The 71181-nt window shown below is 37.1% G+C and overlaps 7 protein-coding genes and 1 long non-coding RNA gene across 9 annotated transcripts in view; 3 read left to right on the forward strand and 5 right to left on the reverse strand.

Annotated features, from left to right (window-relative positions):
• Nucleotides 1-8404: 8404 nt before the first annotated feature.
• LOC110691307 lies at nucleotides 8405-17793 on the forward strand. The gene is made up of 3 exons (XM_021868229.1): nucleotides 8405-9425; nucleotides 16918-16991; nucleotides 17131-17793. Exons 1-3 carry the CDS (start codon nucleotides 8405-8407, stop codon nucleotides 17791-17793), a joined length of 1758 nt encoding a protein of 585 aa, XP_021723921.1.
• A 5256-nt stretch (nucleotides 17794-23049) lies between these two features.
• Nucleotides 23050-23757, reverse strand: LOC110691308. Its single transcript, XM_021868230.1, has one exon. The coding sequence runs from the start codon at nucleotides 23755-23757 to the stop codon at nucleotides 23050-23052; it is 708 nt and encodes a 235-aa protein (XP_021723922.1).
• A 220-nt stretch (nucleotides 23758-23977) lies between these two features.
• LOC110691309 lies at nucleotides 23978-24421 on the reverse strand. Its single transcript, XM_021868231.1, has one exon. The coding sequence runs from the start codon at nucleotides 24419-24421 to the stop codon at nucleotides 23978-23980; it is 444 nt and encodes a 147-aa protein (XP_021723923.1).
• A 546-nt stretch (nucleotides 24422-24967) lies between these two features.
• LOC110691310 (glutathione S-transferase T3-like) lies at nucleotides 24968-25927 on the reverse strand. The gene has a single exon (XM_021868233.1). The coding sequence runs from the start codon at nucleotides 25925-25927 to the stop codon at nucleotides 24968-24970; it is 960 nt and encodes a 319-aa protein (XP_021723925.1).
• Nucleotides 25928-31899: 5972 nt separating this feature from the next.
• Nucleotides 31900-38204, forward strand: LOC110691251 (GDT1-like protein 5). Its single transcript, XM_021868165.1, has 13 exons — nucleotides 31900-32350; nucleotides 32452-32520; nucleotides 33797-33856; nucleotides 33947-33994; nucleotides 34234-34322; nucleotides 34436-34472; nucleotides 34547-34588; nucleotides 35285-35353; nucleotides 35441-35485; nucleotides 35626-35687; nucleotides 37283-37355; nucleotides 37435-37527; nucleotides 37870-38204. Exons 1-12 carry the CDS (start codon nucleotides 32330-32332, stop codon nucleotides 37501-37503), a joined length of 684 nt encoding a protein of 227 aa, XP_021723857.1. The 5' UTR covers nucleotides 31900-32329; the 3' UTR covers nucleotides 37504-37527; nucleotides 37870-38204.
• Nucleotides 38205-38518: 314 nt separating this feature from the next.
• LOC110691252 (ATP-dependent Clp protease adapter protein CLPS1, chloroplastic-like) lies at nucleotides 38519-43505 on the reverse strand. Its single transcript, XM_021868166.1, has 3 exons — nucleotides 43316-43505; nucleotides 41293-41440; nucleotides 38519-38969 (listed from the first exon to the last, which is right to left on the reverse strand). Exons 1-3 carry the CDS (start codon nucleotides 43377-43379, stop codon nucleotides 38708-38710), a joined length of 474 nt encoding a protein of 157 aa, XP_021723858.1. The 5' UTR covers nucleotides 43380-43505; the 3' UTR covers nucleotides 38519-38707.
• A 22548-nt stretch (nucleotides 43506-66053) lies between these two features.
• LOC110691254 lies at nucleotides 66054-67535 on the forward strand. Its single transcript, XR_002505271.1, has 3 exons — nucleotides 66054-66704; nucleotides 66844-67391; nucleotides 67455-67535. It is a non-coding gene; the product is annotated as an uncharacterized LOC110691254 (long non-coding RNA).
• Nucleotides 67536-67737: 202 nt separating this feature from the next.
• The window catches only part of LOC110691253 (lysine histidine transporter-like 6), a 4004-nt gene continuing 560 nt past the window's right edge, over nucleotides 67738-71181 (reverse strand). Inside the window, exons 2-8 of one of the 2 annotated variants that reach the window (XM_021868168.1) lie at nucleotides 71073-71181; nucleotides 69676-70059; nucleotides 68724-69117; nucleotides 68326-68431; nucleotides 68126-68217; nucleotides 67962-68030; nucleotides 67738-67866 (exon numbers count right to left, since the gene is read on the reverse strand). The exon at nucleotides 71073-71181 is cut by the window's right edge and continues 31 nt beyond it. In XM_021868168.1, the coding sequence (XP_021723860.1) occupies nucleotides 67768-67866; nucleotides 67962-68030; nucleotides 68126-68217; nucleotides 68326-68431; nucleotides 68724-69117; nucleotides 69676-70059; nucleotides 71073-71181 (1253 nt within the window). In that variant the 3' untranslated portion in view covers nucleotides 67738-67767. Of the gene's footprint in view, nucleotides 67867-67961; nucleotides 68031-68125; nucleotides 68432-68723; nucleotides 69118-69675; nucleotides 70060-71072 lie in introns of both variants that reach the window. The other variant, XM_021868167.1, reaches the window with a different exon arrangement.

Here is a 71181-nt window from a genome sequence, read left to right on the forward strand (position 1 = left end):
TGGTCGATCCTCGGCAGCGGATAGGAGTCCTTGGGACATGCCCTATTCAGGTCCGTGAAGTCAACGCACATCCTCCAGTTACCATTTGCCTTCTGAACCATTACAACATTGGCCAGCCACTCCGGATACTGACAGGGTTCAATGAACCCAGCATCTAGGAGCTTATCGACCTCAGCTGCGATGTTCTGGTTCTTTTCGGCGGAGTAGTTCCGCTTTTTCTGCTTAATGGGTCGACTGGAGGGGTCGACATTAAGCCTATGGGAGACGAAGTCCGGATCAATCCCGGGCATTTCTGCGGCTGAGAAGGCGAACACGTCTCCACTGGCCCGTAGGAGTTGGACGAGTGCCGCACGGGTGTTTGGCTCCAGTGACGACCCGATGCTAACACATCTGTTCGGATCTCCTACGGTCAGTTCTATTGACTCGGTCAGGTCATCCGTCTCCATGCTCTTAGAGTTGGATTCCTCGAATTCCGGCCTGCTATCAATATTAGCAGACTTTCCTGACCGCGGCTGGCCATCAGAGTCGTTCGGCTCTGAGGCGGAGTCAGCCTTTTGGCCCCCATCAGATTTCTCGTTGTCTGGGGCTTCATTAGCCGAAACGTCTGAGCCTCTCGGCTTTTTGGCGTTTCGGTCCCGGTGCTTTTCCTCCCCATCGCCACGGTCGCCTCGGCGAGACGTGGATGGCTTGAGGTGATTGCATCGGCGGGCTTCTTTTTGACTGCCCTTTATTTTCTCGGAGCGTCCCTCGTCTGAAACGTATATCATGATTTGATGATACGTGGAGACGACTCCTTGAATGCCGTGAATGAGGGGTCTCCCCATGATCACGTTGTATGCAGATGGAGCATCTACGACCAAAAATTCGGCCATGATATTCCTAGCTGCTCGGCCTTCGCCGATGGTGACAGGAAGTGTAATCTTCCCGTCAGGATACGATGAAGAGCCGTTGAATCCAGACACCGGGTAGGGTGCGGGGTCCAGGTGCTCGGCTCCCATCCTCAGCTGGTCGAACGCTCCTCGGAAGAGGATGTTCGCCCCGCTACCGCCGTCGACGAGGGTCCGCCAGACGTTGCGGTTGGCGATGCCCAGAATGATTACTAGTGGGTCATCGTGGGGGTATACCACCCCCTCACAGTCTTCGGCTGTGAACAGGATGTTCGGCGCCGGTGACTGGGACTGCCGAAGCTCAGCCTGATGAATCTGATGGGTTAGACCCCTCAGTTGGCGTTTGGCTGTGCCTCGCGAGATTCCCCCGGAAATAACTAGGATGTCGAGGGACTCCTTGCCCTGAGGTCCCTTATCCTTCTTCCGAGCGAAGTTGAGGTCCTGCCGAGAATCTTTTTCAGCTTTTTTCTCCTCGCGCCTGTCCGCGAGGTATCGGCTCAGGTACCCCTTGCGGACCAGATCCTCAATCTGGTCCTTCAGCTGGACGCAGTCCTCGGTGCGATGTCCGGGTGAGTCATGGAACTCGCACCACTGGTCCTTTCCCCTCGTCTGATGCCAGGGAGGCAACGGACGAGGTTTTTTGAATCTCCCCTCGTCCTTCGTCGTGCTGAAAATCTTAGCACGGGGAAGGGAGAGTGGAGTGTATGAATCGTACCTTCCCGTGTAGGGAAAGTGTCTTTCCTTCTTCGGCTCGGCAGCAGAGGACGGTTCTGAGGCCTTAGCCTTCCCTTTCCTCTGCGCCGAGACTTCGGGCTGCTGCCCTTTCGGCTTCTCAATTCTCGGACGAGACTGGGACCTGGATCTGTTCCACTCCTCGGCTCGGATGAACCTATCCGATGCTTCCAAGGCTTCCTCCAGGGTCTGCGGGGGATGCATGACCATGAAGTCCAGGAACTTTCCAGCTTGGAGGCCGTTCCGTAGCGCGAACACGGCCAGGCCTTGATCCAGGCTTGTGATTCCGGATGACTCGTTACTGAAGCGAGTCAGATAGTCGCGGAGGCTCTCGTCCTCCGCCTGCTGCAGACTCATTAGCTCTGCAGTGGTCTTCTCTCGGCGGTTGGCCGTAGAGAATTTGCTCTTGAACTTGTTGGAGAGGTCGTTCCAACCGGTTATGGAGCCTTCCTTGAGCCCTTTGGTGATCCAGGATTGGGCAACACCTTTGAGGGTCGTAGGAAAGTATTTACACCAGGTAGCCTCAGACCTCGGGTTCAGATACATGTGCCCCTCGTAAGAGGCAATGTGATCCTTAGGATCTGAGGTACCATCGTAAGTAATATGTGCCGGGATTTTGACCGTTGGCACATGCTCTTCCAGAATCCACTTCTGGAAGGGCGAGTTCGATGGAACCATGACCGCCTTCCCCTTGTACCCAGCCTCAGGGACCTCGCTCCCTCCTCTCTCAGAGGTGGAAGTGGTTTTCGTCCCCGGCTGAGACAAGGTTGGGTGGGGTCCGGTATCCTCTGGGAAGGTGAGGCGGCTATGCACACTCACCTCCCTCGAACCCAAGCGTTCGTGAACGCTTCGGCGGGCGAATTCCGGGTCCTTGGAGGGCCCCATAGAATTCTGAGCTTCAGAGTGGTCAGAGGGTTGAGGGTTCCTCCTCCTCTCCTTACTGGAGTTTCGGGTGTCCCCTCGCCACCTCTGGCCGAGCTGTCTATGTGGTGGAGCTTGTCCACCATCATCCTGACCGATCCTCCTTTTCAGGTTTCTCGGCTGGTGATCATCAGGCATCTGGATTGGAGCCCCTTGAGCTTTAAGGAACTCCATGCAGATGGCCACTGCTCTGGCCACTTCCTCGGTGGAGGGTCCGGAGGGAGGAGTCTCCTGCGGATGTGACCTGGATTGCACGCTATGGCGCGGCGGGGAGTTCCTCGCACCTGAGCCACTCGGTCTCGGGGATGGCCCCGGCTGCCGAGTGTGGTGCGAGGTGTTCTCCTCCTGGAGGCTAGGACCTCTTGAGGCTTCCCTTTCCGGAGAAATGGGGGCCTCCGATTCGGAAGAGGCTTGCTCCGGGGAGGGATAAACCGGCTGGCGTTCCCTCACCGTAATCCGGCCTCCTCCCTTCTTAGCCTTCTTGGAACTCTTTCCACTCTTAGTCATGGCGACTGCCGGAGTGTTTGATGACTGACGCGAAATTTAGTAGCGTTCCCCACAGACGGCGCCAAATTGTTTCGGATGAAAACAATCGAATCTCGGAAGATCCTTTTATCTTGAGGGAACTTGGTCTCGGTCCGAACGACGCCGGAGCCGAGGGTTTCCTGCACAACAAATACACGTAAACTAGCCTCGGGGGGGACGCCGAGGAAGGCCCCTCCGATGCTTAAGTCAGTATATTAGAGAGAGAAAGCTGTGCAAGAGTTTAGTTGCTTGAGGCTTTATTGTCTTTTTCTTACCAAGAATTGACCAAATTGTTGGCTTTTATACCTTGGCTAATGAAGGAGGCGGATTGGGCCCGGAAATCAGTTAGGCTGGGCCAAGCTGATTGGGCCGTTGACTGACCTTGACATGGCTTTGAGGATGTTGATTTTTGACTTTAGCATGTTTGGAGAGTTGAACCTTTGCCTTGGGCTTTTAATTGGATCATTCAGTGACCAGGCCCAATTGGACTAAATTGGACCCAAACAGTTTGTATGGGGTGATTTAAAAGTCTAATATTTTATGCCTTTACAAGACTATAATATTATTATTTGATATGTTCATACATTCCTTTAGCTACTTACACTCTGTCACATATATTTCGTTAAAATTAATTCATGAAGTTCATGTGCCTATTCTATGTTTACTTGTAGGTGGAAATTAGATTGTTGTGGAAACTTATTATTTTCCAAACCTTGCTATCACATGAACGTCAGGCAGCTCACAAGGCCCAAGTGCAACACTTCAGCTAGAATACAAAGACCCACTAACTTCTAATTAAACAAGGCAAAAGAAGTAATAGTGGGTTGAAAATCCCAATAACTCAAAACCCAATAAGTCTTAGCTACATTTTGGTGCACCACTGTCTATAAAATGAATATGTAGTAAGAAGATATGAACACGTAAAAATCGATGAACATTCCGTAATAAAAAATAAACATATAAAAAAAATGAACATTTAGTACTTAAAAAGTGAAAATGTTAAAAGGTTGTTAAATACCGCCCTCGAATTTCCAACTAACGTCCGCAAATAAAATATATTTTCCAAATTTACCCTTACATAAAACAAAATAATTTACCCTCCCCCAAACACAATTTACCTCCCAAAACCCTCACTCCCTCTTCTCTCTCTTAAAACCAATTCTCTCTCTACACCAATACCACCTCCACGTCCTTTTTACACCACCACTACCACCACCTCCTCTTTTAACAACACACCACCACCTCCTTTTACCTCAGGTTACTCAATCTACATAGTAAGCCGCGAAAATGACGAGGAAGGATAAGGGGAAGGTCGTTGTCGCCGGAGACAAGGTCGTCGTCGTCCTTTTTACACCACCACTACCACCACCTCCTCTTTTTTTTCTGAAAATGGAGGAAACGCCTAATTTTTTCGCTAGATCTGGGCTGAAACGCCTAGAAATTTCGATCACCTATACGGTTTTTCGAAAAATCTAGGCGTTTTAGCCCAAATCTGACGAAAAAATTAGGCGTTTCTGCCCTTTTTTTAAAATAAATTTTTTTTTGTATGAAGTCCATCTTATCCTACGGTTATTTGATTTCATCTTGGCTGATTTGTTTTTTCCCTTTCAATTTCATCTAGTTGAAGGAAGAACAGCTAGCCGATTTTTTTTATTTTTTTTATTTGAGGTTTTTGCTGTATTAATTTAGGGAATATTTCGTGTTGTTGTCAGCAGTAAAAAAACCAAAGCTCTTGCTTAGATTCCTTTTAGTAAAGCTGTAAAGAAAATGAAAGAAGGATGAATTCATGAAAAGAGTGCCAAAAAAATCACTGTTCCTACATATATTTATACAAGTGTTGAAAATGGTTTTAAAAAAAGTTAAAAATTTTGAGTTTCTTGATCAAGTAAAAGCCATATAGCAGTCAGAACTCAGGAGGACGACAAACATCAAAGATAATATTTTTATAACAAGGCTACGTACGTCATTTTAGGTTATTTTGTGGGCGTTAGTTAGAGATTCGAGGGCGACGTTTAGCGGCTCACTTAAAAAAATATGATAATTTAGTATTAAAAATAAACATGGCAACCATAAAATTGTTGGGCCACGAGGCCCACGACCTTAAAAAATGACATTTAGTGTAAAAATAATTATGAACATGTAAAAAAAAAAAAACATTTATTAATAAAAAATGAACATGTCAAAAATAATTATGAACATGTAAAAAAAAAAAAGAACATTTATTAATAAAAAATGAACATGTCAAAAATAATTATGAACATTATATTGAAAGTGAACATTTATCATACAATAATAAATTAGCTAGACCACACCTAATAAAATGAACATTTTATAAAAATATGTGAACATATTAAAGAAAATGAACATTTAGTATAAAAAAATGAACACGTGAAAAAAAATTATGAACATTTATTTAGTATATTAAAAATGAACATGATTTTTTTATATTCATATAAATTCAAATTCATTATATATAATTATTAACGGAAAATAAAGATAAAATAAATCATTAAAATATGTTCAATTTTTACGTACTAAATGTTCATTTTGTACTAAATGTTCAATTTTAAAGTACCCGTGTTCACTTTTTTTCCAAAAATTATACACAAATATTAGCAACTCAATTAAAAATGAAATCAAAATTCATAATAACAAACAAACTAAAGATGTAGCAACTCAATAATTCATCACAAAAACTCATTAATTAAATTAATATTCATAAAAAATTCAAAAATTCAGTTGAAATAGTCTAATTCACTATTTTTATCAAAAAGTCAATTGAAATTCATCAAATTCCTCAAATTGAAATTCACCAATTATAAAATCAGAAAAATCAATTACAAATCCAGCCCAAATCTAACCTAATAAAAGCTAATTAAAAATCGACAACACAAAAACTAACCTGCATTGATGATCTCTTTTAGATAACAACCAAATCCATAATAATGTTGAAAACAAAGGAAAAAGAAAATGGTGACGATTGCGATGAAGATGATGGAGAATGCTACAATGGCGAGGAATTGGAGAATATCCAAAGTAGGAGGATAAAGAAGATTAAAGATTGAAGGAAAGTGAGGTTTAAGAAAGAAAATTTACTTATAAGGAAAGGGAAAAAAAAAAAAAGGAGAGAGAAAATTTTGAATGGAGAAGAAAACAGATAAAGAAAATTAATGGAGGTGAGGAAGAAGAAGAGAGACATGTAAATATAAGGAAGGGAGAAAAAACGTATGTTCGATTTTTAAGTATTATATGTTCATATATATGGTTGTTGCAGTTAGCTTAGCTGAACAAGTGTATAGCTAAGAATTTGTGCTCAAAACCCCCAAAAGATTCGAGGAGGCAGCCGTACAAAGAGCCAGTGCAAAACCCTCATAAAAGCTACTGTATAAAGACCACGAAGGAGGAAAACAGCAAGAGGAGAGGGCGAGAGGACGCCGAACAACAACATTGGAGCAGCCGCGAGCTACTCCGAGGAGCAACAATTGAAATTGGTGTTTGTTCTTTCTCTTTGTTTGATTAATTTTGTTCTAATTGCTATACTTTGTGACGTTAGTATGTCAATTATGGATTTTTCATTATCAAACGAATTGGGTGTTCTCTTAATTTCCATGTCTGGCTAAACTTTTTTGTTCTAGGTTAGGGATGTAGTCTCTTACAATTTATCAATGAATTGAATTATTTTGTTTGGGTTCTATTTATATGATTGCAATTTGATAATCTTGTTTTAATTCGTACTTTTAATCTGGCCAATTGATTGTATGTTAAAGGTATTGATTTATTAGCAGGAGTGAACTTTCAATACTAGTTCGTGGGATTATCAAACGTCAAGCAGTATAATTTTAGTAATAGTTATACACTTGGGGTGGTCTTTATTGAATTCCTATTCACGTAACATCTTTGCTGAAAATATGGTAGAACCACCAGCAAAGATGTTACGTGAATATGCAATGCCTGATGCTAGTTCAACCTCTGCAAGTATAGTAAGACTTTCTATTCAAGCTAATAATTTTGAACTTAAGCCTGCTTTAATTCATATAGTCCAGCAAGATCAGTTTGGGGGATCACCCATTGAATGTCCATTAGAACATTTAGTTAATTTTCTTTAAAAATGTGATATTATTAAGGTAAATGGGGTTAGTGAAGATGCTATTAGACTTAGGTTGTTTTCGTTTTCACTAAGAGATAAGGCAAGAAAATGGTCATCTTCTAAATCATCTGATCCTTTCACTACTTGGACCTCTTTGTCTCAAGCTTTTCTGAATAAATTTTTCCCACTTGGTAAAACGGCTAAATTGCGTAATGATATTACTAATTTCACTCAAAATGATTTAGAGTCATTTTATGATGAGTCTTGGGAAAGGTTTAAAGATTTTCAACATCAATGTCCTCACCATGGAATACTTGATTGGCTACTTGTGCAAACTTTTTTTTGGCTTAAATCACTCTATTAGAAGTACTATAGATGCTGCAGCAGGTGGTGCTTTAATGAGTAAGACTACTGAAGAAGCTAATAAGTTATTAGAAGAACTTGCTTTTAATAATTATAGCTGTTCTAGTGAAAGATCTATTGCTAAAAAGAGTACAAGGATGTATGATGTGGATGGTATTAACATGTTAAATGCTAAGGTTGATAATTTGACTAAAATTTTCAGTAAAATGAGTAATGTTAGTCCTATTTCTAGTCCTGATTTATCTTGTGATAATTGTGGGGGTGCACATACTAGTAATGATTGTCCTAATTTTGAACAAGCTAAATTTGTTTCTAATCATAATCGATCACAAAATGACCCCTATTCTAATACTTATAACCCTGGCTGGAAGAACCATCCTAATTTTTCTTGGAGAGATTAAGGAAACCAAGGTAGTAACCTTAGACCATAAAATCCACCTGGTTTCCCACAAAGACAACAACAACCACAACAAGAGAGACCTTCATGGGAATTAGCTATTGAAAAACTTGCTAATGCTACTTTTGAGAGAATTATAAAATTGGAAAATAAGGTTGATCAATTAGCAAATTCAAGTTCAGCTAGGCCAATTGGCGAATGCTATTAATTCTAGAAACCAAGGAAGTCTGCCTAGTAAAACTGAGGTTAACCCTAAAGAGCAATGCAAAGTTGTCACCTTAAGAAGTGGTAAAACCCTTGATGATATAACTGTTGAAGCCAAGGCTAAAGAAGTAATTGATGAAAATGCTGAAATTGAACCTGAAAAGCAACCTAAACTAGAGGGTGATGATTCTAATCCTATTCCTGTTCCTGTTAAGCCTTATGTACCTCCCATTCCTTTTCCCCAAAGAGTAGAATAAAGTGGATCATCAATTTGAAAAATTTCTTAAAATGTTTAAGCAATTGCAAGTTAATATTCCGTTTGCTGATGCATTGATGCAAATTCCTTCATATTCTAAATTTCTTAAAGAAATCATGTCTAAAAAGTGGAAATTAGAGGATTATGAAACTATTGCTTTGAGTGAAGAATGTAAAGCTGTAATTCAGAATAAGCTTCCTCCTAAATTAAAAGATCCTGACAGTTTTTCTATTCCTTGCACTCTTGGTGATGTTAATTTTTCTAAAGCTTTATGTGACTCAGGTGCAAGTGTTTCTCTCATGCCATTGTCTATTTACAAGAAGCTTGGTTTGAATGATTTAAAATGCACTACTATTTCATTGCAACTTGCTGATAGGTCTGTTAAATATCCTCTAGGAGTAGTAGAAAACGTGCTAATGAAAGTTGGTAAATTTATTATACTTGTTGATTTTGTTATTCTTGATATGGACGAGGATGTTGACGTGTCTATTATTCTTGGGAGACCATTTTTAGCTACAGCTGGTACTATAATTGATGTTAAAAATGGCATGTTAACTTTTAAAATTGGTGAAGAAGAGGTACAATTCAATTTGTTTCAATCTGCTAAATACCCTTCCTTTACTGACCATGTGTTTAGAGTTGATGTGCTTGATGAATTAAATAGAGAAATGATTGATTCTATTTCTAAAGATACCCTTGAAATGTGCCTAACAAGTGCAGGTACATCCCATAATGATGATGTTGAGGTGCTGGAAATAGCCAATGCTATAGAGGCATGCCCTCCATGGAAGAAAAGAGGTAATCATTTTAAGAAACTCGAGAAAGGTAATCCTCTTCCTCCTCCCTCTAGTGTGCAAGCACCTACTTTAGAATTAAAGCCTTTGCCATCACATTTAAAATATGCTTTTCTGGGTGAAAATGATTCCTTGCCTGTTATTGTAAATGCTTCACTATCTAATGAACAATTAGATAAACTTTTGCGTGTCTTAAGGGAAAGAAAGAAAGCAATTGGTTGGACTATTTTTGATCTTATTGGAATAAGCCCATCTGTTTGTATGCATAATTAATTTTGCTAGAAGAAGATTATAAACCTATTGTTCAAAATCAAAGAACACTAGGCGAAAATTGGTAATTAGCACCGGTTCAAAACCCCCATTTAGCACCGGTTTTGGACCGGTTCTGATTTGAGGGATGCCAAAACCCAAGACTTTTCGCACCGGTTTTGAACCGGTGCGAAAAATTCCCCAAAAAAATTTTTAAAAAAACTTTTCGCACCGGTTCTTGCTGTAAACCGGTGCGAAAAGTCCTGGCGCGCCTTTTTTTTATATATACTTTTCGCACCGGTTCTAGTTGTGAACCCGTGCCAATAACTGCTTTTTTTTTTTGCAATAAATAATAATATTAATACTAATAATAATAATAAAACCTGTACATCCTGCATTAATTCTACCATTATTATATATTATAATAACAATAATAATAATAATTATTATTATAATATTATAAATAATACTAATAATAATAATAATAGTAATAGTAATAATAATTTCTAAATTGAAGTAATAACAACAATATATAGATATTAATTAATAATCTCTAATGCAATACAATGAAGTGTCATATTTACAATTCCTCAACAAAAAAAAAGTGTCATATTTACAAATAATACTAATCAATAATGTAGTTAACAGTTCAAATAGAAATGACATTTACAAATTAAATGTGATGAAAGTCGCCAACATGTCTCGAACTTCATTAAGTTCCTTGCTCGTCAACGGACCTCCCTTTTGTACCTTGCAAAACATGGAATAAACAAAAAGTATGTTAGAATCAATTACTTAGGTTATGCATGTAAAATACATTTACAAGTTCAGTTAGGCAAAAATTTATTACTTAGGCCTATATGACTACTACTTCCCCTATTTTCTACAATTCTTATCAAATCAACTCATTCTTTCTCATAACATGTCAATATTACTTAGTTACAGGCAACTAAGGCTTGAAATCACATGAAAAGAGCAATTCAAGGGTTTTAGGACGCATTTTCCTCCAAAATGGCCCAAATAAGGCCTATATGACTACTAGGATGCCTATTTCCTACATTTCTTATCAAATCAACTAATTCTTACTCATAACATGTCATTATTACTTAGTTATAAGCGGCTAAGGCTTGAAATCACATGAAAAGAGCAATTCAAGGGTTTTAGGATGCATTTTCCTCCAAAATGGCCCAAATAAGGCCTATATGACTACTAGGATGCCTATTTCCTACATTTCTTGTCAAATCAACTCATTCTTTCTCATAACATGTCATTATTACTTTGTTATAGGCGGCTAAGACTTGAAATCACATGAAAAGAGCAATTCAAGTATTTTATGACGCATTTTGATCCAAAATGGCCCAAATAAGGCCTATATGACTACTAGGATGCCTATTTCCTACATTTCTTGTCAAATCAACTCATTCTTTTTCATAACATGTCATTATTACTTTGTTATAGGCGGCTAAGGCTTGAAATCACATGAAAAGAGAAATTCAAGTGTTTTAGGACGCATTTTGATCCAAAATGGCCTAAATAAGGCCTATATGACTACTAGGATGCCTATTTCCTACATTTCTTGTCAAATCACATGTTAAGAGCAAATAAACTAAGTCAATGGCATACCTCATCAAGCTGTAGTGTGTCTGTACAACGACTCACTATGTTAAACATGAATCTCATCACGTATAGGCCACAATCAACTCCGTTATCTTGTTGTGTGCACTAGCATAGGAACAAAGTACATGAATCAAACATGCATAGCAAATTAGTAACATTTTACGCATTGTTTATTACGAAAATCACAACATCATGTGGCATTACCATCGGGGATTTCCATGTGGGACCTTAAGGAGCTCGACAATTTATCTTCTTCATAGCACTGTAGAAAAGTAAGTTCAAATTTGATTAGTATGACTAATAAATGAGTTGGGTAATGATAATTAACACTAGGTAGCTTTATTTACTTTTGTAGTATGGACTTCACGAGGAGTTTTTTTGGATGAGGCAATCGAGCTGAATCAAAAAGGAAGATTGTGTTACTGGAAACACAAATCACCAATAGGGTCCAATGCAAACTACATAAATTCACAATAGACAAACAAATCAATAATTAGCCATGTACAACATTTAATCAGGGGAAACAAATGAATTTGACATAGTTAGACGTACTCCTCATAACATGGGGCGAATATGAACTTGTCTCCCGCATGCACTGATTCCTTGATACTCCATTTAACATAATTCAACACGTCATTCTAGTAGTGGAGATCTGCTCGGGGCATAACCACCCAACTTGACACGGAGAATCAATGTCATGTAAGTGCTCCTATAGTGCTCTACATGCATGATAATAGAATATTAATGGAATTATAAACGACAATCACCACTAATCTGAATAACATAATTTGAGTGGCTTGAATTACCTCATGAATGTTTGAATGAGGGAAATGTTAAGCATCAAACCACTTAGAAATTCCTTCACATCTTCTTTGTTGAGCCATGCAATTACATCGTCATCATAGTGGAACAATGCCTTAGGTAGTGAAACTTCAATGGGAGTGTCACTAGACAACATACTAACACGGTTGTGTAGATAAGTTAAATCTTTAGAGAGCGGTTGAAGGACCGTGTCTGCAACAATTGGAGTAGCTTGCATAGATGAACCTCTCAAAAAATGCATATATGCTTCCAAAGGGTCCTTATCGCTCCAACCTAACCCATCCTTGAACGTGTAATCTCACTAGTGAATGTATGTCGCTTTCCAATTTTAAGGAAAATCCGGCAGCATTTCCCCCCGGTTCTCCAAGTACACGATGTAGATAATTACTTACCCACATATGTACCTAGAGAACAGGGTGAGGAAATGATAAGCCAAGATGTTCCTTAAAATCGAAAAAAAAGACATACATTCACCACCTAAGTGAGAGTAAACGTTCAAGAACAGTCCCAGCCGGGGACTTGATGAGTCTATTTTATATATATTTTTATTTCCCGTCCCACGGTCATATTTGTGCTTATTTAAGCTCTGCGGAGCTATTTTTATTACTAATATACGTTTTCTAGTGTTTTTGTAGAGTTGGTATTATTTTGTAGGAATTTGCAGAGTTATGACAATTTCCGGTCTTATTAGACCACTGAAGATATTGGAGTCGGATCGTATTTTATGACCGTATATTTGAAACCCAAGATTGAGCTAATTAAATTTGGTTTTGTGATTAAGGGCTCGGTTCGTTTGGATACTAATTTTGTTGGTAGTCTAATACTTGAATATGGAGAAGAGCCCAATAATTAAATCAGATTTGAAGATCACTCAAATGGGCGGATATCAGCGCTAGGCTACTTCAGCTATTGGGCTTATGCATTCTTGGGCCTGATTGCTTGCTCCTGTTGTTGATGATTGGTGATGTCGGTTTAGGAGTAGTACTATTAGTTTTAGTGGGAGACTGGGAGTAATAGTTGACTTCCTCTAAAACTCCTCTTCATTGTTTTATAAAAACAATAGTAGTACGTAGGTTCAGAGGGGGGTAGTAATAGTTTTAGTTTTAGTTTTAGTTTAGTTTTTTTTCATTAGTTTTAGTTGTACGTTTATTGATTTAGTATTAAAATACTTCTGTTTACTGTTGTTTAATTATTGTTTTCATGTTTAGTCTTTTATTATTATTTCTATTATGCTTTATTTAATTGTTTTATTTAATTGCTTATTGATTTTAACCATGCTTGATTTATTTGCTTTGCTTAGTTTAGATTTAAATATGTGTGAGTAGTTTTATTTCTAGGATTGTGGGGATCCATAAATAATATGAAGGGGTAGTTTATTATTGTTGATTGTCAATGTTTGATTGATTTCCTATCGATTGATTTAATGCTATGCAATTAGATTAGGCCTGGTTTAGTTGTATGAGTTATGCAATATTAATTCGATATTCGAGAGATGAGAATTGATGTTTAGGCTTAGTTTCAATAGGCAGGTTAATTTATAAATGGTTAAGTCAAGATTCGAGAGATGCGATTTAATGCCGGTAGATTAATTATGTGATTGTAATACGTAGCGAAAGCCCTTTATGATCTGATTAATTTATGCATTGATAATTGATTGTTATGTTTTACCCTGGAATATTATTTATTGGTGAACCTATACCCTAGGCCTTTTATTATTGTTTTCCTCCTTTATTCAACTTGTTTTAGTTTAATTATTTCCCTTAGATTAATTGATATAAAATCCTATTTGCTACTTGATAATTTAGATTATATTAATTGATTAGGAATAGAAAGACTTGTTTTCCTGTGGATTCGACCCTACTTCCCTATCTATTTTAGTTAGTGGTTTTAGGAATTACTTTTGATCAGGTGATACGACTTTATCCTGTTAGGACTATTCAAGACTTTCTCCTAATGAGAAAGCCTTGAACGGGTACCTAGGCATATGATGATGCAAGCAGTTTATATATTGTTGTATTTATTTATCATTAAACAATACACAAGTTGTAATAGCATGAAAAAGCTTTTATTAAATGAATAAAGAAAAAGAAATATAGATTAGAAAAGTTTATAATTCATACCACTATAGCAAGTACAATGGATGTATTCTTTCTAACTTCCCACTTGAGCTAAGTATGTAGTCTTCAAGCTAAACTTGTGCTTCAATTCACATGTGAATCTATAAAAAAACAAAAAGAAAAAACAGAACAAAAAACAAAAGTTAGTAAGTATGAACTATCATTTGTCAATTGGAAACTATTAACTATCAAAAGTATCAATCTATCATGTCTGTCAATCGAAAATTTTTTATGGCTTTGCAAATTTAGTTTCATTTTATTATTTATTTTATTTTATTTGTCTCAATTCCTTTCCTCGGTTTTGTGTATAGGGGTTCGGGTTTTGTGTGACCACCCGTTACCCAAAAATCGACCACCGCAGCCACCCTAACCACCCACGAAACCCCTAAACCCCCCACGAAACTGCCTCCCCATTGACTACCTAAAAGAAATTCAAACCCAGAAAACCCAAAAGTGAAACCCAAACCCAGAAAACCCAAATCGAAATTAAGAGGGTTGCGGTGGGGAAGGAGGCTGGCCGAATTGAGGTTGCAGGTTTGGACGAGGGGTGGGCTTTTAGTTCGAGGGGGCGACGGATGGGAAGGAGAGGTGGGTAGGGAAACTGGGAAAGGCAGGTGGGGAAAGGGGAAGGGGTGGTGAGGTGGTGTCTGGTGTGGTAGTGGTGGGGAGCTGTTGCAGCCACACTCACCGAACAAAACCAGCAGCCCCTGCTTCACCATTCACCAATCAACCAATCCCACCCAAAACATATCAGCCATACTCTGTAATTTGTCCACACCTGCCACATCTCACCAAACTCCCCTGTTCCCTCACAACCCGCAATTCATCCACCAAATACCACCGCAGCCCAACCACTAAAACACGTAATACCCATAAAAAATTTGCAAGCTCACAACAAGGCAATAACTCAATGCGCAACAAGTTTATGCGGTAGTAAACTAACCCTAGATTACAAGAACTATATACTGAATTCTAAAATGAAATTAACGACAAACTCTAGATTGCGAAAACTGAACTCGATAATCTAAAAAGGACAAAAACAAATTCTTACCTCGAAGCTGCTTCAATGGAGATGAGAAAGCTCAGAATTTGCTTCAATGGAGAATTAAAAGTACGCGTAATGGAGGAGTGATATGGACAAAGCTCAAAATGCGCTTCAATGGAGAACTACGAGCACGCGTAATGGAGGAGAGCGAGATATGGAGAAAGGTGAAACTTCAGAGGTGGTCGAAGCTAAGAGAAGGGCGAAAACGAGAGGGAACAGAAAATGAAAAGCAGGGGGAAAGAAAGAAAGAAAGAAGAAGGGCGAAAACGAGAGGGAAAACAGAAAATGAAGAAGACCGATTTTTTTTTATTTCGCACCGGTTTGAACCGGTGCTAAAACACTATTTCGCACCGGTTTGGTTTGAATCGGTGCGAAATCCCTTTCTCCCCTTTTTTTTCTCTTTCTTAATTCGCACCGGTTTGAACCGGTGCGAAAAAGATAATTTCTCACCGGTTTAATAGGAACCGGTGCAAAAAGTCTTTTTCCCAATCTCGCCCATTTATTTTAACACCGGTTTTCAAGAACTGATGCGAAAAGTACGGTGCCTATTTCATTTTTTCTACTAGTGGAAGATTAAACCCTAACATGCAAGAAGTAGTTAAGAAAGAAGTTTTAAAATGGTTAGATGTAGGAATAATTTATCCTATTTCTGATAGTACTTGGATTAATTCTGTACAAGTGGTACCTAAAAAAGGTGGAATGACTATTGTGCCTAATGATAATAATGAACTAATCCCTACCAGAACAGCGACTGGTTGGAGAGTTTGCATAGATTATAGAAAACTTAATAGTGTAGCTTGAAAAGATCATTTCCTTTTCCATTCTTAGATCAAATGTAAGAGAGAGTTGCTGATCATGACTATTATTGTTTAATTTCTTGATGGATATTCTGGTTTTAATCAAATTCTCATTGCTCCTAATGATCAGGAAAAGACTATCTTTACCTGTCCTTATGCATGGTACATTTGCTTTTCGTCGAATGCCTTTTGGTTTATGTAATGCTCCCGCTACTTTTCAGCGTTGTATGATGTCTATTTTTTCTGATTATATAGAATAAATTATGGAAGTGTTTATGGATGATTTTTCTGTTTTTAGATCATCTTTTGATAATTGTCTAGCTAACCTTTCTCTGATTTTGCAACGTTGTGAAAAGACTGATTTAGTTTTAAATTGGGAAAATTGTCATTTCATGGTACAAGAAGGCATAGTACTTTGGCATAAAATTTTTGCAAAAGGAAAATTGAGGTAGATCGTGCAAAAACAAATCGAAGTAATTGAAAAACTCCCACCTCCTATTAATGTTAAGGGAATTAGAAGTTTCCTATGCCATGCGGATTATTACAGATGCTTCATTAAAGATTTTTCTAAGATCTCTAAACCCTTATGTGATTTGTTAAACAAAGATGCTCCCTTTGATTTTAACTCTGAATGTCTGCATGCATTTAACAAATTAAAGCAAGAGTTAACTTCAGCACCTATTGTGATAGCTCCTGATTGGAATTTCCCTTTTGAGCTAATAATATGTGGTGTTTGTAATTATGCTCTTGGTGTTGTTTTATGACAAAGAAAAGATAGAAAGTTGCATGTAATTTATTATGCTAGCAAAATGCTCAATGATGCTCAATTAAATTACACAACTACTGAAAAAGAAACGCTTGCTGTTGTGTTTGCCATGGATAAATTTAGGTCTTATCTTATAGGGTCTAAAGTAATTGTTTTCACAAATCACTCTGCTTTAAAATACTTGTTAAGTAAAGAGGAACCTAAGCCTAGACTAATTCGTTGGATTCTTTTACTATAAGATTTTAATTTAGAAATTAAAGATAAAAAAGGCATTGAAAATCCTGTTGCAGAACACTTATCTAGATTGGAAATTGATAATAATTCTGAAATACTTATAGATGATACATTTCCTGATGAACAATTGTTGGCTATTGCTAGTATTCCTTGGTATACTGATTTAGTAAACTATCTGGTAAGTAGTATAATTCCTTCAAATTTAAGCTATCATCAGAAAAAGAAATTTTTGTGGGATGCTAAACATTATTTTTGGGAAGAGCCTTTGTTGTATAAATTTTGTGCTGATAGTTTAATTAGAAAATGTGTGCTTGAAGAAGAATTTCATAATATACTGTTTCATTGTCATTTCTTTAGAATGTGGTGGTTATTTCAGTACAAATAAGACAATAGTTAAAGTTTGGCAATCTGGTTTTTATTGGCCAACTATGTATAAAGATGCTAGAGACTATGTTAGCAAATGTGATAGATGTCAACGAGTAGGTAACATATCTAAAAGAAATGAAATGCCTATGAATATTATGCCTGAAGTTGAGTTGTTTGATGTGTGGGGAATTGATTTTATGGGTCCTTTTCCCTCTTCTCATAACAATAGATATATTTTAGTTGTTGTTGATTATGTTTCTAAATGGGTAGAAGCTATAGCTACTCATACTGATGATTCAAAAGTTGTTATGAAATTTCTTAAAAAGAATATTTTTTCTAGATTTGGTGTTCCTAGAGCGATTTTAAGTGATGGAGGCTCTTATTTTTGTAATAAGCCGCTTGATTCTCTTTTAAGAAAGTATGTGTTTAAACATAAAGTTGCGTTAGCTTATTATCCTCAAACCAATGGTCAAGTAGAGCTTGCTAATAGAGAGTTAAAGCAAATTCTAGAGAAAACCATGAATATTTCTAGGAAGGATTGGGCTAATAAGATTGATGATTCTTTATGGGCATATAGGACAACCTTTAAAACATCTTTAGGCATGTCTCCTTAAGGCTAGTTTATGGAAAATCTTGCCATCTTCCTGTAGAAATAGAGCATTAGGCATTTTGGGCAATAAGGGAGTTAAACATGAACCTTAAGACTACTGGGGCTAAGAGATTGCTACGATTGAGTGAATTAGAAGAGTTTAGGTTAGATGCTTATGAGAGTGCTAAAACATATAAATAGAAAATTAAACTTTGGCACGATAAGCACATTAACCATAAAACTTTTGAAGTGAGACAGAAAGTTTTACTCTTTAACTCAAGTTTGAAATTGTTCCTAGGAAAGTTGCGATCAAGATGGTCTGTCCCATTTACTGTTGTGAAAGTTTATCCATATGGTGCAGTTGAAATACAAGGAAACTCTAATGTTTTCAAGGTGAATGGTCAATGACTTAAACCGTACTTGGTTGATGAGATGGTGCCTACAGGAGTGACTTACTCCTTAGAAGAACCTACTAAAGAATAAGCACCATGATAGTCACGCTCGTGACTTAAAACACGCGCTACTTGGGAGGCAACCCAAGCTCTTTTCCTTTTCCTTTTTGATTTATGTTTTGTTTTCTCTCGTTCCTATTTTGTTTTTTCTGTCTCTTTTTCTGTTTCCCTTTGCTGTTCAGAATTTAATGAAGATGGTGAGCTGGACACTTCAATTCTAATTGAAGAGAAGAGAGTAACTCTTTTGCTAGCAATAATCAGTACTTGATGGGATATGCTGCTTCAGGGAAGTAGTTGTTATGCGTCAGGTGGTGCCAGTCAGTTTTAACAGCTATTCCTCTTGTACTTAACTCGTGTTGCTGAGCTTTGAATGCTGCAAATACCAAGCTACAATTTCCATCAGGTTGTCTCTTTCCATGCCTTTTGTTTCCTTTTTGTTCTTTGCCGCTATCTTTACTCCTACTTTCTGCTCTTCATTTTTGGTTATAACATTGAGGACAATGTTTGTCCTTAAGTGTGGGGGAGAGGACTTAGAAATTTTCTGCAATTGCCTTTTGTGTTTTAAATTTATAGTTCGGTTTCTTTGTGTTACCATGTATGAAACATGGCTGGATTTTGTGCAGGTTTTCACTTGGTTATTTTTTTTGATATATGCCTATTTTAGGGGAAGCGCTGCAAAATTTTCTGCAGAATTTTCATGAAAAAAAAAAAAAGTTTTGTTTTGATTGTCACTAATTGACTTATTTTGGATCAATAAGAAAAAAATACATGATATGTAAAGATAGCATAAGTCCTTCATTGACATTGTTTGTAGTAAGAAGGATTGCTTTTCCCTTATGCGTTGAATCCCGAAAGGAGGGCCACGAACCTCGTAAGACTCAATTATCTACGTATTTATCCTTGTTCTTGATTGCTTAAATTGGGACTTACATTCTAGCTTCCTGAGATCAAAGTCCAAGGTGTGTGAGAAATGATAAATTATTTTTCTTTCATGATTAGAACCTTCAGAATTTAGGCTCACTCATATTTTTTTTTTCTTTTACATTTTCCCTGTTGCTTAGTTTTGTTGTGCCGTAATATCCTCTTTTGGCTAATCCTACATTACAAGCTTATGACCTTTACCTATGCCTTGCTAAAAGGAGTGATGTTATTATTGATTTATGTCGTAAGTTTTGTAATAGAAAAGGGAAGGAGAAAAAAAATAAAAATTGAACACACGAGAAAGAAATCAAAAGAAAAAAAAATGAGCCCTGAAAGAAAAAAAATGAAAAGAAGGGTCGAAAAAAAAAACAAAAAAAAAAGTTGAAAAAAGAAAACAAAAATATTGTACGATTGAAATTGTTTGAAAATGATGAATGTATGATGAAAAAAGGGGGTTATAGTTTAAAAATTGGAGTACGGTGATGATATATTAGTAAGAGTTGAATATGATCTCTATTTCTAAAGGTTGTGTACTACTCTTTTAGCTTGGCATTTTTACCACTACATTCCTAAATATTAACACCCTTAACCCTAGCCTCATTACAACCATATAAAAGTCCTTTTGATCTTTGTGCACTATTGGTCTACAAATGGTGGAAGGTTAGATTTTATGCAAGTCTTGACGAGGGTCATCAAACGGAAGAGAGGCATGAGCTAAAATGGTTGAGCATCCCTAGGGTGGATTCAAATATGGGGGAAAGAAGCGGTAAGAATGATTGGTTAATGAGGGTGCTAATTTTTGTTTCGTATCACACTTGATCCATTCTTGTTGATTGTGACAATATACTAATGTTGGAATGAAATTGAATTTGAAATTCTTTATATGATTGATTATTATTTGCTCGAAGACTAGCAAATCTTAAGTGTGGGGGAGTTGATAAGTCACTATTTTATGTACTTAATATCTCTTTATATTACTATTTTTGGTACAATTTTATAGGCTTTTATAGAGAAGTGTGTGAATAATTATAAAAAAATAGTTTGTATCAGATAATTTAAAAGTCTAATATTTTATGCCTTTACAAAGCTATAAAATTATTAATTTGATATGTTCATACATTCCTTTAGCTACTTACACTCTGTCACTTATTTTTCGTTAAAATTAGTTCATGAAGTTCATGTGCCTATTCTATGTTTACTTGTAGGTGGAAATTAGATTATTGTGGAAACTTATTATTTTCCAAACCTTGCTATCACATGAACGTCAGGCATCTCACAAGGCCCAAGTGCAACACTTCAGCTAGAATACAAAGACCAATTGGTCTAAGCTACACCCTTATACAGCTATTTTAGCTGCAACACTATCCCACAAGCCCAATTTCAAACGTGCCCCATTAAAAAAAAAACCCCAAATCAAAACGAGCCCACTAAAAATTCTGAACATATCTTTAAAATGCAGCCCACCCAATTGTCGTTTATACAAAACGTCAATTCCAACAGCTATTTTTATATTTTTACAATGTAATTTTAAAAAACAAAATCGTCACTCTCAGACTTAAATTTCTGAAATTTATTACTCATCTCTTTGATTTTCTCTCTCTTACAATCAAACACAATTCACTCTCTCTCCTCCAAAACAACCATGGATATTTGAGATGAGACAAAAATCAAACGGATTCTCCCAAAAAAGGTAATTTTATGTAAATTTCACTTAATTTTGTTTGAATTTATATGAATATCACTATATTTTTGTTTGAATTTATATGAATATCACTTAATTTTGTTTGAATATTGTTCGATACTCTGTTGTTCGAAATTTTTATTGAAATTGTTAAAAAAAATTAGTGAAATCAAACGGATACCTTATGTTCATAAACTATTTTGAAATGTTCATAATATTATTATTTGTTGTTCATATGATAAATATTCTTAATGTTCATAAATTATTCTCATTTTGTCTGTTTATGCTTATATTCATATTTTGAATGCTTATGTTCACTTTCTGAAGTGTATATGTTCATATTTGTTATGCATATGTTCACTTTCGTTCTTAAATGCTTATGTTCATATTTTGAATCCTTTTGTAAACTTTCTGAACTGCTTATGTAAACTTTATGAAATGCATATGTTCACTTTCTAAAATCCATATGTTCATATTTTTTTTTATGTATATGTTCACCTTCTAAAATGCATTGGCTCATTTTTTGAATGCGTATGTTCATTTTCGAAAATGCATGTATTCATATTTTTAGTGCATATGTTCATATTTTTAATACTTAAAATGCGTATGTTTCATAATCATTTTATTTTTTATTTCTTCATTTTTCTTATGTTCATAATTAAAGGCCGTAAATTCAATTTATATGAATTGCATGTTCACAAACCTAATCAAATTGATCAAAATTCATTACAAAATCACCACAAAAAATCGAAATTCATACATAGATCAAATTGATAGAAATTAAACAAAATACAATTACAATTGAATATAACCTTAAAAAAAACCTAATTACAATCAACAAAACAAAACACTAACCTGCATTGAGGATCTCTTAAGGAATAACAACTAATTCCATAGTAAGCAACAAAATCAATCGAAAAAGTGAAACAAAAGAGAAAAATAAAGAAAACAGAGGAGAGAGAAAATGAAGAACGAAAGAGGAAAAACAAAGGAGAATAAAATTTGATGAAAATTATGATCGAAATTTTGATGAAAATTTTGATTAAAATTATTATAGGAATGAAAAGTAAAGAGAAAAGTCCTACATTCAATTTGTGTTCATCACCTATTACAAATTGGCAAATTACCCAAAAATTATATATGCAATATCAATCACAAATTTAGAAAATATAACCAATTAAACCAAATTACAAATCAATAATATAAACTAACTTATATCAACAATCTCTTCAAGATTCCAATTAAATCCATCACGAATCAACGAAAATACAAAAAATGGAGGAGAGAGAAAATCTTAAAAGAAGAAGATAATGCCAAACACAGTGGAGAGAGAAAATTTTAACCAAAATTATGAATTAAGTAAAAAATTTGGAAAAAAGAGAAAAAATTAAGAAATAAGGAAAGAAATAGAATAGGAAAAAGATGAAGTAATATATACCAGTACTCCAGTAGTACATAGTATATATATGCGTGTTTGGTGTATAAAAGGGGGTATTTATAAAGTGGTGCAGCAAACTAGGGTGCATTTAAGAATATGCGTACAAAGACCCACTAACTTCTAATTAAGACCACTATCATCGATGAGGAGAAAACAAACCCCTCAATCTCTCTCTACCCACTTTCTCACTCTTCCCATCCAATTCCTCTCATGAGAGGTTTTTTTTACTACACCAATGCTCAAAAAAAAAAAAAACTCCTCATCACTTTATCCTCCCCTATTTACTATACCCCACCATAATACACATCACCTTTTTTTTCTCTTTTTTTTAATAATGTTTATACTACATATGTAACTTTCCAATACAATTAAAAATATGTAATATTTTATTTTTATAATTACATTTTAATTATACTGTAATAATTATTAATAATTTTTTATTTTTTTTTGTAATTTTTTTTTTGTAAATTTTTTATTTATTCAATTATTTACGGTTAAAATTTCTGAATATACCATTTACAATGTAATTTTTTATTTAACGTTTTAATTAGAATATAATAACTAAAGCAAATAATAGCAATTATAGATTCTACGAAAGATGTTTTTTTTTTAACTTAAACGATTAATTAGAAGCGCATTCTTGAAATGAACACATAAACGACAATACAAATACATCGGATAATAAAAACAGTACGGTTACGAACTTAAAAAAAGTTGTTTGGCTTAAACTAATACACGAACACGAGTATTAAAACCTAAAAACGATACGATTACAAACTACAAATTTGCTTATTCGGCCGTGTTATGACGAAAGTTCTGCCATATGTGTTCTACTAAATCTTGTTTGAGAGACGAATGAATTTCTCTATCACGAAGGGCAATCCTCCTTTGAAAGTACGCGTTAATGTTGGGTGGTCGCCCGACGTCGAATTCAAATGGCTCGTTGTTATTCACTGTGGTACTTGTGCTCGGTCCTGGTCGCGCTGTTGTACGTTGTGGTCGATCTTCTTCGTAGTATCGTCTCAAAACATCTGCACGTGTGTAGTTGTGTCGTTCATCCTCAACGATCATGTTGTGCATTATTATACAGGCTTTCATAATGTCACAAAGAATATCTTCGTCGTATGCAAGTGATGGTTGTCGTAGTATAGCAAACCTGGCTTGTAAAACTCCGAAAGCCCGTTCAACGTCTTTCCGAACTGCTGCTTGTTGATGAGCAAACAACTTGTCTTTTTGAACTTGAGGATGTGTTATACCTTGTACAAAAGTTGGCCATCTCGGGTAAATCCCATCTGCCAAGTAGTAGGCCAACTCATATTGATGTCCGTTTACCCAAAAATTTATTGGTGGTGTACAACCTTGTAAAACATCATCAAAGGTAAAGGACATTAAGATCATTATATGAGCCAGACATTCCAAAGAACGCATGCCAAATCCATAAATCCTGAACAGCAACGACTTCAAGAATGAGGGTTGCAGTTTTGCTACGACCAGCATACTGTGCTTTCCAAGCCGTAGGACAATTCTTCCACTCCCAATGCATGCAGTCTATACTACCAATCATGCCGGGAAACCCACGCAATTCATTTTGGTGAAGGATTCTCCTTAGATCTTCATCTGTAGGTTTACGTAGATATTCACTTTCAAATTGTGAAATAACCCCCTGACAAAAATGTTGCAATGCATTCCTTGAGGTTGTTTGGCCGATACTAGATATTCAATCCACGACATCGGGGGCTACGCCATACGCTAACATTCTTATTGCAGCGGTGCATTTCTGCAACGGTGATAAACCAATCTTTCCAGTTGCATTCCGACGTTGTTGGAAGAATTGATCCCCTTCAACCACCTTATTCATAATGCGACAGAACAAAGATCTTCGCATACGAAATCTACGGCGGAATTGGTTGTCGTTATACACTGCATTACTCGCAAAATAATCGTTATATAGTTGCACATGCCCTTTTTCTCTTTCCCTATCCCTTTTAGGCTTCGGGGGATTTGCTATATCATTATTAAGCTGGGATTCTTGTGATGAGTGTTGGGGAATTAAAATATGAGGTAGGTGGTTAGCAGCATAATCATCAACTAACCGATCAAATTCAACGTTATTTGAGAAATTAGAAGAACTAGAGCTTGAGGTGGAGGAAATGAAAGACATGTTTTGGTTATGGTTTGATAGTTGGTTTGTTTGGGATTCTTTTCGTTCAGAATAACACATGCATGTATATATAGTCCAAGTGACTATCAATGCATGTAAGTTGCTCCGATTTTGCATGTGAGTAACTCTGAATTGAAATTCATGTATCATTGCAATCTCTGCAATGAAATTGATGTGTCATTGCACGCTGAATTGCAATTGAATTATTGATGCATGTGATATATGACACTTGAACAGTTGATTTGACTCTTCAATAATCTATATCATTATCATTACTTCTGTTTAGTTGATATGACTCTTCAACATAAAACTGTGAAGATTTTATTGGGAGTTATATATTTGTCATTAACCAGTACATGTGATTATTATTATAAAAAATTTTCATAAAGTAAATAATTTATTGCATAATTAATGTTATAAAAAACATAATTCATTTCACATTAATGTAAATAAAAAGGAGTACATCTTAACATTAATTAAAATAAAAAGGACTACATTGAACATTAATTAAATAAAACAGTAGCAAACACATTAAGCTGATCATTATTACATGTTCCTTCTACCATAGAGTAGTGCACGTAATTCTTCCTTGTAAGCCTCTTCATCAGGAGTTAGGTCCGGTCCCTTTGCCATTAGATCTTGCAGCATTTCATAGTTGAGCCTTCTCTCTTGAATTTCGACTTGTTTTTGGTGAAGCTCTACTTGTTTTTGCTTCCTTCTTTCCCTTTCCATGTCGAAATCCAACTTCTTCAACCGCTTTTGTGCCTCAATTTCCCTACTTGCATTATTTTGCTGCATTTGCTCACTAATGTTTGAGACTTCAAAAGCCACTCCTTTTCCCTTATTACGCATGGACTTTGCCTTTTTAACTCCATCAGGTTGAGGAAGACCCCTAGAACTGAAACCGGTAACGGGAACAACATGTTCATCTTCGGTTCTACACCGCTTTTCACTTCCACTACTGTCATCTTCGACAGCATCACCGCAAGCTAATCTTTCCTCTCTTGACAACGCCCACCTCAGTTTTTTCCTCCACTTCGGGTCATTTTTAACCATTTCCCAACCATGGTGACAATTAAAATTATGTGGAGTAGGCTTGGAGGAAATATAGAATAACTTACTCGCATTATTAATTCGGTCTGCTTCGTTGTAACCACTTCCAATTGCCCTTCCAGCTTCGTCATAGCAACTACTCCATTGTATTAAATCAGTTTCCATCCTTCTCCAACGGCTTTCCAAACTCCTCAAAGGTCTTGGCGGTAGGATGTGGGGTTTCTCAGCCTGTGCTTGATCATATGCTGTAGATATTTTTTGCCATAGCGCAACTGCTTTTCGGTTTGTACCAACAATTGCATCTTCACTGAATTGAAGATACAAACAAATTAGAGCTTCATCCTCCGCAACAGACCGCATTCGACTTCTTTTTGTAAGTGGTTGGTTTTGATTCACAGACACTCTTGGAGGAGGTGAAGAGTATTGAGGAGTGTCTGGAACAGTTTCTTCCATTTCATCATCAAACTCAAAATTGCTCCCTTGATAAACAAGAGGTGAATGTGGTGCATATGTAGCGTTTTCGAAAGGAGTTTGATGAGGTGTTTGTTGTGGTGAATTTTGCAAAGAAGTGTTTCCAAGCCTATGTAGGAACAGCTGAAATCGAGGATTAGTGACAAATTAAAATCATCACCCAAATAAGAGAAATGATTAGAAAAATCAGGGTTTTTAGGATCCATAAGATGATAAAGTAGTACAGTAATACATCTTTAAACAATAATTTGTAAGAAATTCAACAATTACTAAAAAAAACAATAACTAAATTATATTTTCAGAAAATGAAAACAGCAGCAACAACAACAACAACAACAACAATAATAATAATAATAATAATAACAGCAATAATAATAATAATAATAATAATAATAATAATAATAATAATAGATGATCCTCAGTGCGAGCTGTTGTAGCTTAGGGCTTGTACCGGAGTTTCTAAGCTATACTTTGCATTGCGTACTTGTCCTCCTAGTACCTTTGAGACGGCTCAGCGCACATTCGATGGGGCACTTAGATCCTCATTGGAGCGTATTGTTACTGCTTCAGGGCCTGGGTTTGGCGATTGGCAATGGCGGCTTGCCACCTTGCCTTTTGCTTATGGCGGTTTTGGTGTTTATTCCGCAGGTGATATTCGACATTATGCTTTTCTTGCTTCCCGGTTACAGTCTGCTGGGTTGCAGACACAGCTATTACGACATGATGGTGTTGTTGGTCTTGGACGAGCCTTTAGAGATGCGTTGAGTTTGTTTAATGGAATAGTGGAGTCTGACATTATGAGTAATCCTAGTGAGGTCGCTGCCCCTAAACTCATAAAGAAATTGGCAGATATGTATTTCACAAAGGTTACCGCTTCTGCAGAAGCCGCTTATTCTTTGACTCCTCGACAATCAGCATTGTGGAAATCGCAACAGGGAGATCACACCTCTGCTTGGCTTCGGGCAGTCCCTATTTCTGGGTTGGGTCAGACGATGAACCCAAAGACCTACCGATGTGTGTTGTGCTATAGGATGGGTGTTGCATTGTTCTCTATCTCGACACCATGCTCTGCTTGTTCTCGGGTTTTTCCTGGGGATATTTTCGGTGATCACGCGGTGTCGTGTGCTGGTCTTGTCGGTATTAAACATCGGCATAATATTGTCCGGGATACCCTTGTTGATATCTGCTACAGATCTGGGATCTCGACAAGAAAGGAGGTTGACATAGGGTTGTCTGGAGGGAATGACGGGGCCCTTAGACCTGCTGATGTGTTACTTTATTCTTGGGATCGTGGTCGCGATGTTTGTGTGGACTTAACAGGGTCTTCTCCATTGACACAGACAGGGCTTTCGGACTTTGTTCCTGGACGGGTTGTGGCTGATGCGGCTCATCGGAAGCGGATGAAGTATGAAGCTAGTTGTCGGCTGATGGGGTATGGTTTCATTCCCTTCTCCTTTTCTTCGCTTGGGGAATTGGAGAAGGAGGCTGTCGTGTTGCTGAAGCGGGTTCAGTGGTTCTCGACGACGCAAGACATTGGGGCTCGTGCTGCAGCTTATATCTTCACTAGGGTAGACTTTGCTATAGCTAGAGGAGTGGGGGCCCAAATTGTATCTCGGCTTCCCACTAATTTGTTGTAGGTTGTATGACTTTATCTGTTTTTGAGATGATAATAATAATAATAATAATAATAATAATAATAATAATAATAATAATAATAGTAATAATAATAATTATTATTATAAGTATAATTATTATAACAGTAATTTTTTTTAAAAGAAAACCGTAATTAATAATAATAAGAAGAAGAAGAATTGAGGATTGGGAAATTAGTGAATATAAGAGATTTTTTGGGTTTTTGAAATTATATCAAAATGCATCTCTATTTATAGAGGAAAATTTTTTATAGCCGTTGGTGAATTTTTTTTTTTTTTAAAATTTTTATAATGGCAATATTACCGTTCTAAATATTATTACCGTTGCAAAAAAGGGGAATTTCCTGATTGGTTGCATTTACTGGCAACGACGCGTGTTGCTTCCCCATAGGTTGACCTGACGCGCGTCAATTGCTAGCAAATTAATATTTTTTTTCTGAGATCCCAACCAAAACGTCGTCATTTTGGCCTCAACAAGCACAAAATGACGCGTTTTGGCTGCAATCTCAGCAATCCACTTTCGTTGGCGTCAGTTTTACGGGGATCCCACAAGTGCACTGTTCATCCTTATTTCTCCTCATCTCTTGAGCGTTTTTCAATCCCCTCAACCATGAGAGAAATTCCTCTCATTGATGTGGTGTTCGGTTTTTTTTTTTACACCTTAACTTTTACTCGTGAGGGCTTTTCACTCACTGCTGGGAGTGCTCTGAACAAAAGCAAAAGAAGTAATAGTGGGTTGAAAACCCCAATAACTTAAAACCCCCAAAACATTCGAGGATGCAGCCGTACAAAGAGCCCAAGCAAAACCCTCATAAAAGCTACTGTATAAAGACCACGAAGGAGGAACACAGCAAGAGGAGAGGACAAGAGGACGCCGAACAGCAACATTGGAGCAGCCGCGCGCTACTTCGAGGAGCAACAATTGAAATTGGAGTTTATTCTTTCTCTTTGATTGATTAATTTTGTTCTAATTGCTATACTTTATGACGTTAGTATGTCAATTATGGATTTTTCATTATCAAACGAATTTAATTTTCATGTCTGGCTAAACTTGTTTGCTCTAGGTTAGGGATGTAGTCTTTTACAATTTATCAATGAATTGAATTATTTTGTTTGGGTTCTATTTATATGATTGCAATTTGATAATCTTGTTTTAATTCGTACTTTTAATCTGGCCAATTGATTGTATGTTAAAGGTATTGATTTATTAGCGAGAGTGAACTTTCAATACTAGTTCGTGGGATTATCAAACGTCAAGTAGTTTAATTTTAGGAATAGTTATACACTTAGGGTGGTCTTTATTGAATTCCTATTCTTAATGAGTTTATTTCAATTGTTTGATCATGAGAGTAGACATAATATATTGATTTAAATATACGTTTTTTTACCTTTGGAGAGGAGATTACATACTATTGGAAATTCGATCATTGTTATATTATATTTGTTCAACCCTGCAATTAGCATAATTTTATTATAGAGAGTATTTGACGAAACCCGAAACCTAGAACTATTTCTCATACTTGTCTGTCGTTTTTGTTAGTTTGCAACTTTAATTATTTAAAGGTTTAGTAGTATTTTTCTCATATTTTTCCGTCGTCAAAATAATACGAAGTATTTAGTTTCTTAACTTGGTGATTGAGTAAACCTCCTTGTAGATACGATATCTTGTTCACCCTGTATTTACAGTAATTAACCCCTACACTTGCGGTAGATTTAGGCCTGACCATGAGGTACTCATATTAGGTAGTTTAAAGAAGTCTTCACTTCATATGTTTCTGGTAATGTTGGGTAGAATTAAGATTAGTAGTACTACGTTTAATTTATTATTATATTGATTTCAGCTTATTATAAAGTAGCTATAAAAAAAATGTAGCTATACTCTTTAGCACTCATTCTCTTCAGCTTAAAAAATATACTAAGGATGCGTTTATTCACTTGTTTTTCATTTAATTACTTAATTTATCTGATTTAGTGTATTCAAATTATCATGTACTCTTATATATGGCCGTTCATGAACTTAATTATTAGCTCTAAGCTTATTTAATCTTAATTTTTCATAATAAGTAAAAATAAGATGAACAAAACACGACCCCTTAAACATGTACGTGATAAACTCCAAACAACTCCAACCGTTTATCTTGGAGATCAACCTGGTGCAGCTAGACTCCATATTAAGTAAGACAAACAAAAGGCTAACGCATAATTGGGCCATTAGGAAGTTTCCTCCTTTCATCTTCGTCAAGTGATTGAGATACCTCAGATCAATAAGGAGTTTGAGCTTTCTAGCATGGCAGTGTCTAACCACTACCAGTGTACAGTAGCATCGCAATTTCATTATGAAAGTCCAAATTGGAAGTTTGTGCAACAAAAAAAGCAAAACCATGATATGTTACCGAACTTCATGGAGTGATACTTACTTCGTACCTAATTATACTATACTCGCATGATTATTGGCAGGAAAAAAAAAACCTAGTCGTCCCCTCCTCTCTCCTTTTCTCTTCTAGGATTTATAAATTTTTGGCCGTTTAGGTCGAAAATAGTCTAATTTTTTGGAAATTAGACTATTTCCGATCCTTTAATTGTTTTTCTATAGCTTTGCATTTTAGGTTTCAATAAATCTACACGATTAGTGTAGATATTCGTAGTCCCCCTATGGTGGAGTGTCTCCCTGTGGTGGAGTTGTTAGTTTAGTTGTTTGTTTTTCGTTAGGGTTTATTTGTGTGTCAGGGCTTATAAAAAAAAGTAATCATCCTTTGCTTTATTATCAATTCGTTGGTAAACTTTTGTTCGGGATCGCAACGGTTGTCGAATTATCAAATGCGTTCATGCGAATCTTATAATAATCATCCTTACGGTTACAACAAATCGTTAGACCGTCTCTTTAAAAAGGCTGCATTTTTCAGCGATGTGTGCGAGGGATGTACCACAGTGCAAGATTTTTTCAACGATCGTAGCTTTGGTAAAGGAAACTTTTATTTGATTCAATTTTATGTATTTGTTAATTTAAATTTCATTTGAAGACGCCGTATGGCTTTTTATTAATGAATTGATTTTGTTAAAAAAAAAAACCATATTATACTATACTCCGTATTTGACTCTTTTATTAAATATTTAAATTGTTACCTTATATTTAATTTTTAAGGAAAATGATAATAAATACAATTCTAAAAAAGTTGTTAATAATGAACTACAACTAAAAATATCAAGCATAATTAGTTAAAGCAGGAAATCTTACTCATGCTGGTGATACGGGAAAGCCTTCGCTACCTCGACATCAATCGATATGTAAATTTTTTTATACATAACTAAATTAATACGAAGTATATGTTAGAGAAAAAGATATTCATGAAAATCAAACGAACAATGACTAGCAAGTAACAAGTACAATTTCCTAAAGATGCTACTTTGCCTTATCTAATTGGTATGCAATAATTTATTTCAAAGAGTTTAGCTTCTGTTCATTTTCTGAGATAAGGGGCAATTATGTTTTGCGTACCTTTTTTATTTTAAAAAAGATGTTATACAACTATTCATGTCTAAGATTACTTATTGAGGACACACAACTCACTTCCTATTCTCGACCCTAAACATAGTACTCCCTGCGTCCTCTAATACAAAACCTCATTTTCTTTTTGGGTAAACTAAAATATAATGTCTCTTTCTATTTAAAGGTTGTATTTTTTGACATTATTACTCTCTTTTTGATGATTTGTCATCTTTTTTCCTTTACTTTTTTGTACTTTTAACATCAATTTCCAACACTTTCTCTCTCAATCTCCTTAATTATTCCCAACTACTTTTTCGTTCTCTCTATCTCTCTCTAACCCCATGCACATATGTACTTTTAATCATTAATTTTAAAGAATTTACAACTTTCTTAATTCCCGCGCAAAAATCAAAAGAGGCTTTGTATTAGGAGACGGAGGGAGTACAAGTTATATAGTTTCACTTCCTCCTAAAATAATGAAAATTTACTTTGATGTTCCTCGACTAGTACCTTAACAACAACAAGGATTATTTTTCGCAATTAAGTGTGTTCAAAACTAGTACGTACAGAAAAATTAGACTGGATCAAGCTAGACCGAAGAAAACCGATTTAGTCTTCAGGTCGAGAAATTTTAGATACCAATCTTCAGTCTAATATGGTCCAAAACCTCATACGAAATATAAAATAATACTTCGTATGTAGCAGCACTAATAAAAATCATTTAATTGACATTCGATTGGTAAGGGATAATTAAGCGAATAATACATAACATATCAGATCGATAACCATTCTTTACCCCATCTCGCAAACTCGTCCCACTACCAACCCTAAAGTAAGACCACCTAATAAACCAACATAGAGATCAACCAAGAAGGAATCCATCCAAAAGAAGATCTCAAAAAGTTAATACTCGTAGTATCATTGACATTACTAAATTAATCACCTAACTGGACTAATAAACAACCACAAAGGTGAGCTAAGCTTCACTTCACCTTGAAAAACATCACATTTTCTCTATCATCAGCAAACCCTTATTTTAAAACCCAAGATAATTGGGTTTTTGGGCAAACCAATACGCAAATCAACTTTGATATTCTTAATAATTTCAACCCCTGTCGCATTCACCCAACTCTCTTAACACAAACTTCTTCTTCTTGCTTATTTCTGCAACACACAGAAAAAAGAAGAAGAATTTGAGGTTTTTTCAACCATAATTTCTTCTTTTTTCACTCTTATAAAGGAAGGATGTCTCTTTCTGTAGTTCAGGTGATTTTTTCAATAATTTTTGTAAAATTTTCATTGGTATATTTTATTGTTATTGGATTTCGAATTTTCATTTTGTGGGTTGTTTTTATTTTGTAATTTAGGGGTTTACCAAATCACTGGCCATGACTGTGCTTTCTGAGATCGGTGACAAGACCTTCATTGCTGCGGCGGTCTGTATTTTATTTTATTTTTTATTTTCTAATTTATTTTTGGAATGTGTTGAATGGGTTATGTTTTATGTGGGTTAATTGTTAATTTGATCTATATTGTGTTATATTATGTTGCTAAGAATTAATTTCTCTTAGATGTTTATGTTGAATGGGTTAATTTTTATTTGGGATATTTTAAATTTAGTAATATTGTGTAATTTTATTGCCAAGAGATGATTTTTATTTTATTTTTTAAACTGTTTATTTATGTTGGAGTACTGTATCTTGTTTGTGATTGAAGGGGCATAAGTGCTCTTTGATTGATTGTTAGTGCTTGAAAAGAATTTGGTTCTTTTGTGGAATCTAATGCATATAATTTTTATACTCAAGACATGTGGAATCACTAATCAGTGGGAGGATATGGGGTTATTTGGTTTATTTGGTAGAATAAGTGTAAGTGGAAATGACCTTTTGCTGTTTCAACAGTTAAGGATAGATTAAAGTGACCTGTGATAAATGATACCCTCAGCTTAAATGATGGGAAAAAGGAATAAATAAAAATAAAAATTACCTTGGTCTTAATTTTTTTTTTATTTTTTTATTGTCTAATATACTCCCTCCGTCCATATTTGTTTGCCCCATTGTATTTATTGGGGTCTAATTTAGAAACTTTGACCAAAAATCCTCACTAATCTTTAAGAGATAATATAATAAAGTTGATTTTTTTTTTTTTGGATGGGTTAAATTTATCAAAGTTTTATAACTTTTGCACATATAGAATTAGAGATATATATGATTTTAAGACGTATCTTGAAGACCATGAAAAGTCAAATGGGGCAGACTAATAGGAACAAAGAGAGTAGAGAATAGTTGTAAATTTTGGGAACAACTTGTAAATGGTTGGAACTATACATGAACATATCACATTTAATTGAATATCCATCACTATTGACCATGTCGTAGTCGGAAGCTTTGTTAAAGACATTGAGGTCATGCTATAAATATATGTTGGTTATAGATGAAAAATGATTGAAGTAATTGAATAAGATAGCATGGATAAGTTACAAATGTATAGTTCCTAAATTTGCAATGTAGAGAACATTGTGGATACCGATCTTGTGAATGAAAAGATAATGATAATCAAGTGCCTTTAAAATTTTGTATCGTTCTTATGATAATATCCCTGAATGTCAAGCCCTCCTTCCCCTAGATGTTACCTTTTGTTAATTCTGCGCCATATATTGTTGATAGTTTTGTAAATCTTGCTTTTGATGTTTTCCTTGATCCTTGCTTCTAGATCTTAGCCATGCGTCATCCAAGAAGACTTGTCCTTTCTGGTTGTCTCTCTGCTCTGATAGTAAGTGCAACCTTTTGCCTTACATATTATTCATTTGTGTACACGTTCTCCAGATCCCTGTCTAAGTTGTCTGATTATCTTTCAAATTAGGTGATGACCATTCTCTCTGCTATTGTTGGATGGGCTGCTCCTAATTTGGTAAGGACTTCTTATATAGAATTTGACACCCTTTGGTGCCTTTTATTAGGATTGTTTGTTTTATATCCCTGAAAATGTTTTAATGATATATCTGCAAGCTGTATCTTCTAATGCCTTTGGCTTTGGTTATAATACTTCTCATTTTCTTTTAGTCTTATTTAATAAAATAAAATGCCATTCGTATTTGTGTTCCTTTTTAGGATTTTTTATCTGAAGCTTTGTGATTGCAAATTACTCAGATATCTCGTAAGCTGACTCATCACGTTGCAACATTGTTGTTCTTTGGATTTGGATTATGGTCACTATGGGACGGTTTTCATCAGGAAGGGTAATAATTTTCTTCTTGGTCTTTGTTCAATTTGCCTTCCTTTGTGCTTCTCATGTTGCAAAAAGCAGCTAAATTTCATTCTGCTGAAAGCCAGTAAAATTTCATTTATGTAGGGAAGCCGGAGAGTTGGCTGAAGTTGAAAAGCAGTTGGTTAGTTTTCAGTTCATTCATTTCTTGAACTTGTACTAATTTAGGTTATAACTCAGTTCTTATGATTTCACTAGGATGCTGATTTCAAGGGCACTACAACAGCTACAGTGAACAAGGTGAGATTCTCTATATGTGCACAGTTGCAAATTTTCCAGTACTCTTATTCTTTGTTGCTCTTGTTGACTCCATCTCCTCACTAGTTTCTTTCACTCTATATTTTCCTTTTCAAGGTTATCAATGTATTGGTTGCATGTATTTCCTGCATATGTATTATGAAAATTCTCTTGCATTATCAAGGTTTCTTAACCAAAAAAGAAGAAAAATGTAAGATGTTAAATGTTTTGAGTTGATCTGGTGCAACTTCTGTTTTAAAAAATGTGAGTGAGGTCATGAAGCTGTGACCATCAACTGCATCAAGCACAAGGGATGCATGTGCCTTCACCACATCTTTGCTTAATGTAATAACACAAAATGAGACAATTAATGATTGGCAGAAGCAACCCTAAAATCGAATTCTTGTTGCTCTGTTAAAGCGTGATGGATCTATAGTGTGAGAGCAATTCAAATCCCACTACTTTTTTTCCTGTTCCTCTACTATTCATTCCTTTGCTATCTTTTCACTTGGTTTTCTTCCCTTTTATTTAGTTATTAAGCAGTTAATACAAAGGGTTTACCCATTTAACCATTGAAAAGGCAGGAGGCCTTTACTCTGGAAATACTTTGTACTTTGTATCTAATTTAGAAGATTTCCTTTTGATCTGGATGCTTGTAAAAATGTAAACTGGAGATACCCAATGTTTTTTGTGCTCTAGGATGATGATGAAAACAAAAAGAAGACGAGGCCATTTCTTACACAGTTTTTCTCACCAATCCTTTTGAAGGTAGCACCCTATTAGTGATTTCTATGTGAAATTAATTCCCGTTGATGCCGTTCATATTTTCTCAATTTAGTTACTGTGGTTTTGCAGGCGTTCTCCATTACTTTTTTTGGCGAATGGGGTGACAAGAGCCAGGTGAGGTTAACAGGACCTTCCTGAATGCGTTTTTGTGATAATTGTATATATTTATCTGTACATATTTATTAATATGTCATCCTTTGAGCTTTAATATGCTGTATATTATTCAATTCACACTTTGCATTATAATACTTCAGCTTGCTACCATTGGTCTAGCTGCAAATGAGAACCCATTCGGTGTTGTGCTCGGTGGAATTCTGTAAGTATCATTACCTTTGGCCTTCCTCCTGTATTCTGTAATTTATTCTTTTGGTCAATTGTGGAGAAGCAGTGGAAGAGAATGAGAGAGGGGGTGAAGATAGAGAAAGATGAGCTAGGGAAAGAGGAAGGGGCAGGAATGACCATATGATTAGGATTAGTTCAGTGATTTAGCTGTCTGTGAGGGGATGGCAGGCCAAGCTCATCCCTATTGATTGGCTGTTGGCTTTAAATTCATGATCTTTTTTTGTAAAAATTTGGGACATTTTTGAACCAGGTCTATGTATGCTTATTTCTCCTTGCTTTGCTCAAGTTCCCTATTGTCATAATGAGGGTTTTGAATTTTAAGTAGTACTTCAGAAAGTGCTGCAGCATTCTGGACTTGTTACTTTTTTTTCTTTTGGCCTCCCACTTTAGGAGTACTACAACAACAACAACAAAGCCTTAGTCCCAAAATGATTTGGGGTCGGCTAACATGAATCGTCATAAGGAACCGTACGATACTGTATGTGTCTTCCTGACTAGAGTTTTGAAAATTAATTCTAGTTCCTAAGTCCTTAATATTGAACAAAGTTTATGTTACTAATTGATTTATTACAAAAAATTAATAAATATAAAAAAAAACTCGAGCTTGTTCACGAGCTTTCGAGCCGAGCCAAGGATAGCTCAGGCTTGGCTCGTTAAGATCTTGAGCCGAACCCGAGCTCGAGTTAAGGCCACTCGAGCCGAGCCTATATCGATCTTTGACCGAGCCGAGTCTCGAGCAGTTCACGAGCAGGCTTGACTCGTTAACACCCCTAACCTTAAGCATCAAATCCCAAATAATTGCAGTCAAATGACTGAATACATGTGTATTCGAAATTTTTACGTGAGATTTGAAAATGAAGTGCAAGAGTTCACAATTCACGTGGAAAGTGCAAACAGTGGTACAAAATAAAACTGCATTTGCAATAAGAAATCAGAGACCCAAAAAAAGAGGGAAAGAAGTCAATCTAGGGTAAGAGAGCGAGGCAGGGGGAGAATGCAGTGTAATATAGCCCATTTCTCCCTCACTTCCCCATCTTGGAAATTGTTCATTTTATAATTTGGTCTAGAAAAGTGACTTCTTTGGGTAAATTCTCGACACACTCCATCTGTAAAATGGTACTCTTTTATTTTCTTCACATGTGGGTTATGTTGTGGAATGAAATCTGGCAGCCAATTGTTGTCTCGACTCAGCTCCCATCCCTTTATGTAGGATTAACAAATCAGAATGGCAGTAGCCAAAGACCTCTCGCAGGTCTATTTGGCTGAAATAAAGTACAAGGAATTGTGGGATGACGAGTCTAGTGGAAAAAGGGCTGATATGATGGAGAGTGAAGAGTATTTCGATTGTTGCTGTTAACTTAAATAAAACTGTTGGATAATTCAAAGATTGAAGTGTGAAGAAAATTTAGGGCGGAAGGAAATGTCTTCTTTTAATTTAAGAACTAAATTTTCATTTGTGTACAGAACAAGAAATCATTTGCTTTCACTAGGTGCTATTTTGTCTTGGCTAGTTCATATAGTTAAATAACTTAAATGGGAATCTAGCTTAACTGATATCACTTATTGTAGAGGACAAACATTGTGCACCACAGCTGCTGTCTTGGGTGGAAAGAGCTTGGCATCTCAAATATCCGAGAAAGTGGTATGCATTAAAAAATCCGTGCCTTCAAATATTATGCTTTTGGCAACTGTGACAAAAATTAATTGCTCTCCTCTTGCAGGTTGCTCTTTTTGGTGGTGTTCTTTTCATTATTTTTGGGATTCAATCCTTCCTTTCTCCAGTCGACTAATCCCCTTGTAAAACTATTCAAGAGGTTCGTAGATATTGTGTCTTTATAATTCCTGATAGTATGAAAAGCTGCTTTAATTCCATGTATGCGTCAAAAGCATAACATGCTCATATACGAGTCTAGTCAACATGTAGAAGTGTGGAACTTATGAATGCCCTTTAATGCTGTTGATGTGGCTGAATCATGAGTTTTCTTGTCTGAATGTATATACTTTGTAATTGTTTCTCAAAAGTAGCTTGCCTCATCTTTTCGGACAAAGTGAAAAATCCACCTATCAAACAGAGCTTTAGAACTTGGTTTCTGCATTTTATTCTGTATCAAGAATCAGAATGTGATCAAAAGTGCTTATACATTTGCTTGATGCAGCGATTGATGGTCGACCAAAGCTCCAAAACAGATAAAACAATAATGTTGCAGTTCTACAAGGGAGCAAGAGACTTCTGAAATGACAAGTTGCTTGCCGCTCTGCAGCTATAATTGTAGAATTATTCTCATTTTTTGCTGGATCTTATTATTTCGCACAGAACTATATTTATAGGATTACACACATGTTTTAAAATAGGAGTCAGCATTAATGTCGGATCATTTTGTACTGAATTATCAAATCCCCAGTGAAAATTTTCTGGGTCAATGCTGCTTTATTTGGCTCTGGATAATAGCATCTACCTTTAGATGTAGTTATAATATGACCTCTTTATCAAAATTAAAACTAGTACTCCGTATGAAGTATTTTGCTGTCAATTTGCACAAAATCTATTGAAGAATACTTCAACTCACTCTACAATTCAAAGAGTGTTACACATATACTCCGTATCTAAATTCAGAGGGAGTATGCTTTGAGTTTACAACTTACAGTACATCAAGCAGAGTGAGGTTGATTATGATTCATCTGCTCAAGGGGATTAGACACTTTCTCAATGCACTCTGTAGACAAAGCAAACGATCTGCATAACGATTCATTGACACTAGACATTTGCAAGTTGCAACTAGAAATCATAAAGCAATAATATCCAGATAGTCAAGTAAGAGCATTATTATGTATTAATAAGATAAATCTTGTCTAAATTTGAGCACAACAAAAACCAAGGTTCACATGGGCAATGGCTACCAAATATATACACATGTAGATGTAATTTATAAACATTATACAACTATGTTGGCCTTCCCACAACCACAAGGCCTCTTTCTTTCTCACTTTTGCGTTTCAGCATCCACTACCTGCAGGTTCAATAGAGCTCAGCAGCCCGTTGCCTCTCAGCTGCATACAATGGTCTTCAGCATCAGCCTGAGCACATATTATAACCACAGACAAGCCATTGATGTGTGCCTCTTGCATGATGTTTACAGCGTTGTCGACTGTCATTCCGGGTATAACCTTCATCAGTACTTGCACAACATATTCCCTTTTGTTGAAGTTGTCATTGTGCAGTATTACACGATATGGAGGAGCTATTTTCCTTGTTTTCCTAAAACAAAACAGAATTATGGGATTTAATTGATGTCAACAGAAACATATTTTCAAGTCTCGTAAGTTAAATTCAGAAGTTAGGACAAGAACCTACTGATGAGTCTTATATATGATAACAAGTATATTCAGCATAGAAAAATGGTTTAGATAAGGACAAGAACATTAAAAAACGGATTTTACTTGACCTTTAAAATATTACCATAATTAAAAAAAAAAAAAAAAAAAAACACTATAACATTAGCTTCTTATTAGAGCGATCGATTTACTTCACGAATATACCCTTACCCAAATACACAGTAATCCAATTTGCTAACTTTCTCCTCCCTTCCCACCAAATAGCAAGGCCTGTCTTTTTTGAATTAAGTAATTTTTTGAACTTCCTCAGTTTTTTTCCATCTTACTAACCGTTAAAAACAGACAAGAAATAAGATAAAGGTTAGATAACAATAATCCAGAATGTTACAGTTTTTCAAAAGGGCAGTACTTATTAACTATATCTAACAAAATACCTTGAAGAGGAAATGCCAACCAAAAATTTTCAATGGACAACCTTTTGCAATCTCTCTCAAAAGGTCAAATCACATGAAACCACCCCTTACTCTCCAGAGTTGCAGTACGCCAGTACCTCTACATGATTCAATAGCACTTCTAAGGACAAACACACCCTTATTTTCTTTCCATCTAACAAACTGTTCAACAAATCTACATAACCAATCAATGATGAACCTGAAAGGCACAGTATAAACCAGCTAAGGGCTATAGGCTACTCCAAGAGTAAGGAGAGAGTAGACTAGATGTATCAAGTCATTTATTGCACCTTAAAAGTGGAACCCAATCAAAGAAGACAGAATAAGCTCTAGTTATTTCCACAACATAAAACATAGTACCTCAGACTCAAAAGTGACTGTCCACTTTCCTATATGGTATACCCCATTAACTTGTTTGAATATAATTTGTGATGTAATAACGATTATTTATCCTCCACTATTCTCAATATACTAATTCAGTATTAACCTCCATCAAATGACCCAAAAGATACACTTCTTTAGAGGGATGAAAAGTTTACAAGGTTCATCACTTTGCAATGCCATCAGTGACTTTAGTCTTCATATGGAAGAAATTTTTTTGCAGTTTTCATGCAGCCAAAATCCCAAAATTCATTTCTCTAGTTTTGCATCTTCATGTCGCGTGACAACAAGACATTGGTGATAGGCTTCAAAAATACTCCACGTGAGCTCACCCAAACATAAGTCAAATATATTCCCATCCCAACCAAAAATGCACAAATATTTTTAATGATTGAAATCATGAGTAAACTATTCACACTCTTCCTCCACACAAACTGATGATCAATATCATGCTTAAAAATTATGAACATTCTTGCTGTTCTATAGAACAACAATGTAAATGAATCTCATCAAATACAAATAGTAGATGTACTTTCCTAGTCAGCTATCAAAGCCTTCCAAATTCTCATGCTTCACCCCATAATTCAAGATTTTCATTATATCACTAAGGTAGAATATTACAATATTGCTGCCCAGCTACCTTTAAAGGATAAATATGCTTCTAAAATGTCCATGGATGCATTCGAGGGACCAACAAACTTCTGAATGCAGAAGAGACTACTCTCTTACAATCTATATGAGGATATACTTACTACTCCCTCCGATCCTATTTGTTCTTACCATTTAAAATCAGGAAGTGAATTAAGAAAAGTGAATCTTAATGTGAGAAAAACAATAAAATAATAAAGATTCCAATTTTTTATTTATTAAATAGTCCTACTTAAAAAAAAAAAAAGGGACAAAGTAATTAATGTGGCAATAGGGGAGCGAGAATGATGACTATAAATTGGAATCATGCATGGGGAGATTCTATTAGTGGGAAATTGTTTTAAAAAATGTATGGAAAAGAGAAAAAAGGTGATAAATTTTGGCACATTCACTAAATATATAAGTGGAAAATTGATGGAAATTTTTAACCATGTATGGAAAGATCCCAAATGAAAAGGACTTTTTGAACCTTTCTAATCAGGAAACAGGATGAACAAATAGGATCTTTGGGAGTATTAAGATAAAAAAAAGGAAATTGATTAGCTCACAAATGTACCACCAATCAAGTGAAGTACTGTAATATATATCACCAGCTTAAAGTAGTTCCAGGCTCACCTATCTAACTTCTACACAGTTGGTGCCTCAATATCAGTTAAATTGATGCTAAGAATAAAGATGTGAAACTTGCAGATAAACTCCATTTAAGTGTTAGAAGCATTTCTAATGTTATCAAAGATAAAAGGAAGGTATTATTAGTATTAGCACCTCAGATCAAACTCAGATTCACGTCCAGGGGTGGTTTTCTCAATTACAGGTCTGTCTAATACTCCTCCCTTAGAAGATCCAGTAGCTGACACAGCCATAAGGAATCCGCGGTGGTGGCACAATCCTTTACAAAAATAATGTTTATCCCCTGGGCATAAATCCAGAAAGATCATTCCAGTAATAACATAACACATTCTTTTAACAAACCACAGTCAACTGCTCCAATGAGTGAAGATAAACCAAACAATCAAACATCCAAATAAATCAAACAATGAGGATTAAAAGGGGAAAAGGGCATCCAAAGTTTGCATCACTAAAGCAACCAAGCGAAAAAAATCATAATTTTTATCTTCCAATTGGAATCAATGAACAAAAAGATTAGAGAGCACAGTCACATATACAAGCCTTCCTGTAAACCAATTCCCTAGCAACTAAAACACGTCAGTTCACTGAACTGCATAAGTTTACTATAAGAGAAACTAGAAAGAAATGCTTATAGCAAAAGTTATTAATTTGTTTAAAGTCACAAGGAAAAATAATGCATCTAAGAAAATTGCTGGCCGAACAGTAAATTTAGCGTAGTCTGATCATGGGAAGGTGACTTGGGCCTTAGCCTCTTTGTATGTCCTCTTTTAATGTGATGTTTCAACAAAAGAAACATATTTCCTTTCTTCTTTTCCCTCCAATCTCCTCTAAGATAATTATACATTTTCTGGATTGTTTTTCAATTGTAGGAGTGAATTGGTGATTTTCCTACTCTTTCCTTTGCTAAATCAGTTAGATTTCTAATTCATTCACACTGAGTCCATACTTTTACAGACAACTAGAGATTTCCCATCATTAGAAAAGACTGTGGTGTGATATTGCGGTTAAGAAACCTGAAGTTGGAAACATCTCATGGGAGATACGCCATGCTTAATGGTCATTGAAGCACAAATTGTCAAATTGAAATATATTCACTTCATCATTGTTAATCTGTGATGGGGGCCTACATGACAACACGAGTATAGAGTTTCTATATAGACCTATGCTACATTCAAGAGCAATACACATCTTATAAAGGCTGACTTGGTGACATAACGATCTAAAACAGAAGTTGAGATTTATTTTTAAAAAAAAAAAAATACAAGTTATGGCTTAACTTTTAGTGGAATGTCAGATTGTAAAACCATCACAGAATGGCTTAAACATTACCAAACCACCCGGTTTAATTTTATGCTTACAATAAGGTATTACATATTAAAGAATTCTTTACCTTAAGCAAACCCTTATAGAATTGCCTAATAAACAAAGATAAAGTTCCAACCTAAAACGGATATGACTATCAAATTCAAAGCAAAACAAGTTCTTTAGAAAGCTAGGAGAAAGGTGATTCTCCAACTAAATTACCGCACCTAAATCCCTAGAAACATTTTAATAAACACGAAAATCCCAATTAAAAACTCTAAAGAATTATAGAAAAAGTGTTAACAAGTCTACAAACTAAAGAAAAAGAAAAGTGAGGAAAGAGAGAATTGCAGCTCTAATATACTAACTGCAGCATAAAAAAGGATCCAAAAAGTTAATCAACTACATAAAGTTAATTTTGATATACACATTGAATTGTAAACATAAAATAATTTTCCTAAAATGGTATTCCATACTATAATTTTTAGTAATTTATGACAAAATTACGCATCGATTAATGTTATAAATGTTCAATTAACCCTCAATGTTTACTTTAAACTTCCTAATTAAGGTCAGCGTATATCATTTTCCATCAAAAATTAAAATCCTTAACAACCAAAAAAAAAAAAAAAAAAAAAAGACGCAACATATATAACAAAACCCAGAAAATTAAAATTCATTCATTCAAAATACTAAAGTCAAACAATAAATTCCAGATAACAAAAAAAATTGAAGCAACTAAGTTGAATTCAAAAATTGAGTTATGTAAACAACAATGCAATTACTAAAGAATCAATAATTAGAAGCTTAACTAAAAAAACAAAAGCAATAGTGATGAAATTAAAAGAGAAATTACCGGAAATAGGGTTAAGAACATGGTTGGGAGAAAGAGCTAATCTACCAAAAATTGCAGTATCCATTAGAGAGAAGCTTTGTTGGCTCTATGGAATTTTCTCTCTCCTCTTCGCAAGTTCACAGTGTGTGTGTGTCAGATTTTGTGTTGAGAATTTGTGTGTGAATTGTGATGGCCGTGCTGTGCGCGTGTATGAGCCTGAAGCCTTTGCCTTTCATTTTTCTCATTTGTCCACTATCCACTTTTTGGGGTTGATTTTTTTTATTTTTATTTTTTTATTTTTTATTTTTAATAACTAGGGGAGCTAACGCGCGCGTACCGTAGCTAGCTATGTTAAGGGAGCTTTGTTTACTTTAGGGGTATAAATGTCAGTAAACTATTCTAAATAGTTAAAAAAAAAAAAGAATTACTCCCTCCATTTTTTTTAAGTGCCCCATTTTCCATAAACGACCGTTTTTTTAAGTGTCCCATTACCAAAAATGGAAACCCCACTCACATTATATATTATTTTTCTCTCTTCCTTTTAACATCACTATCATTTTGTAATATTTTCTCTCTCACACATTATTCCTAGTGGTCCCCATTCATATTTCTTTCTCTTTTACTTTTCCAAATTTTTTATTCCTAACCATACTCTTATATACTCCCTCCGTGTTTTAATAAGTGTTATAGTTTGACCGGTACATAGTTTTAGACAATTTAATTGACTTAAATAAAATAAAAGATAAGTGGGGTAGTTGGAGTATTAAAAAATTGTAAAAGAAAGATAGTGAGGTTAATAGTTTATTGAAAAGTAATGAATGTGAGAAGAAGTATATAATAAAAAAAATATTAGTGGGTTTGGATAGGACTATGAGAGGAGAAAGATATAATATTTAAAGCTAGCTTTTTGTCAAAAAAGAAAGTGTAACACTTATTAAAACTTGGAGGGAGTACTATTTTATTCTTTTACCTAAAACTATGTGCTCAAGGGTATGGGGCACTTAAAAAAAATGGAGGGAGTAATAATGAAGGAAAAATAAAATTGTAAATATTAATGCAAACATGTAAATACACATTTTGAATGATATAATTGGCAGCACACTTTTCATAGGAGTAATCTTGTACTTTTATAAGGTAGGGAAGAGGGTATACAATAGATACTCTCTCAATTTCAGAATAACATTAAACTTTGCACATATGTCGATACACTACATAAGTATAATAAGGCCCTGTTCACTTCACCTTATTTTTGTTGAAATGAAATTATTTTCACTGAATTAAAATTAGGATATTTTGGATTTTAACACCTGACAAAAGGCTGAAAATGGTTTTTAACACCCCCCAAAAAAAAACTTTTATTTTAACACCTCCCAAAAATATAAAAGTTGGAAGTTAACACCAGTTAACGATTTCCGTCACGGAAATTTAACGTGGGTCCCATAAATTGGCTTCAACTCTCCTTCGTTTTCAATTTTTTACGAAACCCACCTTCGTGGCTGCCATCCCATTTTTTCTTCTTATTCCTCCCTTCATCTTTTCTTCGTCTTCTTCCTCCCTTCATCTTCATGGCTGCCATCCCAAACTCTTTCCTTCGTTCTTGCCCACCCTCCCCTCAACTGCCACCCCTTCCCTCCCCCCTCCCTTTCCCCCACCCCTACGCTGCCAACCGAACCCACCCCCCTTCCCTTTCCCCGTTCTCGCAACCAAATCAGCTCCTCTCCAAATACCAGCCCACAATCGCAACCCCTGCAGCCACCTCCTCACTCAAACCGCAAAAAATCAATTCCCAACATCAATTCCCGAAATCAGAGCAAATCGCAGATCCATCGAACCTCGTCTAGAAATCAATTTAAGTTTGCCGAAAAAAGTTACGGTGTGGTGGTTTAGGGGTTAGGGTGGCCGAAAAGGTTAAGGCGGGTCGATTCGTTAGGGTTTGGAGCAAAGTGTTGCAGAAGAGTGGTGGTAGTGGTGGTGGTTGCGGCGATTCAGATCTTTGATTGTGGTTTCGGTGTGGTGGCTTGGGTCGGGGCAGCAGGGGAAAAGGGAGAGGGTTGGGTTGCGTTTGTGGGGAAAAGGGGTGGGATGGGTTCGCCGGTCGTCGGTCGGGGGAGGGAGCTGGGTGGCTAACGGGATGGGGCAAGGTTGGTTTCTTGGGTGGTTGATTTAATTTTGGTGGCCGGTCCCCAGTTAACATGTTTGCTGGCTGCGAAGGCTTGGTCAGTAGCCGTACAGGGCCCTTTATGGGCGGCGGAATTGGTGGTAAAAAAAATGGAAGTTCTCAGTCGCTTTGTTCTCCAACGAAGGAGAAGATGAACCGGTGTTGAATTTTTATTTATTTTTTGTATGGTTTGATTTATGAGCACCAAAAATCTGTAAATCTGTAAATTATGAGCACCAAAAATCTGTAATGGATAAAATCAATGAAATGAAGGTTCAGAGAGGAAGTTTCGTGTTTTGCTGGGTGAAAATTGAAGTTGAAGCCAATTTGTGGGACCCACGTTAAATTTCCGTGACGGAAATCGTTAACTGGTGTTAACTTCCAACTTTTATATTTTTGGGAGGTGTTAAAATAAAAGTTTTTTTTTGGGGGTGTTAAAAACCATTTTCAGCCTTTTGTCAGGTGTTAAAATCCAAAATATCCTTAAAATTATTTTTGCTGAATTTAAATTATTTTTACTAAACTGAAATTAATTTTGCTGAACTGAAATTATTTTCACTGATATTCTATTATATTTCTTCTTTAAAGTTACTGAATTTTACTAAACTAAACTTATTTTTACTGAACTGAAATTATTTTTACTTAATATTATTTTTTTTAAGGTGAAGTGAACAGGTCCTAATACTCCGTAAAATTTTATAAATAAAGCTATTAAATGACACTTTATATCAATAACTATCTAACAACATATTTTATAATTATGTTAATAAAATACTACCGTCTAAATTAATACTCCTATGTAAATAGTGAAAAAAAGTCTAATATGTCATTTATTTTGGACAGAGGGAGTATTGTACTCTATCATTCGTAATCTATTAGTTCAGTAGCTACGAATTTCTACCTCGTATTTGTAAAGTCTCAATTTACCTAAACTATTTTTTCTTATGAATTTACTCTCCCTGAATTGAATCCCACACTCAACCACTTATTTAGTACTTCTTTTTTTTTTCGAGAAGGTATTGGGTGCGGACGGCCGCATACAAATTTGATGCGGACGGCTTAGCTGATATATTTTACTTGTTAGTTGATATCACTACAACATTTTTGATCTATTGCAACTCCCAAATCCGTTGCACTAGGCGTCAAAATCCGTGACATTAGGTCTAATGCAACGACCATGTATCGTGGCATCTGCTGGCGTTGCAGCAGGTCTAATGCAACGACATATGACACCTAATGCCACGACATCAATGATCCGTGACGATTGATCTATACCTGATGCATCGACTACATTATTTTCGTGGCATTAGCTATAATACCTAATGCCACGATTTCCTATACCTAATGCCACGGTGCATATACCCTAATGCCACGGTTCCCTATACCTAATGCCACACAATGCATATACCCTAATGCCACGGTTCCCTATACCTAATGCCACACAATGCATATACCTAATGCCAATAATAATAATAATAATAATAATAATAATAATAATAATAATAATGATAATAATAATAATAATAATAATAATAATAGTAATAATAATAATAATAATAATAATAATAATAATAATAATAATAATAATAAAGGTTAAGCCCGGTGGTGGTATTCGTCCTATTGTTGTGGGTACTGTGTGGCGGCGTTTGGTTTCAAAGGTTGGGGCTGCTTTAGTTGGTCCTCGTTTGGGGAACTATTTAGGAGGTCTTCAGTTTGGTGTTGGGGTGCCGACGGGTGGCGAGGCTATTTTTCATGCTGTTAATCGTTTGGTTGAGGCTCGAGGTGGTGATGTTGGCCTCTCTATGTTGCTGGTGGATTTCCGGAATGCCTTTAATTTGGTTGATCGTACGGCTTTACTGCGTGAGGTTCGTCTCCGTTGTCCATCTCTTTCGCGTTGGGTTGAATTATGTCACTCTACTCCAGCCAGACTCTATTATGGGGAGCATACCTTAAGGTCACGTCAAGGTGTGCAGCAGGGTGATCCACTTGGCCCTTTGCTTTTTGCTTTGGTGCTCCATCCGTTGGTTTGTCGAATTAGGGATTCTTTCGACTTATGTTTGCAGGATTGGTATTTGGATGATGACACTATTATTGGTGACACCTTGGTGGTAGGGAAGGTTATGGAGTTGATTTTGGTGGAGGGACCTCGTCTCGGCCTCCATGTTAACGTTGAGAAAACAGAAGTTTTCTGGCCCTCGGAGGACCCTCGTAGCCGGCTAGCCGGTGTCTTTCCTCTAGATATTGCTCGTCCTGCTCATGGGGTTAAGTTGCTTGGTGGTCCTGTCAGTGCGAATGCCTCTTTCTATGGTGAGCTTGTTTCGCAGAGAGTGTCGAAGACCATTGTGCTCATGGATGCTGTTGCTAAGCTTGAGGACCCCCAGTGTGAGTTGCTACTACTTCGTGCGTGTACTGGAGTTTCAAAACTCTACTTTTCTATGCGCACTTGTCCTCCTCGTCTTTTTAAAGCGGCCCAGATTTCTTTTGATGTGGCCCTTCGAGTTTCTTTGGAGCGCATTGTAACTGCTTCGGGGCCAAGTTTCGGTGATTGGCAATGACGACTTGCCACCTTACCTTTTTCTTATGGAGGATTGGGTCTCTATTCAGCGGGTGATGTTCGACACTATGCTTTTCTGGCGTCGCGCCTGCAGTCTTCTGGTCTTCAGGCTTCGCTTCTTCGCAATTCTGGTATTGTTGGTCCAGGTCCGGCCTTCGACGGCGCTCTTAGTCTTTTTAATAGGACTGTGGAGACTGAACTTTTGAGTAACCCTAGTGAGATCGGTGCCCCCAAACTCATGAAGAAATTGGCAGATATATATTTCACGAAGGTCTCTGCATCTGCAGAATCCACTTTCTCCTTATCTTCGCGTCAGGTTGCCTTATGGAAGTCCCAGCAGGGGGATCACACTTCTGCCTGGTTGCGAGCGGTCCCGATATCCGGTCTGGGTCAGACTATGAATGATAAGACTTACCGTTGTGTTCTTTGCTACCGGTTGGGTGTTCCCTTGTTCGCCGTATCGGCACCTTGTTCTGCTTGCTCAAGGGTGTTTGATGGGGATATTTATGTGGATCATGCAGTGTCTTGTGCTGGGATGGTGGGTATTAAACATCGGCACAACATTGTTCGTAATACCCTTGTTGATATTTGTTTCCGCTTTGGGATTTTTGCAAGAAAGGAGGTCGACGTTGGGTTGTCTAGAGGGAACGACGGGGCTCTTCGGCTAGCAGATGTGTTGCTTTACTCTTGGGATAGAGGCATAGATGTCTGTGTTGACTTGACGAGGTCTTCTCCATTGACACAATCTGGGTTTTCTGACTTCGTTCCTGGTCGTGTCGTGTCGGCTGCGGCTCAGCGGAAGCGGGACAAGTATGGGGCACGTTGCAGGGCTATTGGCTATGATTTTCTTCCTTTCTCCTTTTCTTCATTGGGGGAATTGGAGAAGGATGCTATTGCATTGCTGAAACGGGTTCAGGCGTTTGCTAGGACTTAGGATATTAGTGCTCGTGCGGCTGCTCACATCTTCAACATGATTGGGTTCGCTATAGCTAGAGGGGTGGGGGCCCAGATTGTATCTCGGCTCCACACTAATTTCTTGTAAATCGTTTGACTTTGTAGGTTTTTGATAATAATAATAATAATAATAATAATAATAATAATAATAATAATAATAATAATAATAATAATAATAATAATAATAATAATAATAATACAATTCAAATCAGAATTTTCAAAAAAAAAAAAGTTAGAATTTTATTAATATGAATTCAAAGTTTGTACATTGTTATCTATAAGGAAAATTACAAAATTAAATTATCACTAGTTAAACTAAGAAAAAAAAACAATTAAAAGTTAAAACTAAATCATTATGTCCGCCAAACAATATTTTCGGCAATTTTGGACCGCATTATCATTTCTTTCTCCTGCTTCTCCAATTTCTCGTAAAGCAATTCCTGAAGCATCTTCAACTTCAGTATTATCCACCTCTAGCACTGTAAAAGCAACAATATTTTGATTAGTCTGTGTTAAATTATGTAAATATCCTTGATTTGAGTGATCTCCATTGAACACTTATTATCAGTTAAGAGAAGGTGTTTGAACGCGAAAAAAAATCAGAATAGTCAATAAAAGACCTACAATCTAAGGATATACCTGGTTAGCTTTGTTATCCTGTTTCAGAATTCTAGATTCTTGCAAAGGGGACATCTTCATACAGAGTAAGTTCTGGAGCTCCTCTTCAACATGCTTATGAAGTAGCTTGACAAGAACCACGACTTCTTCTGTGGTACAAAATCATCGTAACTGAGGTATAAGGGTGTAACTAACAATTTTAACTTGTACAGGAATAACAAGATAACATTAACAATCTGATTGCCTTAGAAGGTTCATGTTCTGGGCAGTGTCCAACCATTGTTGCCATGCTCCACTTGGCATGTTTGGCACCTTGCTCTTTCCTTTATTTTTACTAGATTCGTTGCTAGAAGGAAAGCCTGAATACCCAATATCACCACTGGTTGGTGTTTCTGGGTTTGATGAAGAGGAGTAGTTTCCAGCTTCATTGATACGAGATCTCTTTGAGTCACTTCCTTGAGTGGATGTCTTTTCCTTGCATTTTTTAACAACATCTTCACTTGGTTTCCATGCTTCATGTTGTTTTAAGATGTCCCAAACATGCTTGTCTTGAAAGGTTTTAGAGCATAATGAAGACTTTGTTTTGTCGTTAGCATATATACTATATGCTAATTTCATAACATCTTCATCATTCATACCACTTCCCTTTTTTGATTCAGCATGAGCATGTGAGCCACAAAATTTAGAACATGAAGCATTAATCCTTCTCCAACGGTTTCTAAGTTGCTTCGTACCCCTCATTTTCAACAAATCTTCTCGTGTTACCCGATCAGTACCTTCTTCGAAACACCTTTGTTTGTATAGTCTAACATTATTATACATTTCTTCAATTTTCCTCCAAAAAACATCCCCCTTTTGGTTAGTGTTAGTTTTTTTTATTTTGACTAACCTCAAGCCAAGCCTTCACAAGAACCACTTCTTCAGCTTTTGACCAAAAAATTTTCCTTCCATCTTGATTGCCTCCTTCATTACCTCTTTCATTACCTTCGCCTTCTTCAACTTCTGGTTCATTTTCGTCATCTGATGCATTCGATGTGTATGAACAATCGAAACTCAAAAATGCACCATCACCTTGTGACATAGAAAAATGTTGAGACATGGGAAATGTTGAATCAATTTGAGAGATTTGAATATTTTCAAAAGATGGGATAACATTTGGAGAATTTGAATAATTAGGATTTTGTGGTGGTTGAAAAGGAAACGGAGTGAAAGTACTTGGATTTGAGAAATTGAGATTTTGTGAACCGTAATTCGGAAAATTTTGAAAATTTGTATCTAAATCTGAGTTGAGATCAATTGGAAGATTAGAATAGTAAGGTTGAGGATTTGGATTATTTTGGGGCTGTGATGAGTTATGAGATTTTGTGGATTTTTTTTTTTCTGTTAGATTTTGGAATGTTCATCTTAACACAATTTGCCAATAAGAAGAGTAATTTTCACTTAAAAAAAGTTGTTTCAAAATACTTCAATATTGGGCTCATTTTATAGAGAAAAATAAAATAGAGCCGTTGGTGTATTTTTTTTTTTTTTCAGAATTGTATTTTAAAAATTATGGCCGTTACAAAAATTACAACGGTTATAAATTCAGAGCAAATCTCAACCATTGATATTTGTATTACGTGTCAAAATCTTAGCCATCCATGTCAACCAAAAAGCAAAAAAAAAATTGCATGACCAAGCTATGATAACCGGTTATTGAAATAACCAGGTTATTAATATTTTCCACCAAAATTTTCTCTCTCCTCATTATTTTATTATTTTCTCACAATCTCTCTCCTAATAACCACCCCAAGTGGTTATTTGCTGTGTCTACTCTAACAAAAGTTTGTATAATTTGCATAAACTCAAAGAGGCACTTCTTAATTATTTGTGGTGTAATAGTTTATACACGTCCTGGAGTATGATCCGACACAAATATATTGCCAACTTAATCAGCATGGCCTCGAAATTGCAGATGTGGATTATGATAGTTTTAAGCTAGTGATTCAGCCGTAAGAGCATTCCTGCCATTCAAAGCATTGAAAATCAATGAGAAGCAAAGATTCGTTAAGCATGATGAATGTCATTTTAACAAAAAATGTTTGCGTAATACACATCCAAGAGGGAGTGCACATTAACAATGAGCAAGGCATTTAATTTTCTAGTGCTCCCAGCCTCCCCTATTAATTCAAAGAGTATGCACCATAAACCAGAAACCATTTATAAAAAGAAAAAAATGGTACTTGTTAGCTACCTCAACCTTATATATAACACAATACGAAAAATGGTTCTTCTTAGCTGCCTCGGCTAGAAATTATCAAGGTTGTCCATACAAGAATAGGGGTGAAAAACAACTGGGTACCCTGTGGCGTAACCAGAATTAATTGGTGGTTATCTAATATCTACCAGATTTGAACCTAAAACTGTTTCTACCAGATTTGGTCCAAGATTGAAGAATTGAAACAAGAGCTGATTCCCACCCTCATTCTACTGAAAGTGGCTCCTTATTCTGTGGATTATTTATATTGATCACCCCATACCCCTAGCTGCTTTCCCATTAGATAGTTGTTTTTTTTTTTCCCTTTCCGGACACCTCAATACAAAAAGATAGTTCTTACTCCCTTAGCCAACAGACCAAATCTCAAACAACAAGACAACCCATCTTTTTACCCATTAACTCAGGACCTAGTGTGTCTACAATTACCCCACCACTACTGATCCTTTAACTGTCTTGCTTCTATCCTTGCCCCGGTTGGCACTCTAGTTAAATTGGATCATTTCACTGAAACTAATAAAAAAAATAGGTTTGCTAAGGCTTGTGAAAATACATTATTAGTGTTCAAATCTGGCAAACTAGTTATGTTTTGGAAATTTAGGTGTTTCTAATTTTATATATGGTATTTAGTTTTCATGAAAACATATGCACGAGCCTATTAAACACCGGCAGCCTCCACACACATATAGAGTAGAAATAAAAGCATTTACGACTTTGAGATGAGTACAATAAGAAAAATTAATAACACGTCAATTAAGAATCTATATATAATAAACTATGTAGGGTGAGAAATATCAATTACTTCGGAAAGAAAGGTCTGAATGTGTGAGAATGGCCGCTAGATTTGGAGCAAAAACTAAACCTTAAGAGGGTTATAAGAGAAAATGATGTTTGGAAGTTTAGTTCGTGTAGGTGCAAAGTCACACTTATATAGGGTAATGCATTAACTCCTATCTAAACATGTTATTACATAGCTTATACAGCCATTAGCAGTATGTGCCAACATAGTTCCTTTACTACTTATAATCATATAATGCTGATGTCACCAACACCCGAAGAAAATTGGTAAAAGAATATTGTCTAAACTTCAACAACAGCACCTAAAAGAAAGCTTGATGAAAGGAATGATGTCCTTCCAACAAGTGCATTCTTCCGATAGAGGGTTCAGAATTATTACGGAGCTAATTCTTCAGTAAGGTCAAGTGATCGGAATGCCTAGGTGGAGGCCGCTTCCGATCAGTAATATCAATGTACAATTGATGTTACAGCTTAATCTTAACTGAACCCTTCGGGTCGAACCCAATCGAATCACCGATCCGAGACGACGAATTAATCCGAAAGGACTTAATGAGTCAGCAGAGTTTTACGAATACGGACGTCAGATATCGAGCCTAGGGCGTCGAGACCGAGCGTTGCGAAATCACAAAGCAACAAGTATGAACATAGCCCTAGCACCACACTGGCCTAGCCATGTGGATGCTAGGCTAGTTCAGGCTAGCATGCACCTAGCATGGCTAGGCACAAGACTAAGCACACTAGATGTGCTAGGCGCACCATCGCAGCCTAGGTGCACCATCGCAGCCTAGGCGCGCCATGGCAACCTATCGCAGCCCTAGCATCATGCCTAGGCGCTATCGCAGCCCTAGCATGATGCCTAGGCACCATCGCTGCCTATCGCAAGCACCACAAGCGCTAGGAGCACCATCGCAGCTAGCAGCGTGCTAGCATGATGCCTAGGCACCATCGCTGCCATCGCAGGCATCAGGCGCACCAAGCAGCCCACCGCAGCATGCGTGCTGGCTTGTGTGCTAGCCTTCGCATGGCAGCACCAAGCAGCACACCATGCATGTGCGAGGGCCTGGGCGCCAGCATATTGCTAGGCCACGCACAACAACCCAACATCACCACGCACCAAGGCTGCTGTGTGATGCGTGGGTGTGCGTGTGGTGCGAGGCCAATGCACGCTGTGCATGACTAGTGCGCATGGTGCGTAGCTAGTGCATGTGCGAGGGATGCTGCGAGGATGGTGCGTGTGGCTGGCGAGGCAAAGGGGCCAACATGCTTGGCTCGCTAGCAGCACGCATGCTGGGTGTGCGAGCATGTGCGAAGGGGTGCAGCGATGATGCGTGTGGTGCGTGGGATGCGAAGGCCAGCACCAGCGCCTAGCACTGGCACGCACCAGCACCAAGCATGCGAGGCTGCTGGCCAGTCTGGTGCTAGCTGGATGGGCTGGCTGGCACTGCTAGCTGGCAGCAGCCCATCAACCCTTTTGGGTGAGGTGGTTTTGTGAGGGTGGGGACCAAGGCTTTGGGAAAGCCTTGGGGAGCAAGGCAATGGTCCCCCCCCCCACCTCTCCATGGTCCTCACCTAACCTTCTCTCTCCCTTTGACACTTGTTGCATTGTGATTGAATTTAATTATTAATTTATTTTAGAAATAAATTAATTAACAAATTATTCATTCTCCCACATTGGTTGGGGAATGAAGTTCAAGGGTTCATTTCCCTATAAATACCAAGCTTGGGTATTGGGAAATGAACAACCTTGAGTGGAATGAAAAAGGCAACTCTAAGTAAGAGTAAACCTTTGATTCATAAAACTCATAGTTATTTTGTCCGGGTCTTGACTAACCTTCAAGACTTAGGACGCTCGGGTCGGGTCGAGGGTACGATCCGTCGGAGATCTCGTGTTTTCGGGATTTTGAAGTAAGAGCTCTTTGGGAGCGAAGCACACGACAAAGGTATAATTCTTGTTCTTAATCTTGTTTGATTAAGTTTAATATGCTTGTTAATTGTTTTAATTAAGGGGCGGGTCTTGGTGGGTTTCCTTCCGCGTAGTGTCGGGTCACTACGAAACCCTACAGCGGTATCGGAGCCACGCTCCTTTTAATTTTTGCAATTATTTTTTAATTAAGGTGTTTTAAAAGATTTTTTTTTCTGGTTCATGTTCTTCTAATTAGATTAGATGCTCGTTTTAATTAATTTTAAAATTCGATTTTATTTTCGATTTGGCTGTCGAACCCAGATTTTGGCTCAAAAATAGTGATTTTTGGGTGGAATCGACATTGTGGAACAAATTCAATCCTTTTAGGGCTGTCCAGAAGCCAAATTCGAACCTGAAACCCAATTTTTCTAGGGTTTTTCGTTTTTCAACGAAAATTTTAATTCTTGTAAGCCTTGATTAATGCAAGCATTACAAGGATAGATTAAATGCACATTTGCATCACTAATCTACTGGTTTTAAAATATCCTTAAGCATAATAATGGAGTTTTTATTAGTGCTTAAGTTGATATACCAATTTTTCACATAAACTTGTTTTTGACAAATTTTGCAAATAAATTGCAATAAAGTGTGAAAACTTGTTGTGATCTTGTAATTTTAAGTTCCTATAATGTTAAAGTTCTAATCTTTAAAGGTTTAAATGATTGGAACCCTAACCCTAAATTCCATGTTGAAAAAAGTTTGGATTTTTCATGTTTGGTTGATTAAAATCCATCAAGTTCAATTACTTGTGAGTAAAATTTGATTAATCTTCATATTGGAAGATGTCATCTTGACATTTTACACAAGTATGCGAGTTGGAAATTTTTTATCATTGGATGGTTAATTTATTTTTCCAACTCCCATTTGTCAAACCCATTATTAATTTGCATATTGGCAAGATTAATTATGGACATAGCTCATTTTATTTTAAGCATAAAGTTAGACCTAATTTTGTTCAAAATTGAAATTTTGGAAAATTTAGGCTTGTGCACCAATAAAATAAATTTTATTTAAGTAGGACTTAATTTTATTTTATTTTATTTTCCCTCAAATTAATTCTAAAATGTAATTTAGAATTAATTATTGTCACACACAAATCGGAATTAAATTCCGAGAATTGGCACGCAAATCAAGGCAAAAACACCCAAGCGTCACCAAGGCTAGCCGGGCTGCCCAGTAGCCCACATGTGGCTGCTTATGGTGCGCATAGAGGTGTGCCATGATATTGCTTTGCGCTGCTGTGTGGCGAGGAGGTAGCTGTGTAGTGAGACAACAAGCCCCAGCCAGCCAGCCCACTGCTGCCTGCGCCAGCAAGCAGCTAGCATGCGTAGCATGCTGCTGGTGCTAGCTAGCAAGGCAGGCTGTGCTAGGCATGCCTGCTAGCTGCCAGCACCACGCACCATGGCGCAGGGCCATGGGCTGCCTAGCAGCCATGGTGCGCACCCACAAGGGGTTTTGTGGGAAGTTGTTGCTTAATGTTTGAGCTATGTAATTTTGCAAATTTTTCAATTTTAAAATATTTTTGGTAATTATTTTAACGAGGCTAAAAACCTCGATTTTCGATTTTGCAAAATTTTGACAAATTATGGGTTATGCCGACTTAATTAATCGGATTAATTAAGTACAGATGCGGAATTTAGTGGGAGCTTAATTAAGTGCGTAAGCATTTTGCGTTTAGAAATAATGGATTAAACAACTTTGACTAGTTTTAATTAGGCGCGTTAATTGGATTAACCACCTAAGTTAGTTACTAGTTTTGCGTGTTTAATTATGTATTTCGTAAATATGCATGGGCCATTCACAAATAGTGAATGGGTGAATGGAAGATTATTTTCAAAACAGGTCTTTGAAAATGGCAACTAGTGGGGCCAGACTAGGATAGAAAATACGGACTGCATTCTGTTATGTATTTTTGTAAATCTAAATACGGTCTGCGAACCGTTAAGTATTTTTGTACTATTAGATTAATCTTAGTCGTTCTAGCTAGCTTCTTTTATTTCATTTTGGCCAAGATGTCTCAAGACGGCGTTTCGACGAAGACGAGCCAAGATGAAGACCCATGTAAATTGAAGATTTCAAGGGGTCATGCTAGTTGCCAAATGCATCTATTTTATGCCTTTATATATATATATATATATATATATATATATATATATATTGTTATTATATATGATTGCTAGATGCATGTCTAGGATTTCTACTATGTTGCGACGATTAGTTAAGTTCACTTAAATCAACCAACATAGAAACCCTAGGTCCCTTTAATAATATTGAGCTAAAATTTGCTGTTCCAAGAACAACACTTACCGAACTAATGCACGTAAGTGATGGATTACGCCAAAGCGAGGCATCACTACTTCCCTAGGAACGTAAGGTATACTAGGTATACAAGTTTTCTTGGTTAAGCTCAACGATATCAGTAAGGAGTCCTTAGATGTCGTGGAAAAAGATATAAAATGTCAAGAATGCATTAGATGCGACATTTTATCAAACCGAGAGTATCTTGGAGCTATTAGCAATTATATTGCTTACCTTAAGATATTTAATGATTAAGACAAGCCAAAGCATGCTTAACCATTTCTTGATCTTTGGGATCTCGGAATCATTTTATTCTCGCCCATAAGGGACAATTTTAAATGCGTGGATAAAATGCTCAATAAGATTGAATATATGCATGAACGTTTTAAATTTCAACTTATTGATTTATGAATGGTTTTTCACTTCAAATTCTTTCAATTGTAGAACCATGTCTGCTAGTAACTCAAACAACGACCATATGTGCCCGGAACTTCTCGAGAAGTTGGCCTTTTCCTTAAACTTGGTCAACTTCAAGGAATGGGAGGAGGAACTCAGGAGAACTCTCCGAAATTGTTCCTTGGAGTATACTCTTGATACTCCCATTCCAAGCTTCTTTGCCAAAGGAATCATGACCGATGAGGCTCATGAAGAATGGTCTTCCAATTGCAAAAAGGTCTCACGACTTATGGCAAATTCCATCCCGGAAGATTGGAAGGAAATTCTTACCTCCTATCTCCCGGACATGTTCCTCAAAGCACTTGAGGACGTTGTCAATGTAAGAGTCACCAAGAGTGACAATGGCACTTTGATGGCCTCGTGTTTGAATTGATTAGGTCACTTTTAAACATGAGGATAAAGCCACCAAACGTGGGATGTCTTGCTAAGGAAAGGCGCCGGCTTTGGACAAAGGTCTACAATGCCAAATTGAGACCCGGCATGCCCCTCCGACCTCATGTGCTTGGAATGAATAGACTCTTCAAACACATGCAGCTTCTCGGAATCCCATTAAAAGATGAGATGGCGGGGCATATCTTGCTTGCTTCACTCCACTCGGGCTATGATGCACTTAGAGTGCATATCGCTGCGGGAAAGGAGACACACTCCCTCAAGTAGGTGGTACAACTTCTTAGCCAAGCCACCGCCTATGGAATGACCAAAAGGCCCTTGAGGGCTAAGAAGAAGGAGTTCAAGAAGGTCAAGGCAAAGATGAGATGCTTCCATTGTGGCATGCAAGGCCACTACAAGAGAGAATGCATGCTCTTCAAGGAAGAGGGGATCACTCCGACTACCTCAGGTATCTTCCTAAAACACTTGTGAATTAAGCTTATCATAAGGTATTGGATACCATGTATGACTCACTTTATGTTGCCTTTTCAGGAACTAAGTGAGAAGCTTATCAAGTGTTGATACAAGACCAAGAAGACGACGAAGATGGTTTTTCGGTCGTGCTTGCATGCACCATTTTGTCTTTGAGATGTAATTAAAACTAATTCTAGTTTTTGTCATGCTTTTGTACAATATTTTGATCAATGGTGTTGGACACCAAGATGTTTGAAATGAAAGACTTCTACCGTAGTTGTTTCAAAGATTATCTTTCAAACATATGTTCAAATTAAATTGCATGCTTTACACAAAGAAAATAGGAATGATATCAAATGAACTAAGACCATCGAGTCGAATCAAACCTACTTGTGGCATTGTCGTCTTGGCCATACTAACATCAAGTGCATCAAGAAACTTCTTCAAGAAGGTGTTCTTGACTCATTCGACTTAGAGTCATTTGAAAATTGCGAAGGATGCTTATTAGGCAAGATGATAAAACAACCATTCTCCAAGTTGGGAGAAAGGGCAAGTGACTTATTAGGTCTAATACACACGGATGTATGTGGACCAATGAGCACACCCGCAAGACAAGGTTACCGATATTTCATCACTTTCACCGACGATTATAGTAGATATGGCTATGTCTACTTAATGTCGAATAAATCTGAATCCTTTGAGAAATTCAAAGAATTTCAGAAAGAAGTTGAAAATCAACTTGGCAAGAAAATTAAAGCACTTCGATCGGATCGAGGTGGCGAATATTTGAGCCATGAATTCGACGATCACTTGAAAGAAAATGGCATTCTTTCGGAGTTGACACCTCCCGGAACTCCTCAATGGAACGGAGTGTCCGAACGGAGGAATCGAACCTTGTTAGACATGGTTTGATCAATGATGGGTCTTAGTGAACTCCCTATCTCCTTTTGGGGACATGCGCTACAAACTGCAGCACTAACACTGAATAGAGCTCCGTCAAAAGCTGTTGAAAAGACTCCATATGAATTATGGACTAAGAAACCTCCTAGGTTGTCTTTTCTCACGATTTAGGGATGCGAAGCATATGTCAAGCGATTAATTTCGGACAAACTTCACCCCAAATCGGATAAGTGTTTCTTTGTAGGATATCCAAAAGAAACCAAAGGGTATTACTTTTACAATAAATCCGAGAATAAAGTATTTGTTGCTCGTGATGGTGTCTTTTTGGAGAAGGATCACCTTTCCAAAATGACAAGTGGGAGGAAAATCGAACTCGACGAAGTTCGAGAGGACGAGCAACAATGTCAACCTGACAAAACTGACAATCTAGAAGCTTTGGAAGCATCTAAGAAGATTGGTCAGAATCAAATTGACAATGAAAATGCTCAACCGATTACCCTTCGTAGGTCGCAACGGCAAAGATCTCAACCAGACAGATACCTTAGTATCGTCTTAACCGATGATCAGGACATCCTAGTCATGGATGGTGATGAGCCGGCAACATACAAGCAAGCTATGACGAGTCCCGACTCTGAAAAATGGCAAGAGGCCATGAAATCCGAGATGGACTCCATGTCTGAAAATCAAGTCTGAGACTTGGTGAATTTGCCCGAGGGTTATACACCCATTGGTTGCAAATGGATCTTCAAAGTGGAGACAGACAAGGATGGAAATGTATCAATATACAAAGCTAGACTGGTGGAAAAAGGTTATAGACAAGTCCACGTGATTGACTATGATGAAACTTTTTCACCAGTTGCAATGCTAAAATCCGTTCGGATCATCCTAGCGATTGCTGCATATTACGATTATGAAATATGGAAAATGGATGTCAAAACCGCCTTCCTTAATGGAATTTTGGAAGAAACTGTGTATATGACACAGCCAGAAGGTTTTGTCGATCCAGGCAACGCTGGAAAGGTTTGCAAGCTGAAGAAGTCCATTTATGGACTAAAGTAAGCCAGCAGAAGTTGGAATCTGCGATTTGATGAAGCCATTAGCAAGTTTGGTTTTATCAAGAATCCAGATGAATCTTGTGTATACAAGAAGGTCAGTGGGAGTGATATTGCATTCCTAGTCCTGTATGTCGATGACATACTTCTCATTGGAAACAGCACAAAATTGTTGGAGTCCGTAAAGGGCTGGTTGGGAAAGTGCTTTTCAATGAAGGACTTAGGAGAGGCACAGTACATATTGGGCATCAAGATCTACAGGGATAGATCTAAGAGGATGATTGGATTAAGCCAGAGTACTTACATTGATAAAGTACTGGCTCGATTCCACATGGAGAATGCCAAAAGAGGGCATTTACCCATGTCCCATGGCATAAATCTCAGCAAGAAACAGTGTCCACAGACACTTGTTGAGCGAGAAAGAATGAATCAGATCCCTTATGCTTCGCTAATCGGATCGATCATGTATGCCATGATATGTACAAGGCCAGATGTATCGTATGCCCTGAGTGCAACGAGTCGATACAAATCGAACCTAGGAGAGGCGCATTGCGGCCAAGAACATCCTTAAGTACCTGAAAAGGAACAAGGATAAATTCCTGGTGTATGGAGGCCACAAAGAACTGGTTGTTGAAGGTTACACCGACGCTAGCTTCCAGACTGACAAAGACGACTTCAAGTCACAGTCGAGGTATATATTCTATCTGAATGGAGGAGCGTTTAGCTGGAAGAGTGCCAAGCAGAGCACCACTGTAGAATCTACAACAAAAGCCGAGTACTTGGCCGCTTTAGAAGCTTCCAAGGAAGTTGTTTGGATTCGCAAGTTCATTAGCGAACTTGGTGTTGTACCCTCAATCAAGGGGCCGATAGACCTCTATTGTGATAACAATGGAGCTATCGCTTAGGCCAGGGAGCCGAGAGAGCACCAGAAGGTCAAACACGTGCAAAGGCGATTTCACATGATAAGGGAATGGAAATCCGAAGGTGAAATCAGAATTTGTAAGATTGGCACAGATGATAATGTAGCCGACCCTTTGACTAAACCGCTGCCTCAAGTGAAACACAACAAGCACATTGAGGCGATGGGAATTAAGCATGTTGGAGACTGGCTTTGAAATTCCCTGTACATGTGTTTTAATTAAATAGGATATTTAATGTAAGACACTGTATTAAAACCATTCATTAATGGAGTAATTAATTTTTGTGCAAAATTATCATTCACTCCATTACTATTTAATTGTGGTTTAGAATTAAATAATGAGTCCATTCGATTTACGGAAATATTCAAAACAGGGTATCAAGACCATGTCTTGGATAAAGAAACACCTGTTAAGTGAACATTGAATATTTTAATCGAAAATTATCCCTAATCGAGATCATCTGACAGATGGACGATTAATGACCGCCATATATTAGTGTGTAGTATGATTTACAGCACCGTTTCTTGTGCTGCGAGGACGTGACGGTCATAAATCATTTGCACAGGCACAATTTGGAACTGTACTGGATAAGACCTATGAGAGTACTTTAAGAAATTTTAAATTTTGTCATAAGTACATTTCTCATTATGACTATCGGAACTTGTTTCCTCCGACCATGAGTATTGTGAAGTTATCTTGTTTGAGTACTAGACTCTATGATGTTTCCTAACGTCTGCCGTAACTGGGGATCATAACGGGAACACTCAGGATACTATGTCCTCTTAGTAAGAGGAACTTACAATACAAGACTGGGATTGTCCCCCTACTAACAATAGGGAAAATGTTTTGTTGTTTACAAGGACGCTCGAAGAGCAAGACTGTGAAAATGCATGGCTGTGCTCAAATGGATTTTAGAAATCATCTTCATATTGACAGTCGAACTCGGAGATCGAGAAACACTTCTGAACGTAATAAGGATGACAAAGAATCTTACCTTATAGTTCACGAAGAAACATTAAGTGACATAGGAAATGGGCTATACACTGTATGCACACTTGTCCGGAAGGACAAGTGGGAAATTGAAAGGAATGGTGTCCTTCCAACAAGTGCATTCTTCCGATAGAGGGTTCAGAATTATTACGGAGCTAATTCTTCAGTAAGGTCAAGTGATCGGAATGCCTAGGTGGAGGCCGCTTCCGATCAGTAATATCAATGTACAATTGATGTTACAGCTTAATCTTAACTGAACCCTTCGGGTCGAACCCAATCGAATCACCGATCCGAGACGACGAATTAATCCGAAAGGACTTAATGAGTCAGCAGAGTTTTACGAATACGGACGTCAGATATCGAGCCTAGGGCGTCGAGACCGAGCGTTGCGAAATCACAAAGCAACAAGTATGAACATAGCCCTAGCACCACACTGGCCTAGCCATGTGGATGCTAGGCTAGTTCAGGCTAGCATGCACCTAGCATGGCTAGGCACAAGACTAAGCACACTAGATGTGCTAGGCGCACCATCGCAGCCTAGGTGCACCATCGCAGCCTAGGCGCGCCATGGCAACCTATCGCAGCCCTAGCATCATGCCTAGGCGCTATCGCAGCCCTAGCATGATGCCTAGGCACCATCGCTGCCTATCGCAAGCACCACAAGCGCTAGGAGCACCATCGCAGCTAGCAGCGTGCTAGCATGATGCCTAGGCACCATCGCTGCCATCGCAGGCATCAGGCGCACCAAGCAGCCCACCGCAGCATGCGTGCTGGCTTGTGTGCTAGCCTTCGCATGGCAGCACCAAGCAGCACACCATGCATGTGCGAGGGCCTGGGCGCCAGCATATTGCTAGGCCACGCACAACAACCCAACATCACCACGCACCAAGGCTGCTGTGTGATGCGTGGGTGTGCGTGTGGTGCGAGGCCAATGCACGTTGTGCATGACTAGTGCGCATGGTGCGTAGCTAGTGCATGTGCGAGGGATGCTGCGAGGATGGTGCGTGTGGCTGGCGAGGCAAAGGGGCCAACATGCTTGGCTCGCTAGCAGCACGCATGCTGGGTGTGCGAGCATGTGCGAAGGGGTGCAGCGATGATGCGTGTGGTGGGTGGGATGCGAAGGCCAGCACCAGCGCCTAGCACTGGCACGCACCAGCACCAAGCATGCAAGGGTGCTGGCCAGTCTGGTGCTAGCTGGCACTGCTAGATGGCAGCAGCCCATCAGCCCTTTTGGGTGAGGCGGTTTTGTGAGGGTGGGGACCAAGGCTTTGGGAAAGCCTTGGGGAGCAAGGCAATGGTCCCCCCCACCTCTCCATGGTCCTCACCTAACCTTCTTTCTCCCTTTGACACTTGTTGCATTGTGATTGAATTTAATTATTAATTTATTTTAGAAATAAATCAATTAGCAAATTATTCATTCTCCCACATTGGTTGGGGAATGAAGTTCAAGAGTTCATTTCCCTATAAATACCAAGCTTGGGTATTGGGAAATGAACAACCTTGAGTGGAATGAAAAAGGCAACTCTAAGTAAGAGTAAACCTTTGATTCGTAAAACTCATAGTTATTTTGTCCGGGTCTTGACTAACCTTCAAGACTTAGGACGCTCGGGTCGGGTCGAGGGTACGATCCGTCGGAGATCTCGTGTTTTCGGGATTTTGAAGTAAGAGCTCTTTGGGAGTGAAGCACGCGATAAAGGTATAATTCTTTTTCTTAATCTTGTTTGATTAAGTCTAATATGCTTGTTAATTGTTTTAATTAAGGGGCGGGTCTTGGTGGGTTTCCTTCCGCGTAGTGTCGGGTCACTACGAAACCCTACACTTGACACCTAGTATGATACAAGAACTCAACATATCATCAGCAATGGACCAACATTTTGAGGATATTAAGATGTCTTATCCTTATTAAATAAAATGTTAGTAGGATGTATGTCTATCAGATTGATGATCATTAAACTCATGTTGAATTCTATGAGGCATATTTACAGTGAGTTAGTATTCAAGCTACTGATACCTTGCCATCTAGATAATTGGCTTTATAAACACATTCAATAGGTCCTTTTTTGAATAATTGACTCATAGAAAAGTTGCTAGTACATGTCTTTATCTCTGCCAATGCATTAGGGGTGATTTCAAAGGAAACCATGGGCAGTAACCAACAAGCTAAGGGGGAAGACATCAGGGCAGCAGACAGGGGAGGGGGAAAGACAACAATAACTAACAGTAGGGCAACAACCACTATAGAGGCAGAGTCAATAACAGAACACACAAAACATCACAGCGACAATAGCTTAACAATTACCATAAAACGACCCTAACTGACCATCTACTGCCCCAAGAAAACCTCAACCCAATTAAATCCTAACCCAACCTTCCATACACAACAACAATAGCTAAACAACAACAACAACTAACCACACGTATCAACAACCACAACATGCTGGATCAACAACAACAACAACTAACCACACTATAGCCTAAACAGCATAACACACATGCTGTTTCAACAACAACAACCACACACATTTCACTAACAATTATCCATCCCGCTAGTAACCTAGGTTACTGGTATACAAGCATGATTAATTCTTCCACCACCTAAACATGATTCTAAAAAAAAATTGACATAAAATGAACTGAGTTAGGGTTTCATAGAAACAGTTACCAACGGCAAAATTAAGCCTGTTTAACGAGCTCAGAGGGGGGACTCCACGTTCACATCATCATCATCGCAAGTGATTTTGTTAGGAGGACCTCGAATCCTTCGAAATTGAGACAGATAAGAAACCCTACGGACTGGAGGGGGTTTGGCCACAGATCTGGGCTTGTTCAAGACAGGAAGTGATGACCCAGACCCAGAACCAAACCCTAATTCCTCGTTTGCGCCCAATTTTCTTCGCTGAAACCCTAATTTGTCAACGGAGGTGGGTTTTGGAGTGGTTCCGTGGTGGAACCCTAACCCTAACACCACCATGTAACAACACAAATTTTAATTAAGCAATCTCAAAAACAAAACTATGTCGTATACCTTAAACAACAATTCGAGCAATCAACCACAAGGCAGGAACATGCAAGATGAAAATGGGATTTGTCGGAACTGCCTGAAATTCGCAGCCACCACCTGAAACTCGCAACCACTGCCTGAAATTCAAGCAATCAGCCACCGCTTGAGTGCCGCCTTCGTCTAATTGCTCAGATTTCTTTGTTTAATTTTCCTCTCAGAAATTTTTCAATAATTTTCCTACAGTAATTTAGGGCTTCAAAAATGGAGAATCGGGGGAAAATAGGTGTAGTGCCAAGATGTGAGAAAATGGGTTTAGTTCAGAGAAAGAGCTTTCTTACTTTTCCAATTTTCTTTTCTTTTTCCTTTTTATTTTTGTCTTAGAATAGGAACACGTGTAAGGGGTTTTAAATTTTTGGGGTAAAAGTAGAAGGAAGTCATGAAAATTTCCGCGCCATCTAATTTTTCATTACATACCGTTGCATCAGCTTTCTTGGTTATTGAAATAGCTAGGCTAACGCAACGGTTCTTTAGAGCCGTTGTATTAGCTCTAGCTCTTAGAATATTAGAGTTGTATCCGTTGCATTAGCCTATGCTATTACAACGGTAATAAAACTACCGTTGCATTAGCCTTAATTTAGCCGTGGCATTAGGTAAAAAATGTAGTAGTGTATGTTTCATGTGTTGGCTGATATATTTCATTTGTTGGCTGATATGATTTTTGTGTTGGCTAATATATTCTTTTATTGGCTGATATATATATTTTTTATTTTATTTTTTTAATTTTTGATAGGTTCCTTTTGTTGGCTGATATCAGACATCATTTGGCTTATATGTTTCTTTAGTTGGCTGATATATTTATTTGTTGGATATGTATATTTAAATTATTGGCTTATATATTTCATTTTGTTGGCTGATATGTTTATTTTGTTGGCTTACCTGTTGCTTTTGTTGGCTGATTTCATCCTTTTGTTGGCTGATATGCATCATTTGTTGGCTGATATGTTCCTTCTGTTGGCTGATAAGTACCTTTTGTTGGCTGATATACTCCTCTTGTTAGCTGATATGTATCTTTTATAGGCTAATATATTCCTTTTGTTGACTGATACATTTTTATTAATGTCTTTAACGTTGGTTGATACAAAATATCAATTGGCTGATATATTACATGTATTAGCTGATTGTACAAAGTATATACAAGTAGTATTTTTATTTCATTTTCTCTCCTCTCTTTCCCCCTCTTCCTCTCTTTCTTTTTCTCTCCTGTTAGCAGATTCACAATCACGCCACCCCTCATTCTCTCTCCTTCTCCTTCGTTTCTCACTTCCCTTTCCTCCTCAAATCAGTCCGGCCACCGATCCTCGCCACGCCGTTTCGCCGCCGCCGTTCACCGAACCCAGGCCACCACACCCACAAACCACCAAAGCTAGGCCACCGCACCCACAAACCACCGAATCCAAGTCACCGCACCCACTACCAGCGAACTCCACTAGCGAATCGCACCACCACCGGCAAACTCCACCAGGGAATCGCACCTCCGCAGCCACCTGCACCAGCGAATCGCACCTCCCGTGCGATCTTGAATCAAAGGACGGTCGCCGTCGCCGGAGAATTTATTCTTCATCTCCTCCGTCGTCGTCCTCGTCTCTAACAAGTATTAAATCTCTCTTTTTTTTTTTTAAAAAAAAAAATTTGGTTTGGTTTTGAGTAATGTGGAATTTGAATTGGATTGAGTTGAATTTGAGTGGATTAAGATTGAATGGAGTTGAATTTGATTGAATTGGATTTTGCAGTTGGTGGAACTTGGAAGGATGTGAGTTGCCGCACGAAATATTGGGTGCTAAAAAAAAAAAAAAAAAAAAGAGGTATAATAAATTTAAAATTCTCAACAAAATGATCTAAGATGTTACTTAAATTGTGATTTGGGCACTCATGTTGCATTATATTAGTCACAACAAATGTTTTAATACTACTTGCCTCGCTTATTTGCTATGTGGTTCGAAATTTCTTGTGTTAAAAGAGGAGATAGTAGTGCTGTAAAGGCCAATATTAGCTTCAGCTCCATGATAGACATGTTGAATGTTGTCATATTGATAATGTCATGAGAATTGATTACTTGGTAATTAGTTTTAAACATTTGGTAAGTGAGTTGATGATGTGTGAAATTAGATCCATTGTATAGACTAAAGATGCAACTTTAGTAACTAGTAAGGTGATATAACATACAAATTTAAGTACAACAAAGTCTATTTGCCAAATATGTGTTTTTTTTTTTTTGGGTGTTCCACCGGTTCACCCTTTGGGGTTAATCTGAATTTGAGGATCAGTTCTAAGTGGTTAGGTTTCAGTCCCCTCCCAATTGTTGTTGCGGGGATAGAACACGTGGTCCTCCCTAAGTGGTTAGGTTTCAGTCCCCTCCCAATTGTTGTTGCGGGGATAGAACACGTGGTCCTCCCTACCAAGTGTAGCCCCAATCACCACTACACCAAAAACTAATTGATATTTGCCAAATATGCTACTTGTAACTTGAACATATGTTCTTGATTAATTTGACATTTCAACTCTAATTTTTTTAATTTCAGCACAACATTTATCCTTATCTAGATCAAGCTAATCAAGCAAAATGATCGTCTGGGTACGAATGTACGATGATGGAATCATTTGCTAGCTTGGCTTAGCTAGCTCCAAGTTACAGTTTTACAAAGATTATGTTTTACTTAGGAGTAGAAGCTGTAAGAGGAGGAGTCCATAACGATGTTTCGAAGCCCACCGATTGTTGATGCCAGCATGATGAGCACCCCAATGATTATACATGCCTGCAAAAAAAGTACAAATGAAAAGAAATAGTTTATCCAATGATTTAATCTTTGATTTAGCATAATATAGCATGCATAATCAACAAAAGGCATACCCAGTTGATGAACCAAGAAGCGCTAAATCTCTTTGGTTTCTTGATGACGAGCCAAATGACACAAGGAAGCTGCAAAGATGTTCCTCAGCAAAGTTAAAACTCTGTTTTTTTTGTCAGGGGTTTGACATGAAGAATAGGACATATAGAAGACGTGAAGAGCTTACAAAGTACGAGGTTGGAGCAAAGCCGAATCCACCAAAGAAACCGAGGAGATCTCCAAAGAAAGGGAAGGTGACTCCGAGAAATAAAGTTAACCCTGCAAGGCATGTGTAGTGATCAATCATCACTACGGTCATGAAGAAAAAATTTCTTGAAAAAAAATTGATCAGGAGACTAGTGAAAATAAAAAAATTAGTTAAATTACCAACGTAGATTGTTCGAGTAATGAGTCGAAGAGTAAGTCCTGGTGGGAATTTTAGTTTTTTTATCATCAAATTCTCAAGCATATCAAAGATGGGCATTGCATATACCTGCATATATTATTCTCATCTAAATAAAGTCAGACTTACAACATAACACTGATCGTATTATGGATATAGGCTTCGTTCTTTTAACATGAACCATCTTTATTTGAACTTAATAGCCTTTATTCGGAACTTTTTTCCATTATCAGACCATAATTTAGATGAAAATTGAATTTAGATGAACTTATCCAAGAATAATTTTTCGTGAATTTTTTGTAAGATCTCAGGCTGTACATGTTACATTCATTTTGGTGCCTTACCAAGCTCCTGCAGAAAATAAATACACAAAATGGATTACCTGATAGCTGCCAATGACATGGATGACGACCATCAGATTAGCAGAGGCGATAAGCCAACCAGGCTTCTTGAGTCCTATCAACACATTGTCATCAACATCTTGGCCAAATGCCCAGTAACCTATAAATGCCACAGGAAAATAGCAGAGTGCATTTACGAAATAGGAACCTAACGCGCCTTTCCACATCGATACCTTCGATGGTCTCTCAGGAGTGGATGGCATGGTGGCCTGGATTTCAAGCACAACTGCATGTCCAGCATAGGCAAATGAAATTTGTCCTAGTGCATTGAAGACTCGGAACATGAAGTCAACGTTGCTTGTGTTTTTGTAACCATAGCTCACGTTCTCAATTTGACCTTTGGCTAAGCAACCTACCCATGCTATTGTTGAATAACTGCAAGTAGTTTCAATTGCAAAATCATATCTTCAGCATCAGAATAGTGAGATGCTTATTAATTAAATTTATATATTACAAAGTACAATTTAATGAGGCCTTTTAAGTAGCACATCATTTTTTTAGCAATAGCAATCCTGATAATCGATATAAAAGCATAGTTGTGGATGTCAGCTAGCTTAGTTGGTAAAGTCTTAAAAGTGATACTCAAAATTGATGGTTAAATTTCATCTATAACATCAATAATATGAAGCTAAATAAGGCTAATTTGGTCATTCGAGTGCGACAAGTGATAGTGGTCATTCGGGAGTGCGACAAGTGATAGTTTACCTTACTATAGCTGGTTTTGAGCAAGTTATCTTGTTAATTAAGCTACTCAAAGTGACAAAATTAGCTTTCACCAACTGAGAATCTTTTAGGTATCTATTCTACTTTATAAAGTTTAAGGTTTCCAAAATCTATGGCAATCAACTAATCATAGTAAAGTATGGAAACCAAATTAAATATTTGTATATGACATAACAAATTAAACCAAATTAATAGTATAGTATACAATACCTGAGTGACATAACAGCAGCAGCTAAAGAAACAGCAGAAACAGAATTGAAGTTAGGGAGTTGAGAAAGGAAGAAATGGATTGACCCAAAAATGATAATCCAGTAAGACTGCCTAAGCTTAACACAGTTGGTGCATGCTATCTCCATGAAATTCTTTAGGCACTTTCCTCCAGTGACCATGTACACAATATCGCATCCCACTTGAACAATCAGTTGCTGAGGGAGCACCACCCAAGGGCCGAGCTTCGGCCCGAAGGCGTATTTACCGAGGTCGTAGTACCGGTCGAAGCGTGTCCCGGGAACACATTCGTGTAGCTGTATCATTTGCCACATTGTATTTAGAGTGATGCACCATGATAGTATCATAACTACAGTCCCTGGTCCCCTGACATCAATTAGAATTGAGTGCTTGCATAAGCCGTAAACCAATGAAATTGGGGGAAAAAAAAAGTCTTAAAACTAAGTATGGAGTATATATTTTGTATATTGGGGGGTTTGTCCATTTTAGTGGTCATTTGGTTGGACATGAAAAACAGTACTATCCAATTTTTTTTTTTTTTTTAGAGAAATACAATTTTGTGAAAGGCAACATTCTAGAATTTTATTTTCTCTTTTTTAATAGTTATCATTTCTATTGTGATGTTATGTCGATCAATTAAACAACCAATAACAAGTCTTAAATAAGTATCTTGAAGTTATTTTCGATAGACCAACATGTCAATTCCTAATTCCTACATAGCATTATATACAGTACCTGATATGATGCCTTACCTAATTGACTCTAGTAGGAAGATAAAAATAGAGCATAGGAAGTAAATATGATTAAACATTGTCAATATATATATCATATATGGAGTAGTTTGTATCTTGTTAACTTTGTTTTAAGAATATACTTCATTTTTTTTTAGTCCAACTTTTGGGATTTATACGGATTACTATTGATACACATTTCTTTGGTTGTTTTTGTTGATTTAACATTAATATAGTCATGTGCGATATCGTTAGATTTTGTAGTCACTTAATTTTTTATTATTATTATTTATTTATTTATTTATTTATTTTTGGGTTATAGAGTTGAAAACCATGTAAGTAAATACTTTTCAAACAAAATTTAATTTAATGTCAATTGTCAAGTAAATTAACGGACACTATTGCCCCCAAGAAATGAATGGTATGATTTAATGTAATTATATAACAGCTACAATTTTACGGTAGCTATTGAAAAATCTTCCTTATTTCAATGCTTTTTTTAAGCAAGATATCAATTTTTGTTTTGTAAAGCCTTGCTTATTTATGATCAAATTTGTGTTTTATACACTGCTAACAACTAATGGAACTACTAATTTGAGACAGGTACATGAAAAAAAAGGAAATCGAGTTCAAGTAGTAAAAATTTACCATCCCAAGTAAGCCATGGCATAAGGGAGGCTGAGAACACCGGCACCGACCATGGCGGTGACGGTGTGGAAGGTTGAGTACCACCATTTGGCTTGACGAGGAGGACCCT

The sequence above is a fragment of the Chenopodium quinoa genome, unplaced genomic scaffold (assembly GCF_001683475.1).
Source record: "Chenopodium quinoa cultivar QQ74 unplaced genomic scaffold, ASM168347v1, whole genome shotgun sequence".
NCBI lineage: Eukaryota > Viridiplantae > Streptophyta > Magnoliopsida > Caryophyllales > Amaranthaceae > Chenopodium > Chenopodium quinoa.

Bases quoted from the DNA above. Each gene is read 5' to 3' on its own strand.
- LOC110691307 (XM_021868229.1), top strand. From the start codon at position 8,405: ATGTTTAAGCAATTGCAAGTTAATATTCCGTTTGCTGATGCATTGATG. The intron at 9,426-16,917 runs GTATGCATAATT...AAATACTTATAG, and splicing joins TGGAATAAGCCCATCTGTTT to ATGATACATTTCCTGATGAA. The intron at 16,992-17,130 runs GTAAGTAGTATA...GTGTGCTTGAAG, and splicing joins CTGATTTAGTAAACTATCTG to AAGAATTTCATAATATACTG.
- LOC110691308 (XM_021868230.1), bottom strand. From the start codon at position 23,757: ATGCTGGTCGTAGCAAAACTGCAACCCTCATTCTTGAAGTCGTTGCTG.
- LOC110691309 (XM_021868231.1), bottom strand. From the start codon at position 24,421: ATGTCTTTCATTTCCTCCACCTCAAGCTCTAGTTCTTCTAATTTCTCA.
- LOC110691310 (XM_021868233.1), bottom strand. From the start codon at position 25,927: ATGGAAGAAACTGTTCCAGACACTCCTCAATACTCTTCACCTCCTCCA.
- LOC110691251 (XM_021868165.1), top strand. From the start codon at position 32,330: ATGTCTCTTTCTGTAGTTCAG. The intron at 33,995-34,233 runs GTAAGGACTTCT...CAAATTACTCAG, and splicing joins GATGGGCTGCTCCTAATTTG to ATATCTCGTAAGCTGACTCA. The intron at 34,473-34,546 runs GTTAGTTTTCAG...TGATTTCACTAG, and splicing joins CTGAAGTTGAAAAGCAGTTG to GATGCTGATTTCAAGGGCAC.
- LOC110691252 (XM_021868166.1), bottom strand. From the start codon at position 43,379: ATGGATACTGCAATTTTTGGTAGATTAGCTCTTTCTCCCAACCATGTT. The intron at 41,441-43,315 runs GTAATTTCTCTT...ATTTATGCCCAG, and splicing joins TGTTCTTAACCCTATTTCCG to GGGATAAACATTATTTTTGT. The intron at 38,970-41,292 runs GTGCTAATACTA...GTTTTGTTTTAG, and splicing joins GAATCTGAGTTTGATCTGAG to GAAAACAAGGAAAATAGCTC.